This window comes from Protopterus annectens, chromosome 5.part0 (genome assembly GCF_019279795.1).
Source record: "Protopterus annectens isolate FY-2018-M chromosome 5.part0, PAN1.0, whole genome shotgun sequence".
Classification (NCBI taxonomy): Eukaryota; Metazoa; Chordata; order Ceratodontiformes; family Protopteridae; genus Protopterus; species Protopterus annectens.
Window position 1 is genome coordinate 52,357,362 of NC_056735.1, and position 72,089 is coordinate 52,429,450.

Genomic DNA, 72,089 nt, shown 5'->3' on the forward strand with positions numbered 1-72,089 from the left:
TATGTATAACAATGATGTGTTTTTCAATGTGACACAGACTTCAAAATCCATTCAACTGAAAGGCTAATGAGTAATACTATATAATTTACCTTATGCTTGTGCGACCTTAGAACAGTTATATTAGCTTAGATGGTGCAGGTGACCTTTACCTAGTTAGTGGGTATGGGACCTTTACCTCCACACTCAAAAAGGTTTGAGTGGTTACCCATTAAAATTGTCTTAAATAAAACAACAAAAAAACCTAAAAAGTCAATTCTTAGTCATAACATCTATGTGTTATCAGTTTGTGTGTCCTATGAAAAAATTGTCCAGTCCATCTTATGCAACTAAACTTCCACCTGTCTTTGTAGCACTGAATATTTCTACAGGTTCTGTGTTGTGCATCAAATGAATTATAAAATAATATAGGGTTGAATTCAATGTTTTTATTTTATTTTATTATTTCTTGAACAAGCTTATCTCTTATAACTGAAAAATGTTGCTGTGATACTGAGCATCATTATGGGTTGAGGTTTCTTTTGTAGAGTTCCACTATCTGAGTAATTGACGAGTTGTAGTTAATCTCCATATTAAGAAATGTTTATGTTTGCAAACCCAGCTTCAGTTTATTTCTGTAAGGAAGTAACTACTATGGTCATTTGCCCTGATACTCAACTGGAAATATGTGAATGTATTTTTGTCAGCTAGGCAGTCACATTTTTACGTGTTTTGTGTGAGAGTGGGGAACAGTAGAGATGTGGGAGATTCTCCTTTACCCCACTATTGTGTGATCTCGGAGTTAGTATATAAAAAGTAACAGAGGTGTAATGGAGTAGTGTACTTTCTTGGGAGCAACTTTTAACAAGACATTTATTGTGTTATCACCAGCTTAGTTCGCCGGTCAGTAAAAGTGTTATTTGATGACTATTTGTTTGAGAAAATACTTTGATGTATGGCTCTCCTAATGAATAAACACAAAATTATCTGTAATAGGTTCTGAATAGACAACAAACCTTAACTAAAATAAATAAATAAAAATAAAAAATCAATATGTAGCAGGAGACAGTCACCTTATAATACAATAGATTGATGCAATGGGAACAGAAGCAATGACAGATTGCAAAACATTATAATGTTACACCGCAGAAAACTGTAAAAGGAAAATATGCTTGTTAAACAGAGAATAAAAGAATATAAACAACCCATGTTTTACTTTTATTAATATTGAATGCCTTGGATGGACTATAGATAGAAAATGGTTTCTTAAAATACACATCATATGTCAAAAATGTTTAGGATTAGAGTTATGTCTTTGTATTATTAGAGCTGTAATTACTAAAGAAAATATGTGATGACTTACTGTGAACTTGTTTGGCACAGCACTATTGAAAAAGTACATTGGTATGAAGAAATAAGCTGAAAGTGAATGCTATAACTCTGAAATGATGTTACTAAAATGTCATGAAGAATAGCTAAGCTGAAATATGTTTTCAAAAAGGTGGCCATGTCTCTCTCTCCTGAAGTACTTTGGTTCCTAAGCAGTAAGTAAAAGGAAGCATTGATCCACAATATTACAAAAACACTTCTGAGCACTGAGACATACATGGAAAAGAAAGAAAGATATGGCGTCATGAAACGTAAAAAAAAAAAAAACATAAATTAAATATACACATCTGAAATGGTTAACATCTTAAAAGGGCCCATTCTGAATCATGTTTGTGCCATTTTGATGTATGCTGCTATTGCTATGGTAAATGTGCATGCAATGCCATCTATATAGCTGAGCAGAAAAGGCAATTTAAAACTACTGTGATGGAACGTATTAGAAACACTCAAAATCAAATCGAGATAAATTGCTAGTTGCAGTTCATCTTAAGCACGTGCTGAGCAGTGTTTATGGTCGCCCACACTGCTTAAGCTTGTTAAAGTCAAGCACGCTGCTTTTCCATCCTCTAACCAGGCTACTCTTACTTTTGTTATATTCGCCATATAATGTCAGGTCGTACTTGGCAGCTCGTTGCTTAGCAACACATAACTATTGTGGGATGCTCTTTCTGCTTTCTAACTTGATATCGAATGCCTTTCATTATCTGCCACTTGTTCAATGTGAAGGTAGAATAAGGTGTTTGTAACCTTTCAAGAATTATTTTTCCCAGTACATGATTTTAAGTTAAATGTTTTTGCCTGTCTGTGCAGTTTGAAAATCAGTAAGATGAAAGTGGATCAAATGTGACAAAAATCCATAACAACACACACACACACACACACACACATATATATATATATATATATATATATATATATATATATATATATATATATATATATATATATATATATATATATATTACTGATCCCATATGACAAATTTGTAACTTGGTATGGTGGGTAAGGGTCTGTTCTCAGACTCCTTTTAGTGGAAGCATATACAGCAGGCTCAGACATGTCTTAGTAATGTGATACACAGAGGCTTAACTTTCAATTCTTTGAATTTTGCTTTGAAAAACTGCATTCATGCTTTTCAAAGAAGTGCTTTTTTTACCTACTGTTAGTTACTGCAATGTTACTGACTGACGATACCACAGTTTTTGTGTCTCTAACGATACCTGGCAAGCTGTGTGCTAACTTATGTAACTTGAAAATTGGAAATGTGTGTGCTGTACTGTCTCTATAGGCCACTGAATTCATACTCTGATACTGATCCTGATATATACCTTCATATAGAGACTGTACTCGTGAGGTGGCATCCTTTGGCTCAGGTGTTAAACTGAGGTCCCATCCAGTTTATCTGTTGGCATGCCTCATTTAAAGTTGTTTATCAGAGAAGAGTATCTTTCAAAAAATGTACATGTAAAGCTTCATCATATCTTAAAACCATGTTATATTCCATATTCTTGACCAAAATGAAATAAAGTAATGCACAGCAAAGCCTCAAATAATTTTTCAACCAAAAGTGTAGCTGGAACCAGCCATATTGCCCATTTTTAGAAAATTGCTGCTTCATTCACCTTTTCTGGAACACTCCTCCAGTTTTGAACACCTGCCTTATTGGAATCTTTTCTCCTTATTGGCTGACAGTGTGCATGTGGGCAGGAAGTAGGAAGTCATCATTCATAGCTGGCATGATGTTTTCCTCTATTATTTAGTGGTCAAATAACACATGATATGTTGGTCCCTGGCAACATGGATAAGTGTTCCCATTCACTGTTGTCTCTAACTACAGTGCACACACATACCTTGGCAGTTGTCCTTGTAGTCTAAGACCACCCACTCAAGCCATCTATCAGGTAGTACTTGACCATTGAGACTTGGACTAATACTTTCCACAATGGATGGAAAATCTTGAATTGTCCACAAATTCCCATTTCATCTAAGCTGGCTCTTCCAAGCCCACGTCCACCATACTGAGCACTGGTTTGCTGAGATAAATTCAGGATTTTATCCCTCTGAACTGAAGATTTGGCACTCTTACATCTTTTTTTAAACCTCACTCATATTTTTTGTATAGAAGAACCAATTCCTCTTTGTTATTACATACAGCAGAATCTGCACCACAGTTTGTGCCACAAATATTACTAAATGCAATCATAAATCAGGCCTTATAATACTAACCTTTGTCCATAAGTTACCTTCATTAACTCACTTATAAACTAACTTTTGCGAAGTAAACTTCCCCTTTTTATTTCCCTTATTCTTCACTCCAACAACTGCCAAAATGTCCACTTATAAGGACCATCTAATAAAATAGTGTCCATGTGTTTTACATATCTATTGTACCATTCACTAACACAAAACCAGGAGTATTTACATTTAAAATTATCCATGACTCTCAGGTTTCCATACAAGTTCTGCCATAGCACATCCCGTACTACAGCATGACTTCCTCATCTATTAATATTGTCACTACCAAATGCTTTACAATATGCATTCATCCATTCAACAGTTTCTATACCAGCTTTATCCAAACTAGATACTATGCCAGCATTGAAAGGATTTAAGGCAGGACCAAACCAAAGAGGGACAACAGATTATCAGAAGCCATATATCCACTCATATGCACATCTAATGGTATTCTATTAGGTTCATAGGTTCATAGGTAGGTACTAGGCTATCTGCCAGAGGGCATTTATAAGCCTAGCCAGAGTGTGTTGGCTTTCGCTGCCCCATTGATTAATTAACTGATCCTCTGTCAAGCAGAGCCAATGAAGTGATCCCAGGGGTGTATTTTCTGTTACCCATCCACTCGTCAAGGTTTCTCTTGAAGAGTGTTAGTGAGGTGCTCTGCCTGATGTAATTTGGAATTTTGTTCCAAAGCATGGGGAGTCTCTGTGACAGGAATTTCTCCCTCCAGGATATTCTATTTATTGCTGTGGCGAGGTTTAGCTCACTAGAGTGTGAGGCTCGCAGTGACTTGGATTTCTTTAGGTGGAGCATGTCCTTCAATTCTGAGTTGGACATGGCTTTGTAAGTCAGGTAGAGATCACCTCTGAGTAAGTGATATGCCAGTGAGTACAGCCGGAGTTTTTTCAGTTGGGCTGCATAGGACATATGTTTGAGACTAGTAATCCTCTTGGTGAGGTACTTTTGTAGTCTTTCCAGCTGTTGGAAGTGTCTTGTGAGGTACATCCCAAATGGGGCATTGTACTCTATGATGGGTCTAATGAGTGACGAGTAGAGGGGCACTATAACCTCTTTATTTCTAGATGTGAACCCTTTCATAATTAGATGGGCCACACAGAAGGATTTCCTAACTACTTTGGCAATATGATTGTCAAAGGAGAGATTACTATCTACCTGGGTCCCCAGATCTCTTATTACCTCTTCTGTATTAAGGGGGCTGGCACCTATGTGGTAATTCATGGGTGTTTTATTTTTCCCAAATGGGCTGACTATGCATTTTTTGGCATTTAGCTTGAGGCCATGACTTTGACACCATGTGTCCATCTCATTAAGGCCTTTTGGAGGATGTCCGTGTCAGCTGGAGAGTCAACTATGGCTCCCAGTTTGCAGTCATTGGTGAACTTGGTTAGCCATAGTCCTCCTGTATTTGCCTTTACTTCTGAGAAGTATATACCAAACAGTAGGGGTCCCAGGACCGAGCCTTGCAGGACACTACTTGTGACTGGTTTAGAATCGTACCTGGAGCCCACTATTCTTACTGTGTGAGTTCTATCTGTAAACCAGTTGGCAACCCATCTCGTCACATAGGGGTTTATGTTCAGGCTGGTGAGTTTTTCTGTAATACCCTAGTGGGGAATGGTGTTGAAAGCCTTGGCGAGGTCAAGGTAGGCTGTGTGAACCACCTTTCCCTCGTCTGTGGCCTTGGTGACTGTCTCGAAGAAGTCAACCAGGTTTAGTAGGCATGATCTGCCCTTAACAAAGCCGAACTGGGTCAGGTCAAGTGTTTGGACGTTCCCAATGTCTTTGTTAATGAGTTCCATGATGATGCGCTCCATAGCCTTGCAGACCAGGCTAGTCAGGCTTATGGGGCGATAGTTACCAGGGTCAGTTGTGGCCCCTCCTTTGTGGAGAGGAATAACCATTGCTGTGCACCATTCTATGGGCACATAGCCTGTGAAGAGGCTGAGGTTGAACAGCGTGTTTAGCTGAGGGGTTAGTTTGTTCTGTATTTCATGCAAGATGCAGCCTGGGACACCATCTGGTCCCATTGATGCTATGTTTCTGGCTTTTGAAAGGGCTGTTTTCACCTGTACGTCTGTGATTTCTGGGACACTACACATCTCTGGTATTGTTGTGGCCCTTATGGAGGTGAGAGGGGGGTGAAGTTTGCACTGAATCTATCTGCCAGGCTGTTGGCAATATCAGTAGGTTCAGTATATTTTGTGATATTTTGCACTAGTTCAGTGCATATCTGCAAGTCGCCACTTAGATTCTTAACATAGCTAAAGAAGGCTTTGAGGTTATCTTTTGATTCCTTGGCTAATTTTCTTTCAAAGTTAGCCTTGGATAATTTCATGAGGGACCTCAGTTTCTTACTGATACTGATCAGGGATGTCTTTCCTTCTTGGGATTTGCTTTTTTTCTGAACTAGTTTCCTCCTTCTATTGTATAGCCTGTTTGTTGCAGGGGTCCACCAAACTGGTTTCCTTCTCTTAGAGGAGTGAGTCTTCATTTTGCTAGGGATGGCACGATCCATGCATCCTTGTAGGTGCTTATAGAATGCATTTGTAAAGGTTTCTGCATCTTGGGCAGCGTTATCCTTTAGCGTGGGGCCTGTTTATCTTATCTCCTCTGTCTTAAGTAAGGTGATGTTTGCTTTAGCAAAGTTTTTTGCTGTGGTTTCCTTAATTGGGGGTGGTGGTGGAGTGTGGACATCCAGAGTGATTAGTTTATGGTCTGATCTAACCAGTGACGGGTTGATCTCCGGTGTGGAACACCTGTCACCCATGTTGGTGATGACCAGGTCCAATATGTTTTCACCTCTGGTAGGGGAGTTTACCAGCTGATCCAGGGCATTTGAGTTGATGAATTCCAGGAAGCGCTGGGCCTGGGAATTTGTACTCGAGTAGTTTTCCCAGTGAATGGTAGGGTAATTGAAATTGCCCAATATCAGGGTGTTTGGTAGGACATTCATGTTTTCCAGTGTCTCCAGAAAGGTGGAGTGGTGGTCCTGGGTCATGGAGGGTGATCTGTAGCAGGCTACAATTTGCATTATAGATTTGCCTGATGTTAGTTGCACATGGATGATCTCAGAGGTATCATGCTGTGCCACTAACCTGAAGGTGTAGATATCCTTGATGAATATGGATACACTCCCTCCTTTTGTGTTTTGGTCTGTGTTCTGTGGCCAAAAAAACGTGTGTTATGAGTTGTAGCCTGGTGGTGCTTGGGTGCTCTCTGGAGCCTCGAACCAGGTTTCTTTATTTATTTAGTTATTTTATATTTATTTACTTGGTAAGTCAACTGATCCCGGACCATTTTCATTAACTAACTTTAAGCACAATGGTTCATCCTTTCCCCAGTGAAAGGCAGGCTCTCAAACACCTTTGCCATAATCCAGAGCTACGATTGATGAAATCCAATAAGGGGACAGGAATAGTTATCATGGACCACCAAGCCTATGACTGTAAAATTGAGACAGAGCTGCTCAACAACTCAACTGCAAGATCTTGAAGAGGAATTCACCAAACGCTTCCACAGAATCGACCTTAATCTGAATGATCTCCGTATGAAAGGGGCACTTAATGAACCCGAGTTCCAATTCATGATGATGGAAGTAGGAATCAAGGTGAAGGTACTGATTCACAACAGCCACTGTAAGTTGGTCAACCTTAATGACCATTTACGGACCCTCACAACATCACCAGCCATCCTTACTTTGACCATATCAACACCGAGTCGCACGCCATTAATGCCAAGATTACTAGACATATCACTACCACCATGCAAAGAAAGAAAGAAAAAGAAATGAATATGTGACTGGCAACAAAACTAGAACAACAGGGCATATCCCCAACACCTCCACAAATGCAAAAGGTTTCTGGATACCAATCACGAACGAAAGATACCACCACTTAAACCATGATAATCACCCCAAACTTGCGCCTTACTCAGAGCTCAATGGGAGGTCAGAAAGAAGGGACACACCGCACGACAATCCTGGTCCATGTAGAGAAAGTGACTCACCCATCCAGAATGAAGGCCAGGTTATTGTAAGGTACTCAAACACCATCACCTGCCTTGCTTCCACACCTGTCCCTCCAGGTTCTGGTCCAGTCAATCAAGAAGTATGAAAAGAAGCTCCCAATACTAGAAATACTAATCATTTTTTAGATCAGGAACAGTACTGAACATTCCAAATCCAAGGGGCAGAGGCCACAACAGTGGCAACAGCAGGTGCCAATTACAGTACACCCTCAGCTCGAGAGGAAGGCATGACAACAGCAGTGGCAGAACAGGAAGAGTGGCAAGGGCAGAGGATGAGTCCACACATGAGGATGATGGCGTTACTAAACAATTCCAACCTCATATACATTGAGGACTTTCAACCAGATTGATTGACAGAGAACATCTTCAATCTCTCAAGCAAAACGCTTAACCAAAGCACCAGCGAGGTGCTCTGAAAAGATTTCAGCTTCATTCCTTCCCAGAGGGCCAGGGTGAGTAACATGATCTTGGACCTAAAACTGGTTTACAGAAAACGTAATCTCATTTAAGGACTTGCCAACAACAATTTTAATTCCAATCTAAATCAGAACTTGCATGATATGTCTAATTTCAATCTCTATCAAGACTTGTATGATATTCCTGATACAGCTGAGTACAGTTCTTATTGTACTGATATGCACATAGATCAGGGTGCTCTTCTATCTTCTATGTTTTTGCATTCTTGATAAAAAATTAATATAATAAAATGAATTTTGCAGATTTGAATATATTATTCTAAGCATACTCTGTTGCATCTTCATCAGTCATAGTCTTACATTATACTGTAAATGTTTCTTGTAAACAACTTATCGATATTATACTGCACATTCTTTGGACTGTAAATGTTTCTTGTAAACAACTTATCGATATTATACTGCACATTCTTTGGACTGTAAATGTTTCTTGTAAACAACTTATCAATATTATACTGCACATTCTTTGGACTGTAAATGTTTCTTGTAAACAACTTATCGATATTATACTGCACATTCTTTGGACTGTAAATGTTTCTTGTAAACAACTTATCGATATTATACTGCACATTCTTTGGACTGTAAATGTTTCTTGTAAACAACTTATCGATATTATACTGCACATTCTTTGACTGTAAATGTTTCTTGTAAACAACTTATCGATATTATACTGCACATTCTTTGGACTGTAAATGTTTCTTGTAAACAACTTATCAATATTATACTGCACATTCTTTGGACTGTAAATGTTTCTTGTAAACAACTTATCAATATTATACTGCACATTCTTTGGACTGTAAATGTTTCTTGTAAACAACTTATCGATATTGTACTGCACATTCTTTGGACTGTAAATGTTTCTTGTAAACAACTTATCAATATTATACTGCACATTTTTTGGACTGTAAATGTTTCTTGTAAACAACTTATCAATATTATACTGCACATTCTTTGGACTGTAAATGTTTCTTGTAAACAACTTATCGATATTATACTGCACATTCTTTGGACTGTAAATGTTTCTTGTAAACAACTTATCAATATTATACTGCACATTCTTTGGACTGTAAATGTTTCTTGTAAACAACTTATCAATATTATACTGCACATTCTTTGGACTGTAAATGTTTCTTGTAAACAACTTATCGATATTATACTGCACATTCTTTGGACTGTAAATGTTTCTTGTAAACAACTTATCGATATTATACTGCACATTCTTTGGACTGTAAATGTTTCTTGTAAACAACTTATCGATATTATACTGCACATTCTTTGGACTGTAAATGTTTCTTGTAAACAACTTATCAATATTATACTGCACATTCTTTGGACTGTAAATGTTTCTTGTAAACAACTTATCAATATTATACTGCACATTCTTTGGACTGTAAATGTTTATTGTAAACAACTTATCGATATTGTACTGCACATTCTTTGGACTGTAAATGTTACTTGTAAACAACTTATCGATAAACAACAAATCAAACCTCTCTTCAAACAACAAATCAAACTACATTTCCAAAACCACTGGCTCTGTTCTTGTAGTACTCCAGGCTAACTTCCCTCTCCCTACTCTCTCCTTACCTTTAACCCTTCATTTTGCCTGAAAACTAACTTCTACCCTACTTCTTTTCCTTGCTGTCCTCTTATGCTCTGACCTACTTCTACTATCTCTCCTACCTCCTCTTGACTGTCTTTTTTTCTTCTCCTGTCTTACTTACTGACTCTTGCCTTGTGCCATTAATTTTCTTTCCTTCATACTCCTTCTACTTCTCTTCCCTTCCGAGCTTTAACTGTTATCTACATGGCTTATGCCTTACTGCATAACCACATGTATTAGGTAAACTTGCTTTGAAATCGACAGAACATTGTGTATGAGTTTAAACTTTTGAGTTCCTTTAATGTATGCTGATTTTATTAACAAGTTGATTTAAATTTCTAAATTTATGTGTAAGTCTTTATTAACAATTTGTCTATCTGTCTTGATTATGTTATGTGTGGAGCTTTTCTCCCCGGGCCTCTACTGAAAATGGACATATATCCAGCTAGACTAGCCTGGTCAACAAATGTAAAATAAAATGTAAAATAAAAATAAAATAAAATAAAATAAAATATTATACTGCACATTCTTTGGACTGTAAATGTTTCTTGTAAACAACTTATTGATATTATACTGCACATTCTTTGGACTGTAAATGTTTCTTGTAAACAACTTATTGATATTATACTGCACATTCCTTGGAAGATTAGAGGACCATTGAGTTATTAGCACTGCCAATTTTCCTATGGAGCTAACCCAAAGTACTTGAAAAGGTATTACACTGCAAATCAATAAAAAATACGGTACAGAAAAATCATGGAAATAGAAAAAATGGCAGACTTTACAGATAATTTAAGATCATTAATTGACCACATAAAAATAAAACAATAGGTAGATAAGAAAACATTGACTGATTTGGAAAATGAAGCAAAAATGAAGTATTAAGAAAGAAAAAAGTCCAAAGGAATTTGTAGCATTAAAGAGAGAGGTAAGGACCCAAGAGAAAAAGAGAGACTTATATGCAGAAAAGAAATGTTAACTAATAATTGTAAAGCAAAGTCAAAAATATTTGGGAATACATATAGGCAAAGGCATCCAAACATGTTAAATGTTACTAAAAAGAGATTAGTAGCACAGACGTGTAACATAGTGACAAGTAGGCAGTTTGATACTGATGTGGAGTAAAATGAAGTAATAAATCAATTATGAAGTGAAGGATTTGAATGGGAATCTCAGATGTAAAGGTCACTTCAGAATGGTGGTTTATTAAATCAGGTACAGCTTGAAAAGGGACAGAGAAAGTATAGCCATGCAGTAGTAGAGAAAAATCACTTATCAGTTCAATTAAATGTTGAAAGTTGAAAGCAGCAAAGATGTCTCACAAAATGAACATCACTATCACTTCAAAGCCAAGATATTTCCAGAGAGAGCAGGAAGAGCACCAACAGCAAAGCATAGAAGAAACTCTTAATCAGAAAGAAAACAATTCAAAATAAGATCTGCTGGATTTGACAGAAATCAATAAATATAATAATATGTATCAGAGGCTACCAAAAGTGAATAAGATACAGATTGTCAAAACTGAATAATCCAAATTAATAAAGTCATTGGAACAATAAAGAAAAATCCACACAGTAAGATAGAAATTAACAGAATACATTATTATGCAATAAATCTAATAGACAGGGTACTACCAAAACGGCCTAAATCAGTAACGGAAAATAAAGGTGCTCATAGATCATCGCCATAGAAGAACAGATTAGAAACACTTGTAAAAGAATGAAAAAAAGAAGAATCATTATGGAAAGAACAGACAAGGAAATAAAACTAAAAAATCCTTAGAAAAGTGAATGAGCTAAAACAAAAATACAGCATCAAAACAGACCAGGATTTGAGTTATACTATCTCTAACAATAAATGAAAAATCTCTGTGCAGGCTGGAAAACTGAGGAGATAGACTGAGACATATGAAGAAAGAATACAAAACAAAGAGGTTAGGGTTAACCCAAATTATACAGGGAGCTGGGAAAGAAAACAGCTGTAGTTCAGATACCACCAAGAACAGAGGAAATGAATGCATTCTGCAGAAATATCTACAGTTGAGCACAATAAAGAGGTGGATGGGATAAAACAAGTTATTATTTACAAATGGGAAAACCACTTTGCAGCAGAAGCACAAAAAAGACAAACTTGCTATCTAGGGTGTAAAAATCCAGAGTGGAATTTTTCATGGTGATTCTTTGTCACATCATTTTTTGTCTTACTCTCAATTTGTTAAGCTTTTTACAGTCTAGGTCACAGATTCAGTCTGACTCACAAAAAATCATCAAGTGAAAGATACATTGTGGGTGCTGAGATAAGCAGTCATATCAAATGTCAAAGACTGTAGCGAAACTGATTTTGTGAACTGTAACGATGCCCTGACTTAGGAAAGGGGTCCATTCCCATCTAGGTATGTAAAAACGTAAGCATTTAGAGGAAGTAAACCATTCCACCACCCAACATGTCTTTGTAACATGCAAATAAACAACAGACCCCATTAGAAGTCAAAGGAGACACCTTAACGACACCTTAACAACATTCACACTTGATCCTTAAGGCTCCCAGCTGAGAATACAACCAGTGGTTCTGAACTACTGTATTGTCCCAATAAGACCCATGATTCTGACAAAGAGACACTCACTTAAAGGCTCCCTACACAAGCTCAAAAATATCAATATTTCATGTATAGTTGATAAAAAAGTCCTTATTATCTTAATGTTCTCAGTTTCTGAAAATGGCCAGTACACATTCTGTTATCTTTTGCTTTAATTCCCAGAAGCTATATATGTGTAACCTGTTCTATATGTAAAAGTGTTATTAATAACATATTAAACCTATGCTTATATATATCATTATTTGTACACAGACTACCAGGCTTCATTGAAATGACTGACAACCATCATTCTTTGACTTAAATGTTCATCTCTTCTTTATGTCATTTCTATAATGAAAGCATCATACATCTAAAACTCTTCTCCACTGGGTATGTTGCTGCAGATTTGTGGCTAACTGACATATCCGATACCTTTGGCTATTTGTTTCATTCGGATTTTCCATTTAGGTTTTACAAACTCCCTTGCTCTTCCTAGTAAAGTATTGGATCCTGCTTGTATACCCACAGTATTACCAAATGCTTTTTAATTATTCTTTATCACCTCATTCTTTAAATAGAAGACAGCCCTACATGACCAAACAAGCTACTTGTATTCAGAAATCCTTTACTTCACTACATCTTCCGTTATCTTGCCACTAAAACCTGCTACCTTTTCTTGTTTTGTTTATTGATACTTCACTTCTTTCGCGCTTGTCCGCTCATCTTTTCTTTCTCATCTTTCCTCATTATCTTTTTCATTGTGCGCTTTAATGTCTGTGGATCTCTTTCTTCAATGTATATTCTCCCGAGTTGAAGGATCTGTTTAAGATCTACACTTCATCTTTTTCCATTTTCAGTAGCCTGTTTCTTTTTTTTTAAGATATATTTATTGATTTCGGGACTAAAATGCTTACAGACCTACAAAGCCAGGAAACACTCAGCTGTAATATGCACTGATAATCAACACATTTACACAATGAACTCCATTTGTATTTTCAAAAATAATGAACACTTCAAGATAACAACTAGGTTGTAATGCTGCTTTTATGTTACAAAATCAGCAATTAACATTTAACTGGATGACAATATTGTTTTAATAATTAAATATAGCATGAAATAAAGTCAGTAAATGTCATAAATAGATAAAGAAGCTAAGATAGAAAGTGAGAAAAAATATCACATAAAGAGAAGAAACCAATGAAGAATAGATAACGCATCAATTTTTGTACATCGTGTTAGTTGAACTATTAACTGTTGCCTTTAAATATTTAAAAATGTGTATTTTATGAATGAGTTTGGATTACCAATTCTTTTTAAAAAAATTACAAATCATTTTATCCAAATTCCTGAGTTATTCTTGCTGAAATCTGAACTAAAATCAGAAGTAGTGAATTATGTTTCATAAACCTCATTCGTTAAAGTTCAGACGTCTTTGAATAATAGACCACAAGACTTCTTTCGCTTCACAGAAATATATTTTCAACCAGTCACTAAAAGTTCCAAGAATTACTTATGCTTTTGGCAAGAGAGGCCTTTAGGCACGGGTACTTTAAATAAAACTCTTTATAAACAGTCACATGAATATTCCATAAGGCCTGCACTGATAAATGGATAATTCTTGGTTCTACTATGCAAACATTTTTTCAGAGAGTACTCTCCCTGCACCCCTAATATGGGGGATCAATACTGTCTCACCAATGGTGCAGGGGGGTCCTTACTCTTGAACTGATAGCATCTCCATAGTCACAACAGCTTACTACCAACACATACTTTCAAATCAAACTGACAGTGATTTTCTGTGCAAAACAGCAATTGCCATTGTGTTCCTCAGCATTCTGTGTTTCTGGCAGCCAACACTTTGGGAATTTCACCTTCTCCAGCCATAGCAATACCATAAATTCCTTTTTTTTAAATTTTGAGCAGTCACAAAATATATGATCTGAAGTACCTCTCGCCTTTGTATAAACCATTTGTGGAATTCAGAGAAAGATGAAAAGTACACTTTAGAAACTCTATGTGGTGGAATTCTCAGAAAAATATTATCCAGTATCAAGAATGAGCAGTTGCTTAGAAAAACTCAAAATGTGGCTGATAATGTTACCAGTGCAAATTTCTGTTATTTTTCCTTCAAGTATGAGATATTTAAAAGAAAGGTATGATTCCATGCATCAACAAGTCTTTCATATATTCGAGAAAGCTTATTTTATTTATTTATTTATTTTGTATTTGTTGACCGGGCTAGTCTAGCTGGATACATATCCATTTTCAGCAGAGGCCCGGGGAGAAAAGCTCCATGCAGAAATACATTAAGGCATTAAAAACTTAGAAAAAAAATGACTAGCTTAAATTATACAGCATAACATGTAAAGAAAGTAAATTTTGTGAATACTGTACAGAGACATTAGAGTAGATTTTGGAGATAAGCATGTCTTAATTCAATACAGGGGTTACAAATACATATAATTAATATTTTTAGAAAGATAATTCTGATGCTGTACCATTATAAGGACGCTGGAGATTACATCCAGTATACTCATGACTGTGGAGGAGGGATGGAATGCAAATGTTCTGTATACAATCCATAATCTACTAAACATGGGACCTATAACCCTTATTTTAAACAGCACATTTTGAAATCAAACTGACAGTGATTTTCTATGGAAAACAGCAAATGTCACTGTGTTCCTCAGCATCTAATGCTTAGGGAATTTCCCCTTGGCTACCCAGCTCCAGTCCATTGTTTATAGTAATCATCAGAAGTACAGGCTACTTTACCAGACGTCATGTATGTCTTCATAAGAACCACTCTTTAACTCTGCCACCATTTCAAGTTGATTAAGGCCAGTAAGTACCAGAGAGTGTTTTAGGGCACCCACCCCACTGGCTAAGCTGTGTCTGAAGGGTGACAAGGAATCATATTGCTTGACCTGCAAGGAAAGCCTATTCTACAGCAGTTGGGGTGAGGGTTATAGGTGGATAGTAACAAACTGTTCCTTCCCTTTAGCTTTATTTCCTGGTGATGGTTTATAAAAGGGAGGTCAGAGATAATAGGATTCCTGGGGGCACAGTAAGCCAAGCTCACGTCTCACCTGAAGAGCCTATTTGACACAGACAGTGACACAGATTTCAGACTCTGCTGATAGATAAGAAATTTGTAGCCAAAACCATTTTTGTTAGGAACTTTGAAAGGTTTCTGATATGTCTAGTGAAGCATATGTCAAAGGATGCCTTACAGCCTATAATGTGTCTGGCCAAAGCAGAGTACAAGGAAACATTAATTACATGGTTTTAGAAGATATGCCCTTGGTGATTTGTTGTGTGATATAGAAGGATTTCTAACTATGGTAGCTACGTGGTGATCAGAGGAGAGAAAGCCATCAACCTAGGTGCCTGAGTCCTTGATCACTGTTTCATGAGGTTGTTAAATTAGTGGAAGGTTGCTTTGTATCCCATAATAATTGAGGCCTTTTCCTTTCCAGATCATAGTCAAAGGGGAGCTGGAGTCTCTACTGGCATTCAATGGACACAGGGACATGAAACTAGTCCTGGACTGGACACAAACTCATTGCACGCCACATGCTCACACATGCGCACACACACACACACACACACACACACACACACACACACACACACACACACACACACACACACACACACAGAGATACAGAGAATACAGAAAGTTGAAAACACTGACACATGGGTACACATACACATACACACACACACACACACACACACACACACACATACACACACAGAGACACAGAGAATACAGAAAGATGAAAACACTAACACATGGGCACGCATACACATACACACACACACACATATGCACATGCACACATGCATAACCAACCACACACATACACACACACACACACACACACACACACACACACACAGACACATACACAGAGAACGCAGAAACACATATACTTTGACACATGTACACACAAACAGGCATAGAGAATACAGAAGCATGGAAACGCAGACACACAGACATATACATACATGAGCACATGCATGTACACACAAATGCACACAAACACACAGAGAATACAGAAATATGGAAACACTGATACACACACACACACACACACACACACACACACACACACACATGCACACAGAGACACCGAGAATACAGAAAGATGAAAATACTGACACTTGGGCACACACACGCACGCACGCACACACACACACACACACACACACACACACACACACACACACACACACACACACACACACACACATTCACAGGCAGTCTCTGGCTCTCACAGGCCTTGCACATCAATGGGCAGTTTAGAAATGGCCAATTCAATTGCAGTCTATTTTGGGATGGAAAAGGAGACATGAGTACCTGAAGAATCCTCAAGCATAGAATGGCAGGATGGGAACATTTTGCACAGAGGATACTTCTGCCAAGAACCAAAATAGAAAGAAAAGCACTATGATGATGCAAGGAAGAATGCTGTACCACAGTGTCACCATCTGTTCATTTATGTATTTTACATTTATTTTCATTTTCAAGTTGGGATATGAATCTGTCATGCCAGCATGTCTTATTTATTTGCTGATGAAGGTTTGGTTCCTTTAACCAAGTATTTGATGGACCATTAGTTCTGCAAAGGAATAGGAGATCAAAAAGGGTTGGATCTCTCATAGCACGAAAGGCTAGACAAAGATCTCCACAGAGGAGTCTGTAAGAAACTGAGTACAGAGGAAGGGCTGCCAGTCTCTAGTAATGAGTTTTGAGGACACTGATCTTTTTATGAATCTCTAAGGTCTCTCAGCTTGTGTGATATATTTACATAAATACATACCAAAATATGCATTATATTCAGTAATGGATCTGATAACATGAGAAAATGGAAATTAAGACTTCTTTGGATCTAGTGGAGATAGCTTTAGAAATTGGATGGGTGAGATAAATGGCTTTCAAAACAATGATGGTCAAATAATAAGGAATTATTAACAATAGTTCCCAGATCCCTACAACAGTTGGATTGGATGGATGCATCTCCTATACTGTTACATTTTTTACATTTAATTTGAGACAATTGTCCTTGTACAAATTGTTAACATGGTCCAAGCCATGTTGATGCAATTGTGAGTAAGTTCAAGATAAAATAACAGCACCCAGTTTACTGCCATCTGCTAACCTACTTAACCATAGGCCAGAAGTTCTGGCCTGAAGGTGTGGGGAATATGTGCCAAATAGGAGAGAGCCCAAAACTCACAAGTAACACCTGTTACTTTAACCACGTGGGTTTTGTCAGATAGCCAGGTAGCTATCCCACTGCACAATATAAGGATTTATATTGAGATTTACAAGTCTGTCAATAATGCCTTCATCGGGAATAGTGTGAAAGACCTTGGCCAGGTCTTGGTATGCTGCATGCACTACATATCCACTATCCACTGCTTCACTTAATTTTTCAAAGGAATTAATGAGGTTAAACAAACAGTCAGGACGTTTTTGATAAAGCCAAATTGATAAGGGTCCAGAGTTGAGATATTTTCAATGTCCAGTTTGATGAAGTCTGAGATAATGTGCTCCACAGCTTTACATGTGAGACTAGTGAGACTAATGCATCTGTAGTTACCAGGGTCTGTGTTGGGTCACCCTTGTGTAAGGCATTGCAATAGTGGTTTTGCAGGCTTCAGGAATGTAATCACTCATGAGGCTTAAAGATTTTAAGTGAGGGGGGGGGGTTGGAAAGCCCATATTTAACACTGATAATCAGGAAACCTGATATACTGTCAGAGCCCATGGATGAAGTAGCTGTTGAAAGGGCTTGAAGAACTTGTTCAATAGTAATTTAAGGGGGTATCTGGGTTTGTGGTACCAGTGGGACAGCTATAACTTTGAGTAAAATTTGCACTATATTTGTTAGGTAGGACATTAGCTATTTCCATTGCATCAGTGTGTGTGATATAATTGTGGACTAGCTACAAACACTGCTGGGTGTTAGTTCTTAACTTTAGTTAAACATATTTGTGGTTATTTTTGGTTTTACTGGCTATTTTAAGTTCATACTCAGCTTTGACTTTTCTAACAGTCCCCTTAATGTAGGTAGAATAACCCTTTTATAAGAATTGTCTGTCTTTTTTTACATAATTTATTTATATGAGTATTCCACCACAAGAGTTTGTTTTTAAACTTCTCTTTATATTTGTTGTGGCTAGGGAATGCCTTGTCAGTACAACTATTTAACTGGCAGTAGAAATCAGGGGCATATGTAGCAGCTTTTGCAAAAGGATCCTTCATAGGAGGATTACAGCAGAAATTATTTATGTCATCAAGTACTTAAAGAAGGTTTGCTTTTGAGGAGACTCAAAATACAGCTATTTACAGGGGAAATTCCACAAGTTTTAAAGGAAAAGGTCACTAAATTATGGCCTGATTTAAAAAGATATGAAGATACATATAGAGATGTCCAAGGAGTAGCCATATTTGTGACAACTGCATCCAGGGTATTGGGGCCCCTGGTAGGATGCTTAACTATTTGTGAAACAGAGTTAGCATTTATAATGTCAAGGAAGCAATGGGCATGCTGACTATTGTCAGTGTAGGTTACCAAATTTATTGATGGATAGTTGAAGTCCTCCAGTTGAAAGCTCTTGGGTTCAATGGGAATTTCAAGTAATGTAATAAGATAGCTATTGTGCTCAGAATGTGACACAGAAGGTGTTCTGTAGCTAGCTACAAAGTGGTAATTAGTCTTGTTTAGGGTGATCTGGACTTCTAGGAGTTCACATCATGTGGTATCCCAAGGAATCTGCCATGAGGTGACAATATCTTTGGCAAATACTGACACTCCCCCTCACAACTGCCAGTGCATCTGAAGATGTGACAGGAATTATACCAAGGAATAGAGAGGGAGTGATATTACATTTCTATAACTATACATACCTACATGGGTTCAAGTTGCAGAAAGACTTAGGTTCAGGCATTTTTGTTAAAACTCCTGACACTGACTAGAGACACATTAATGTGTTCCAAACTAGAATTTACTACGTTGGAATGTCCAATCAAATGGACTCTGCCTAAAAAAGGCACTATGGGGACAGCAAAGGCCTTGGTAAGGCAGATGAAGGCCATCCTTGGCAAAGCAGGAAGACTTAACAAGCCATCTTATATGAAGTTGATTGATATTGGAGTTCCCTAGAATGACACCAATTACTAAAGCCAGTTACCTCATCTTTGAATCTCATCATCATTCTGGGAGATGTCAAAACACCACTCAAGACCAGTGTCTTGTTTGCTTCACACATTCATAGCAAGGTCATTCATATCCTTCTGCATGTAGAGTGTCTAAGGTCAATGACCCCCACATGGGCCACTATTAGGTCACAATCATATTTGCCAGAATGGAGGGATGTAACAGCTCTTGTTTCATCCTGAGTCCTGGCTCTAGATGTCACCCTATTCATATCCACCCTGGTGACCATGCTGTTCATATCCCTTGAAATAGAGTCACCAATTACTAAAACATTATCAAGGTCTGATGCAGTTTCAGTGGGCCATAAGGGAATGGAATCTGCAGCCTTGTGACTCTTTGAGGTATACGGCTTAGGTGTGTGTGTGTGAAGGGTAGCGTTCTCTTAACAACGTCGACATATGCCGGTTTAGTGGAAGTCCTCTGTGCTGTATCGGAATATATGTTAAGCTTATTGAATGTGTAGCCTCCAAGTTAAGTAAATACTTGCACCTCTCACATACTGAATCATTGTGAGGTAACAATATAAAGTAAACATTTACATCTCTCACCTCCTGAATCATTGTGACGTAACAAACTGTTTTCGATAAGCATGCAGCATTTACTACAGTACCTCAAAATACTATATTAATATGTTATACCAACATAAACATAATGTTTTATTAGCCACTGTTACCACTTACTATTTTCAAGTCTTTTATTTTTATCTATTTTTAGTATCATTACCTGCCAACTTTCAACTTTCGTGGCACAGTTGGTCCATCTTTCCTCCCTTCATATGAAAGCCAATCATGGAAAATCATCACTTCTGCAGCAGGCAGGGTATTCCTATTATTCTTAATCTCCCCATCCCTACATTATTCTGAAGGTTATGCCATATAATACTGACAACCTGACTCATCCAAGTTGTCATATCTGCAGAGGTCTGAACTCAGTGAGCCGTACTGCATGGTCCTCTGTGTGCCCTACTAGATATCTTATTCTCACCTACAAGTCAGTAAAGCAATTCCCCTAAAAAGACACTGTGATGTGTCAGTGGTAAGGATTTTGTGTCACACCTCCAGGGACAGAGACTCAATCCTGACTTCCAGTCAATGTCCAAATGGACATATGTTCTTCTGATGGCAGTATGGATTTTGCCAGGACAATTTGTTTTCCTCCCTGCATCATAAAAATATGCATTTACCTTTGCTCTTGTAGCCGAACCCAGCTCATACCTTCATAGGTACTTACTAGGCTATTTATTGGTGTGGATGTTAAAAAGACTTGCCTTGCATTCCCATGGTAATTATTGACCCATATATTTTCCAATACAAATTAAGATGGGCCAAGCAAGAAAGCTTTGGGGTCATTATATGCTTCTCCGTCTATGTGGGCTAGAGGTGCCAATTTTGGTATCAACTTGTACTTTCCCATCCATTCATCCAAATTTCATTTGACTAGAATAAGATATGCACTTTGCTTTATGTGGAGTGGAAGACAATTCCATAAAAGTGGTATTCTCTGAGACGCATACCTATCCCTCCATCATATTCTGTTAATTTTAACAAAGATATTGTGGTCAATTGAGCCCGTATGTAATATACTCTTGGACTTCCAAACGTATAAAAGGTTGGACAGAATAGGGTCCTTTTTGGCTCTATATGTGAGGGAGGGGTCACCTTTCAATAACCTGTATAATAGTGAAAAGAGAGACAAGGCTTTGAGTTAATTTGCATACATTTTATGATTTAGACTCTTGACGTTTTAGTGAGAAAGCTTTGTGGCTGTTCCAGCTGTAACAAGTGTATGGACAGATACATATTGAATGGGACACTATACTCAATGACTGGCCTAATGAGTGCCCAGTACAATGGAACAATTATGTCCCTTAAACTGGATGACATACCTTTAGATATAAAGTGAGCGAAGAAAAAGTACTTATTTTATAATAGTGGATATGCAGTGACCAAAGCAGAGGTCAGTGTCAGCATAAGTACCTAGATCTCTAAAGACAGCATTCATTTTAGGGGGTTTTTCCATCTTATAGTTACAAAGTACCTAGACATCCACCCACTCGGGCATTGTTGACAAACTCAAGAGGTTAAGTACAAACCTGTATGTCAACTGGTTGATAGCCAACTGGCTCACAGACAGGATCCAGGGAGTTAGAATTGGGGAGTCCACCTCTACAAAGAGGCCAGTCACAAGTGGAGTCCCTCAGGGATCAGTCCTGGGGCTGTTCCTTTTTGACATTTACTTCTCAGAAGTCAAGGCCAATGTCAGCAGTCTCTGGATGACTAAATTTGCAGATGATTGCAAATTAGGAGTCGTCATTGAATCTCACACTGGCACAAATGTTCTCCTGGAGAGGCTGACACAGACAAACAACTTGTGTCAGAGCCATAGACTAAAACTCAATGCCAAGAAATGCATAATAGTATCCTTTGGGAATTCATCCATCTCATCATATTGACAACACACCCCTTGGAGTTGACTGAGTAGTCAGGGACTTAGGGACACACATAGATAGTAATCCAGCCTTTGACCATCATGTGTCTACACTGGTGAGGAAATCATTCTATATTCCACAACTTATAAACAAAGGTATGGCATCTAAGTCAAAGGAAGTCATTGTTCCACTGTATTTGGCATTCATCAGAGTTATCAGTACAATGTCTCCTTTGGTCTGTACCTAACCAGGCATATCCAACAATTGGAACGTCCACAGAAGTTCCTCACTAAAAGAATACAGGGCTTAAGTAAAATGTCCTATTCAGACAACCTCAAGGCTCTAGCCCTATATCCTGTCTCCTACAGGCTTTTGAAGGGAGATCTATGCCTGGCATACAGGGCATTCTCAGACCCCACTCTGATGGGTCTCCTGCATATCCACAAAACAAACAGCACCAGAATTACCCATCCTAAAGACATAAACCTTGCCTGTGATATAAATATGTCCTGCTGGCGAGATAGGAATGTATTGCAGAGACTACTCTGTCCATGGAACAGAATCTCCATCCATGTGAAGCAAAGTTCCTCCCTACCCCAATTCAAGTGCAACTAGGACAATTGGATGGGGAATGGAAATTCATCCCTGGTTTGGCACCTATGTCTCTAGTGGACACAGGCAACCTGTAAATAGTTCATCTCCCAAACCCCTGCTTACACTTGTCAAGGGTATCAGACCTCGTCAGAGATTTGGGATACATGGCTAGGCTTAAAAAGGCACTTGTGGTCATTAGCCTAATAAAAACCTATGAACCTGTGAAAGGGTGTTGTGCTTGCTGATGGATATGATTACACATTTCTTGGCATATAGTCTATTGCTTTAACATCATCTATTTGTGACAGACTGTCTTGCTCAATCTTGGCATCTTCTGGGAAGATTTTGATGGCATCAAATTTGCAAATGACTACAAACTTGGTCAGTTATAAAAGCTTGGCATTAGCTTTGACCTTTGAGAAGTAAATTCCAAAAAGGAGGGACCCATAAACTGAACTCCTAGGATATATTGCTAGGTTTAGGCCTTTTGGGGAAGGTAGAGGTGTCAACCCTTACCTCCTGAGTTCTATTTGTGAGCCAAGTTGCTATTCAATGAGTTATATAGGAGTTTAATATTTAACTGGGAACGTTTCTCTACGATGCCTGAGTTGTAAGGTGGTGTTGAATGCCTTTGAAAGGTCCAGATAGGCAGTGAACATTGATTTGCCTTATCTACTGCGTCAGTGACTTTTTCAAAGAAACTGTCCAGAATAAGTAGGCAGGACTAGTCACTGGAGAATCCACACTGGACTGGATCCAGAATTTGTAGGTTACCCATATCACTGTTTATTAGTTCCATAATGATCTTTTCCATAAACTTGTTTATGAGACTAGGTTAGGTTCTTTCCTGCCTCAGACACATATTCCACGTGTTCCATCATGTCTCCCTTCATGTAGTCCAGGGAGGTATATCTCAAGTCATTTACTCACACACATCAATGACTGTGTGATGTGTCTACTTACTTGTAGTGTGAGAACATGAGTGTTTGTGTTAATCGGCAAATCCTGGCACCTGACAGGCAACTGACAGCGACCCTTATCTTGCACAGCCTGGTGAGGGGTGCATTGGTGTATCTCACTATGGAGTCACCTATGAGTAGGATATACCATGGCTCTCTCCTTGTACAGCCTGGTGAGTGGTGCATTGTTTTTTCTCACTATGGAGTCATCTACACCTAGGATATTGGATTGTGTGGAGGTTTGCTTTCTGGGCTTTTGAAATGAGACAGTGTAACTCTCAGATGCATATGTGGGTACTGCCTGTGTTATGTGTTTGTGAGGTTGCTGAGGTTACTTGCTTTACATTTAGGAGGCCTTTGTGATTTAGGTAAGCTAATTTTAAGAGCCTTAGTATACATAGATCTGTGTGTGTTTGGTCTAAGTTATTTCTGATTTGTTCAGTGTGGTGTTGCATGGCACTGATAACTTGCTTTTTATTTGTAGTGTCAAAGTGTGAGAGCTTTGCTTTTATTGAGATTGCATAACTACATCTCTTACTCACTATGTCAGTTTATTTAAGTAGTATGTGGTTGTCAGCAAACATGACACAATTGCTGCATTGTCTCAGGGTGCCCACTTCAACCAAGCTGGCTGAAATGACTTTGGAAAATGTAAATCCATGGTTCCAAATGCTTACTGATGCACTCTGAATTACCAGTAGTGTCTAAGAGGTTAGGAGCCGATTTACTAAAATTCAATCTGTCTATAATAAGCTATGTCTACACACAAAGAGGAATGTGCCTCTTTATGCCATCCAGTGGATCTTTGCACAGCTGCGGACTACTGAGTAGGAATCTATGGAGATTATACAGAGAAAGTTAAGGTTCTAAGTGTCTGTGTCTATATAGTGCATGGTTAAATGCAGCCGTACTAGGAGCAGTGACTTATAACAATGCAGAAAAGCTAAAAATATTCAGATGTACCCACTGGCCAATAGCAAAGCAGAACACTTTAAGATTACGACAATCAGAGGACTAGAAACTGATAGGTTCTCTGTCCACTCTCACTAGAGTACAACCAGGGCAGATCTACACAGCTGAAAAGAGTCCATGTACCAGTCCATTTACATGGCTAATAAATAATGAATGAGAAAATAAATAAATGGGTACTCCCTCCTGCCCTTCCTGGCTGGCACTTTCAGCACATAGTTCACTTACTGATCCCAACTTATCTAGGGTGCCTGTTGAACTATACCATTGTTAGCTACGCTGGTGCCTTTAGGAAAAGGAAAGTGATATTTATATATAATGCTCCTTTTTAATAAATAGCAATAACGACATGTAGCACCGGTTATTGTAATGAGTTCCCAATCTGCTTCTGAAGGACCTAGCACACTTGTCTGCAACTGCATTCTGCAAGTAAGAATTCTTACTGGAAAAACCTACTAAGTTCTTTTAATTTTTGACATGGTACATTCTGGATTGCATAAGTACAGAGCCAATGACAATAAATGTTGCATGAGACAATCATACAGTGATATGTATTCTGGCACTGACTCAGGCTACAAGGAGACTTGTTCGTTTTAGGAATATAGTGACAATACCATGGAAGCAATTACTGGAGCCATAAGTTCCCTAAGCTTATGCACATATGTTCATACTTTCATAGGTTTATAGATATTTACTAGACGAGCAACCACAAGGGCCTTTTTAAGCCTAGCCATGCATCCCAAATCTCTGACAGGTTCTGGTACCCTTGATAAGTGTAAGCAGGGGCTTGGGAGATGAAACATTTACAAGCTAGGGCCTAAGAAATTAACCATTTACAGGTTGCCTGTGTCTATTAGAGACATAGGTGCCTGTTCCCCATCCAGTTGTCCAAGATGAACCTTTAAAAGACCATTCTACCATTCTTACCACCCTTTCAACCACTTAAAAATGCTCACCATCCAAATCAAGCAGGGGTGTACATGACAACGCTTGTATAACTTTTTGTCTATCCTTCCCGTCTTTAAGACTAGCCATAAAGAAAGACCAGAGTAGTACTGTGCTTGATGCTTTGTGGTACATTATGCCAGAGGCTGAGACTACAGGGAGTTAGGGACCTATTCTCCTAGTGAGTCTTGTTTACCTGTTTCTGTATATTTAAGTCCTTAGTGTGGGTGTTTGTAGAACCACTGGTTTTGTGAAGAAATTGGAGATTGAATAGGACTAGATCTTTCATGGCTTGAAAAGCAAGATGTAGGTAACCTTGAAGCAGCTGGCAGGTTACTCAGTATGAAGAGCTGTACTGATCTGTCAGAATGTTTGAAAACTTCAGGCCTTTAATGTTTTGATTAAAAGTTACTGGGGCCTCTTCAGTGGAGTGACATGCTTGGGTTTGTATATACTGGGGGGGGGGGTGTACTGCATTAAATGATGAGTATTTAATGGAAGAGTACAGTGATAAAATGGCTTCTTTGGGTCTTGAAGATACTGTACTCTAAATCATACCTCACAACCTGTTACAGCAAAACATCTGGAAAAAGCCATAAATAACGAGGGGACAAGGGCCCCAAAATAGGTATACTTTTTAAATATTGCTATACAAACTTAGAAACTTGATAGAATAACAGGTTTTGAACTAACATGAATTTTCTGAAGGATATGAAGTCTGAAACTCAAAAGTCTGCCATTCTTTTCTGACTTTAATCCTCAATGGTTCATAGGTTCATAGGTAAGTATTAGGCTATCTGCCTGCGGGCATTTATAAGCCTAGCCAAAGTGTGTCAGCTTTCACCGCCCCATTGATTAATTAACTGATCCTCTGTCAAGAAGAGCCAATGAAGTGATCCCAGGGGTGTATTTTCTGTTACCCATCCACCCATTGTCAAGGTTTCTCTTGAAGAGTGTTAGTGAGGGGCTCTGCCTAATGTAGTTAGGAATTTTGTTCCTAAGCATGGGGAGTCTCTGTGACAGGAATCTATCCCTTCAGCATGTTCTATTTATTTCTGTGGTGAGGTTTAGCTCATTAGATTGAGTGGCTCGCAGTGACTTGGATTTCTTTAGATGGAGCATGTCCATCAATTCTGAGTTGGACATGGCTTTGTAAGTCAGGCAGAGATCACCTCTGAGTAAGCGATATGCCACTGAGTACAGCTAGAGTTTTTTCAGTCGGGCTACATAGGACATATGTTTGAGGCCAGTAATCCTCTTGGTGAGGTGCTTTTGTGTTTTTTTTCAGCTGTTGGAAGTGTCTTGTGAGGTACATCCCAAATGGGGCATTGTATTCTATGATGGCTCTGATGAGTGATGAGTAGAGGGGCACTATAACCTCTTTATTTCTAGATGTGATCCCTTTAGTAATTAGATGGGCTACACAGAAGGATTTCATAACTACTTTGGCAATATGATTGTCAAAGGAGAGATTACTATCTACCTGGGTCCCCAGATCTCTTATTACCTTTTCTGTATTAAGGGGGCTGCCGCCTATGTGGTAATTCATGGGTGTTTTGTTTTCCCAAATGGGATGACAATGCATTTTTTGGCATTTAGCTTGAGACCATGACTTTGACACCAGGTTTCCGTCTCAGTATGGCCCTTTTGGAGAATGTCCGTGCCAGCCGGAGAGTCAATTATAGCTCCCAGTTTGCAGTCATCGGTGAACTTGGTTAGCCATAGTCCTCCTGTGTTTGCCTGTACTTCTGAGACGTATATGCCAAACAGTAGGGGTCCCAGGACCAAGCCTTGTGGGACACCACTTGTGACTGGTTTAGAGTTGGACCTGTAGCCCACTATTCTTACCGTGTGAGTTCCGTCTGTAAGCCAGTTGGCAACCCATCTCATGACTTAGGGGTTTATGTTCTGGCTGGTGAGTTTTTCTATAATTCCCAAGTAGGGAATTGTGTCAAAAGCCTTGGCAAGGTCAAGGTAGGCTGTGTGAACTACCTCTCCCTCATCTATGGCCTTGGTGACTGTCTCAAAGAAGTCAACCAGGTTTAGTAGGCACGATTTGCCCTTAACAATGCGGAATGGGTCAGGTCATATGTTTGGAGGTTCCCAATGTCTTTGTTAATGAGTTCCATGATGATGCGCTCCATAACCTTGCAGACCAGGCTAGTCAGGCTTATGTGGCGATAGTTACCAGGGTCAGTTGTGGCCCCTCCTTTGTGTAGTGGAATAACCATTGCTGTGCGCCATTCTATGGGCACGTAGCCTGTGGAGAGGCTGAGGTTGATCAGTGTGTTTAGGTGGGGGGTTAGTTCATTCTGTAGTTTGTGCATGATGCAACCTAGGACACCATCTGGCCCCAATGATGCTGTGCTTTTGGCTTTTGAAAGGGCTGTTTTCACCTGTGCGTCTGTGATTTCCGGTACTGTTGTGGGCCCTTTTGGGGGTGAGAGGGGGGTGAAGTTTGCACTGAATCTATCTGCCAGGATATTGGCAATATCAGTGGGTTCAGTATATTTTGTGCTATTTTGCACTAGCTCAGAGCATATCTGCGAGTTGCCACTTAGATTCTTGACATAGCTAAATAAGGCTTTGTGGTCATCTTTCGAATCCTTGGCTATTTTTCTTTCAAAGTTAGCCTTGGAGGATTTTATGAGGGACCTTAGTTTCTTACTGATACTGATGATGGATGTCTTTCCTTCTTGGGATTTGCTTTTTTTCGGAACTAGTTTCCTCCTTCTGTTGTATAGCCTGTTTATGGCAGGGGTCCACCAGACTGGTTTCCTTCTCTTAGGGGAGTGAGTCTTGGTTTTGCTAGGGATGGCAAAATCCATGCATCCTTGTAGGTGCTCATAGAGTGCATTTGTAAAGGTTCCTGCATCTTGGACACTGTTATCCTTTAGCGTGGGGGCTATGAAACTTACCACCTCTGTCTTAAGTAAGGTGAAGTTTGTTATAGAAAAGTTTTTCACTGTGGTTTCCTTGGTTGAAGGTGGTGGTGTGGTGTGGACATCCAGAGTGATTAGTTTATGGTCTGATCTAACCAGTGATGGGCTGACCTCCAGTGTGGAACACCTGTCGCCCATGTTGGTGATGACCAGGTCAAATATGTTTTCACCTCTGGTAGGGGAGTTTACCAGCTGATCCAGGGCATTTGAATTGATAAATTCAAGGAAGCATTTGACCTGGGAGTTTGTACTTGAGTAGTTTTCCCAGTTAATGGTAGGGTAATTGAAATCGCCTAATATCAGGGTGTTCAGTAGGACCTTCATGTTTACCAGTGTCTCCAAAAAGGTGGAGTGGTGGTCCTGGGTCATGGATGGTGATCTGTAGCAGGCCATAATTTGCATTTCCAATTTGTCTGATGTTAGTTGCACATGGATGATCTTGGAGGTATCATGCTGCGCCACTAACCTGGAGGTGTAGGTATCCTTTATGAATATGGATACACTCCCTCCTTTTGTGTTTCGGTCCATGTTCTGTGGCCGTAATGCGTGGTATGAGTTGTAGCCTGGTAGTGCTGGGGTACTCTGTGGAGCCTTGAACCAGGTTTCAGTTACTGCACAGATGTTGACGTTCTCCATACTGAGGAGTGCTTTGAGCACGTGCATTTTGAGATTTAGACTCTTGGCGTTGAGTATCATAACCCTCATTTTTTTATTTGTGCTGTTTACGGAGGTGGGTTTGACTTTTGAGCCTTGCCTAAAAAAGGCACTATGGGGGCAGCAAGAGTCTTGGCCAGTATTCGAAAGCCTAGGGGTGACAGGTGCAAGCCATCACTTGGAAAGCAATGAGGCTTGTTGAGCATGTCATCCCAAGCTGACAGACACTGGATCCCCTTTGAATGGCACCAGAAGCTTAGCGAATTGTTGAAATTGATCATTTTTTCTTTATACTGTGGTATAATTCTTGGTGAGGGCAGGATGCTACTCAGGGTCAGGGGTTACATGATCAGAGAGCTCTTCCTTGTATCTTTTCATGTAGTCCAGGGAGGGAGGTACGTCTCAGGTCATTCACACCAACATGAACAATGACAGAGTCATATTTGTACTTGTTCTCGTGTGACCTGAGTGCTTGTGTTATGTGGCAGATTCTGGCTCCCAACAGGCAGCTAACAGTAACCTTCTCCTTGTCCAGCCTAGTGAGTGGGGCATCAGTGTGCCTGACTATAGAGTTGCCTATTACTAGTGTGTTAGGTATGTTATTTCACCTTAAGGGATGTGATTGTGCGGCACATTGATTTTATGTTTTATGTGTTGTCTGGTTTGTGACGGGAGGTGCAGGTTTTTTGGGTGTCTGCTTTGAAGCTCTCTGATGCTTTTGCAGGTTTTTATTTAGAGCCTCTGAGTATGATTTCCTATATTTATGTGTATTTTTTGCCAGTGCTGGTTTAGTAGGTCTATGTGAGGTTGGAGGTGTGGTGCAAGTGTTAACCTTCTCCTCATGACTGCCAGTTACAGTCTTGGGTGGAGAGAGCTTAGCCTCCAATTTAGCTATATAATTGCATCTCTGGCATATGTTAATGTTTTGTGTTTTGAGGAGAGGGTTGTCTGTATACATGAGGCAGTTGTAACATTGCCTCAGGATACCCAGATTCACCAGCTGGATTGGTCCCTTTGGTCATGCCTGAATAGTAGGGTGAGCTGCTTAGTCGCTTGGTTGGTGAGGGGTGAATAATGAGCCTTGCCCTGCTGGGCAATCAAGTGTCGGGGTATATTAGTGCTTGCTATTAGGAATGAGCAAGTGCTGGACTGTAGGATGCTTTTTAAGTGCTTAGGTTGAGGTTCACCGTCAATTTGCCAGAAAAACACAATTTTATGAGAAACAGACCAAAAAATGGGAGGCAAAAATATGGACATGTTGCAAAAATCTGTACAGAAAGAATGACTTTCTAACAATGGTGGAAACATGGTGATCAAATTAGAGAAAGTTGTCCACATAAGTATCCATGTCTCTTATGACAAAATCTGTTTGATGAGGTCTACAATATGTAACTTATTAGGCGGGAACAACTTTTTTGCTGAATGGTAGTATGCTATTTTTTTTACATTTAACAATGTTCCATTTTCAGTATGCCAGGTATGAGCATATTCCAGCACTTGTAGTTTTGTATCAGTGGATGAGCAAATAACAATACCCACATTACAGTCATCATGGATATTAGTTTGGATGTCTGCAAGATAAATGCTAAACAGAAAAAAGTCCAGCACTGGTCCCTGTGATATGCCACTAGTTACAATCATATGTTCATAGACGGTACCAATGACTTTTACAATGTGTGATCTGTTGGATAGCCAATTAGTAATTCAGTGGACAGTGCAGGGGTTTACATCAATTTTGTCCAATTTTTCAGTAATACATGTATAGGGAATAGTGTCAAAAGACTTGGCCAAGTCAAGATTAGCAGTGCAAATGGAGTGACCACTGTCCCCAACCTCTGAAACATTTTCAAAGTAGTTCACTAGGTACAAAAGACAGGACCCAGCCTTCATAAAACCAGGTTCAGTGGGTTCTAGATCAATTAAGCTGCCTACGTCCGCATAAGTAAGCTTTGATATTATATGTTCTATGCCTTGGCATATAAGACTGGTGAGGCTGACTTGCCTGTAATTACCTGAATCTGTCAAGGGGCCCACCCTTCTGTAGGTTAGTCACAGTGGTGGTTTGTTAGGTATCAGAAACAAAGCCTGTGAATATGCTAAGGTTGAACAGTTTAAGTAGAGACTCATATAGTACATGCTTGATATTAATGAGAATGTGACTTGGTCCCACAGAAATATTCTTTTTAGCCTCTGACAGGGATACTATGACTCGTTCTGAGGTGTTTTCAAGGCAAACTTTAAGAGATGGGGTAACAATGTCACTAGGGGAGGTAAAGTTGACAATAAAATTTGTCTGCTAAAATATTGTCCATATATCAGGATGGGAATGTGTGATTAGAATTGCAGCTATGGTAGGGAGAAGGGGTGTCTGTGGTATACAATTCCATAGTAGAATCACCTTGTTATTCTCTATCATAGATGGTTCATTGCAATGCATGTCTGTGGTATAAAGTTCCATAGTAGAATCCCCCATGGAGACCACAGACCTCAAAGGAGCATAAGTTTCAAAGGGAAGGAAATCTTGAAGGTTAAATCAGTTGTGGTAGAGAGATACTCACCATTGCTGGAGCCCACTATATGCCAAGTCCTTTGGTGATTTACTGGACCTGTATTGTAATAGTTAGTTTTTTATGGACAGAACACTCCCCAAGATGGATAAAAGTACTACAGTTTGCTGTTCAACTTTCACCCTTCGGGGGCATGAGTGGGGCATAAGATTTTCAACTCCTGAGGGTTTAAATAGGTCATAGGTAGTTAATATGCATGCAGTCCAGGAGACCATTGAATAGTGTAGCCAAGTTTCAGGGGTGACCCAGAAGCACAAGTTGGCTAAGTGAATTGCTCATAGTCACAGTGAGGAAGTGGAGGGTGAAGGACTCAAAGTCTGGACTATAGAAGCAGTTTACTAACATCTCATACCCTCAGTCCTTTGCCTCAAACTATTAGCATTTGAGCAACTGGACTGGAAAAGCCTGATGATCACTAGGCAAGATACAAAAAGCACTAAGCTGTCTTCAGTTTGCCTGTCTAGATTATAACTAGACTGTCTTTTATCTCTTTGATGCTCTAGCCGTAAATGAGTGACACTCTTAGCCATGAATAAAGCAAACTCCAATCAGTCTGTTTTTAACACAAGTCAATGTATGCTTGGCTTCAGTTTTACAGATATCATATTTCTTGAAAGAAAAAGATGCATCCAAATAAAAGCTGTCTTCAGTGTAGAAGTTCTAGTTTTTTTAAACAAAACCTTACTGAATTATCAGTTGTGACACAGACAATTTTACGTTATACAAAATAAACAAACTATATTAAATTAATATTAACAAACAACTATACTTCACATATATTTCTATATACCATATAACCTAAGCAGCGTTAAGTTCTAGCTTGTATATAAGGTTGGAATGAACAGCAATGCCTACCTTTAGCTAAGTACAACTTGCTACCTGTAAGATACATGTAACATTGATTTCACTGCTAACACAATCATTAATGTAGTAAAGTAGATGAACCTCATTAGAAGGCCATAATGTCACAATGTGACCAGATAGTGAGACTCACTCTAAGCATCCAATCAAATATTTATACAGTACAGTTTCAGTAGTTTCTTGGTCGATCCATTCGATCCATTACAGAAAGCCACTGGTCATACTGGTTTGCTGAGCACAAAGACTGAAACTTAGTAGAAAGTGTCCTGCATAAAAGTTTCTGAACTTAGTAGTTACAATTCAGCTCACTTGCAGGGTAAGTCTGGATGGAGAGAAGACAGGACTAACTAAAACATGTTTCTACTAACATACAAAAAGTTTGAGAAAGGAATATTCCCAAGGAGGCTGAGAACCTAGAAATGTACCGCAGAGCATATTAAAGTGCCTGGTACTGACACTATACTATGGGTTATATGATCAATGCAGCTTCAGAGAGCATATTTCTTTCTGGAGCAAAAGCACGCCATAGTATAGTTCAGATATAGTAGTTTAAAATTGCTCACATGCTGGAGGCTGGCAAGGTATAATTTTCACAGAGAAGAGATAATAAGACTGCCTGATAAAATGCTATGTACAGCTTGTTGAGAAAAACTGAAAAATACTATTTAGAAGATCACTAAAATAAATGCAACCATTTACGTGGGTTGCTCCCACTGCTGGAGTTTTTAACAGAAGCAGCAACTCTTACAGCATGTTAACGACAACCATGATTTATGTTTAAAGAAATATGGTACGTTTACAAAAGCCCTTTACTTGTTATGACATCATTCACAGCATTTCTTAAGAGCAGTGTTAAAGCTAATGGCTGATGTGGACTTTGAAGTAGTTAAGATTTTATTTTTCTGGTATTTTTAAAAGTGAACCTTGCTGCTGGTGAAGGAAGAAAGTGGGGAACATGAAGGTACTGAGGAACTATTGTTGTTGCTGGCCTCTGGTTGTGTTAGAATCTTGTCTCTGAAAGAATTGAAGAAACATACTAATGACTCATAAGATTTCTTTAGAAGATATGAGTAGGCTAGCTATGAAGGGAGTTATTTTATTTTATTTTGGCAAATGTGTTATGTACAAATATTATTTGTTAAAAGACAGGTATGGATCGGGAAAACCTATGGCTAATTTCAAAATATTTTCATTTCAAAATGTTTATGCAACATTTGTCCGCTTAAGGCTTTATTAACATTTCTTGACTAAGTAAAATTATCTAAACTAGGGAATTCTTCTATGAACAGTTTCTGTACAACTTTTGTGATTCCCATCAGACAATAAAAGCTTTAGCATAAAAATTTAGCCTTGGGTAATGCATCCTGAAAGATGATCCAATTAATCTTTTTTCATGAATATTATTAAAGTTTTAATTATTTGAAACTGAAATAATGTCTCCTTTAAACAAGCTTGAAAATGAAAATCTTAACAGTAATATAAACTGAATTTATACATCTTGGACTCTGCTTTGTGGGGGTTATTTAATGAGACTGTCAATGTGGGCATGGAGAGTTTTTAATCATGCTCACAATGCAATATTCATCAATTTTCGCATCATATTTTCAGAAAAACATTCATAAAGATCCTGACAAACCAGAGCCTTAAACCTCCTACAAAGGGGGCCTGTGGGAAATATGCAAATAAATATTTAAGGAAATACATGGGTTTCTCCTATATGGCTTCTGAAAACTCACTGAAGTATTAAATCTTGCACTTTTATTAATGCATTCAAAACCTTAATGTCATATTTCCCATGAGCACAGGGGCACAGGAAAATAATTTTCTTGGGTGGCAAAGGCCAGGGTACAGTTTGGCTAGGCTTATATAGGCCCTAGGGCCAATAGCCTAGTACCGACCTTTGAACCTACGAGCCTCCTTCACAAAAGGTTGAAGGAATTACACAGAAAGACCCTGGTCTGCAAGATTCTTTTTTGGATGTTTTTGTCTTTGAATTTTTTTCTGTGTGACCTTTTTACTTGTTGCTTTGATATTTTTGACAGCAAAATGAAGGAAAAGCAAGAAAAAAAGATGATCAATTAGAGCCTGGCACACTTACACGTGTGTGCGTGTTTTCTTTGTTTATTTTTAGTTAGATATTAAAATAAGAATGAGGATAATGCAAATCATATGATGTTGCGCATGGTTTAAATATCAAACTATGTAATTTAAGTTATATTTTCAGTCGTTATTAAGGATTATGCATTTTGGAAAATTTAATAAAGTTGTTTTACAAAAGACTGAATAATAAGTAAGGCCCCAACAATATTCCGATATCAAAATGGGGAGAGATTTCACCGGGAAGTGCTCACAACAGTTCGACTACATTTTTAAACGATGAACATTTTCTAGATTACATTGCACAGGATTTCTACAAGGGAACAAACAGCAGTCATCAGACTTCAACATGCATACATCGAAGTAGTGACAGCTGCCTTCCATTATCAGACAGTAAGTACTTCTTCACAGATACAGCACCCTTGACACATTACATAAATGTCAGCACGATGCATTTGCTGTGGAGTTCCTGTTAAGAAGTGAAATCGTTCTATGTTGTAAGTATTCTGTATTCATTAACGAACAAATGTCATCTCATCCTAGTCACAGGAACTCCAAATGGTCTGCCACACATGAATACAGTAGATAATGCAACTGCTAAGAAAATGCCATGAAAAAGCATGGTCCCACTATAATCAGAGAATTCTAACCTCCTTATGCACTGCAGCAGTGCAGAAGTCATTTCTATTATCTGTAAATATTTGCAAACCTTTTCACTCTTCAAAGATTATGATTAGCTTAAATGTAGTTCATGTTATTGTAAAAGGGTAACACATGATTAGATACTAAATAGGACTACTCAGTGGAATAAAATGTTATACATGCTACAGCTTAGTGCTTTTGTCTCATTAACGTATAGCATATAATGCACCACACAGAGGATCATATGATCATAGGATCATAAAAGGTTACTAGGCTAATATCTGTCTCTCCAGCAAGTCCTGTTGATGTCACATACTAGGTTGAGTTCCCTAGAGCTAGTGCATCTCATACTATTTGATTTATGAATGTGCAGCATTTCCATTAGAGCAGGATCTAAGATTGCTTTATATGCAAGGCAGCAGTCACCTCTGAGTAGTCTGTAAGACTCAGAGAATAGTGACAGTGATTTCAGTCTGTCAGTGTATGACATATGCTAAGGATCCTGAATTTTCTTTGTAAGAAATCTTTGAGTTATTTCCAGTTACTGCAGGTGCCTGGTAAGGTACATACTAAAGGTAGCATTGTACTCTATCATTGGCCTGATGAGTGAGAAGTACAGGGGGGTTATAAGATCTTTTCTTCTAGATGAATGCCCTTACTTATGAGGTGGGCAATGTAGAAAACCTTTTTTACCACTGTGGAGATACAGTGGTCAAAGGAAAGGTTGCTGCCAACCTGTGTACTCAATTCTCTCACTAATGATTGCATGCTTAGGGTGTTGGTGCTAATGTGTAATCTGCAGGGACATTGCCCTAGCCAAAGCGGATGATAATGCATTTTTTTTTGCATTGAGTTTTAGCCCATGACTTTGGCACCAGTTGTTTGTCTGTGCAAGTTCCTTTTGTAAGATGTTAACATTATTTGGGGACTTGATGACTACACTCAGTTTGCAATCATCAGCAAATTTTGTCAGCCATTGGCCTTTTACTTTAGTCTGTACATCTGAGAAGTAGATTCCAAAGAATAGGGGCCCCGGCACTGATCCCTGTGGAACCCCACTTTGATGAGTATTGATACTCCACCTCCTCCTTCAGCTTGTGGTCTGAATGTGTGGAAGGCATTATAACCTGGTATGGCCAGGGTGCTTTCTGTGGCCTTAAACCAAGTTTCTGTGGCTGCACAGATATCAGCATCCTCTAAGGTGAGGGCTGCTTCCAGTGAGTGCAGTTTTAGGTTTAGACTCCTAGCATTTGGCAGCATAACCTTGAGGTTGTTATTGAAGATATTTTTACCTCTGGAATTTTGTTGCTGTGACATTGCCTAAAAAGGCACTATGGGGGAGGCAAGAGCCTTAGCCAGTAACCAAAATACCAAAGATGATATATGAAGACTATCTCTGGCAATGCAGCGTGGTATGTCTACCATGTCATCCCAGGCTGACAGGTACTGGATCCCCTTAGAATGACACCAGAAACAGCCAACTGTTGAACTCAATCATTTTTGTTTATATTATGGTATCTTCCTAGGTGAGGGTAGAAAGCTGCACAAGTCTAGGAAGTACTTGCCTGGGACACATATTCACAGAGCTCAGTCAGGTCTCTATTCATATAGTCTAGTGAGGTACATCTGAAGTCATTCACACCAGCATGAACTACAACACAGTCATAACAGTACTTGTTGTGGAGAGACTTGAGTGCATCTGTGATGCGGATCCTGGTACCCAACAGAAAGTTGCCTGTAACCTTCTCCTTGTCCAGCCTGATGAGTGGAACGTGTGTGTATCTCATTATGGAATCACCTTGGATGAAAAAATTTGGTTTAGATTTGCTTTTCCTTAGGGGCTTGTTTAGTGACTTATCTGTACTAAGTGGGTGGATTCATTCATTAGACATGCATCACTGTTGCACATTGTCATTCATAGGACAGATACCATTTTCCATAGCTGCATATGTAAGATATACACAGGTTTTGCAAAGTTGCATAAAGAAGATATACACTGTTGTTGCATAGTTTCAGTCATAAAACATGTCCCTTAGTTGCACAGATTCGTTCATAAGACAGGTACCCCTGTTGCATATTTGCATTCATAAAAAAGTTACTGTTGCATGTTTGCTTTCATAAGAAATACGCTGTTGTTGCATGTTTTTATTCATAAGACCAGGAGTACTGATGCTCTGCACCCCATGGTCAGACAGATAAATGTGCATTGCTTAAGTTTTCATTGTGAAGTTTGTTTAGTTACAATGAATGCTGGTGTTGGTTGTTGGTTATTCATGCTTAACTTTACAATGTCTGCCACTGTATCACTTCTGGATTAATGGTCATAATGTTGACCCTAACACAACTAATATTAAATTATTATTCTTGCAATGCATCAAAGTGTTATGACTTCTGTTATGTTGACACTAACACAAATAATATTAAATTATTATTCTTGCAATGTATTAAAGTGTTATGACTTCTGTCGTTATATGCTCTTGTAAAGACACCTTAATATTGTTTTAATGTAGGGATGTATTAGTTTTTCTGTTGTTCTCTGCAGAGTGAGTACCATGAAAAAAGAACATAAGGTTAATGTTGTGCATTTGTATAATAACTCACTCTCCATATATTAATATGAGCATGAAAAAATACAGTGGTTAAAACCATTTTGTTGTGAGATGCAGAAAATACATACCCACTGATTTAAACTGGAAAGTATTTTCAGTTCACTGTCCAGTCTTAGAGCTAGTGTCCTCCTGCAATTAAGTAGCCAGTTTCTATACAGAGAAACTAAAGCAGCTGAGCTTTAAGTAAATGCAGGCATGGTGTAATTACCGAGGGACTTTTGCCTAAAAACAACTCTGTTTGTACTGGAAAATACATCAATAAAGAAATTACATCAGCAATGTACAATATTGATTTTAATATAAAAAAACAAACAGAAACAGTATTTCTGCAGAGGTGTTATCAAGCCCCCCTTGTATGCTTTGACATGGGGGGCTATAAACACCAAAATACTGCACCTCTACATATCCTAACTCTGATACTGTGCAACTTTTGGGGGTAAGGAAATGCTTCCAGACTCACACATTTCACCAGTCTTGCTAATTAAGCTGTACTACAGCTGAACACTGAACTAAAAAAAAAAACTATTCCCATTTTCAGTACAGCCAGTGAATCAGTCCAAGGACATCCTTTACCGACTACTGTTAAAAAGTAAAGAATAGTTCTACACTCGAAATGTTTCACTTCTATATTCAATTACTTCATTTTTTTACACTGGCCTAATTAGGACTGATGTCTAGTAAATGTGAGAAGCACTCCAGATACATGTTTTTGGAATGTTGGAGGAAACCAGAGCACCCAGAAGAAACCCACATGAATGCAGGGAAGACATGCAGACTCCACACAGAAAGCACCCCAGCCAAGAATCAAACCAGAGAACCTCTTTCTGTGAGAAGACAACACTAACTGCTGCACCACTGCATCATCCCGTATGCGCATGAAATAACTGAACTCAACAACGTACTCAGTAATTAGGGTCATTCTTGGGCAGCCAAGTGTGTCAGCATGGAGTGAGATTGTGTATATCCCAACCTGTTTCACTAGACATGGCTTGCACCTCTCACTCTGGTACTTTTACATATTGGAAAAGATATTCTCAATCTCCATAGAGCCTTTTTTGGGAAAATACAGTCTCCTGTTCTGACAACCTAACAAATTCTGATCAATCGAATACTAATGTGGCACTGCTTAATGAAAGTGGCTTGAATTAAAAGTTGTCTGTGCTAGAAGCTCTCATGACCCTTGAAAACCTCCACTTTTGTATAGTTATAAAACACGGTTACAGTCCAGTGACAACAGTACCACTCTACCTGTATTTCAAGCCTGTCACTCACTTAGCTTCTGTGATGAGGGTGGTCAGGATTCCTATTTACAGCCCCATCTCCTTGTAAGTAATTAATCAAGATAACAAACTTGAGATCCTGCAAATGCTGTTATCTACAAGCAAGGCCACCTGCCACATCATTGCTACCTACAACTCCCTTCCATGATCCCTGCCACCCATGATGCTTAACTTACCAAACTGCAGTCCCTAACTATTGCAGGTAACAAAATTCTTATATGTGATTTTATTACCAAGCCATAAAATTACAAAAATAGATAACAAACAACAAATATTCACAACAGTTCCTAGACTTCATAGATGCACAGTCTGTCAGAGAGATTGTACCCTCCCCTAATATGGTAAAACATGTATTCTTTATTAGTCTTAGTAATATAGCTCCTGTGTACTCTATACCTACACACTTTAAATTAGACCACTGTCCTGAAATATTCTCATTAAGAATACAGATCTATATGGGCTCAAATCCCACTGCCTTCAGGGACCTCTGTAGGGCTCATCTTCTAAAAAATAATTGATAACCTAATGAGTTTTAGTGATCTTCACCGTATAAAGTACAGTTGTGTACACTTACCATAAATGTAGATGTTCGAGTGTATTCACTGTTGCAGTCATTACATTTGGGTAATCTGCTGGCAGGTTGCCCTCAGTCGACCTGAATATCAAAGTCTTGGGTCCTGCGTCAGTTGATGTCTCCTCTTCCATGACGTCAGGTCGTCAGGGGTATAAAACATGCAGCCGATGCCATTTTATTCAGTTTTTCTTGCCCCAGATGTCAGGTGCCCCCCAAATGGGGAGCAAAAAAAAAAAAAAAAATATATATATATATATATATATATATATAAAAATATATAAATAAACTGCAAAATATATGTAAATGCAATTGTAGCAACATAAACTTTACCTTCATCTAAAAGCAAATACACCACAAAGGCTTTAGAATATAGTGAAGGAAAGAGAAGTTCTAGAAAAAAGGGGGATGGCGGGTAGCAGACTGCAACAGTGAATACACTCGAACATCTACATTTATGGTAAGTGTACACAACTGTACTATGTTCTTCGTGTTTCACTGTTGCAGTCATTACATTTGGGTAGAATCCCAAAGCTATGGATGGGAGGCTGGAACTAAATAGCATTAGGAGCGGCTATAAAGCCCTGCAGAACTGCAGTGGCAATGCCTGCCCTGGACTTATAGAAGAGAGGCAAATGATAATGCTTTGTAAAGGTATGAACAGAGCTCCAAGTAGCAGCTTCTAGAATGTCTTTGGTTGGAACTCCTCTAAGAAAAGCTGCTGAGGTAGATGCAGCCCTGGTGGAATGTGACCTGATTCCCTTGGGCAGCGGTTTGCCATGATGCAAGTAGCAGAAATTAATGCAGTGGCTTATCCACTTTGAAACAGTCTGCTTTGATAAAGCCTTCCCCTCTGATCCTGCAGCAAATGCTACCAGTAGTTGCTCAGACTTTCTTAGAGATTTGGTCCTGTTTAAGTAGAATCTTAGTTGTCTGTGTACATCCAAGGAATGCAGAATCTGCTCCCCCTTGTTCTGTGGATTTGGGTAAAATGTTGGCAGGTGAATAGTTTGGTTAAGAGCCACACTGGATACCACCTTAGGCATAAAGGAAGGATTGGTCCTGAGGGACACCCTGTCTGGCTAAAATGTAATAAAAGGCTCCACAGCCATGAGGGCCTGTAGTTCTGAAACCCTTCTTGCTGAAGTGATTGCCAGAAGGAAAGCTGTTTTCCAAGATAAAAACTTTATATCCGCAGTAGCTGCTGGTTGGAGGCAGGGTGAGCTTTTCCAGCACAAAATTGAGGTCCCATGCAGGAGTTGGTGATCTTCTGGGAGGCCTTACATTTTTGGCCCCTCTAAGATACTGTTTTAGCAGAGGATGAGAAAAGATGGGAGGCTTTGTGTTGTAATGAGCCGAGATGGCAGAGGCATAGATTTTTATTGAAGAAAAAGCTAGGCCCTTGTCAAGCATCTCAGCCAAGTATTGTAAAATCTGAGGAATATTTGGCTTTGCTGTGTCCGTTCCTTGTGCTTGGTTCCAAGCACAGAATCTCTTCCATTTATCAGTATAAAATTTTCTAGTACTAGGCCTTCTGGCTTCCAAAATGACATCCATCACAGATTTGCTGAGAGGTGTTGTTTGAATAATTACATGATCAGCCATGCTGCCAGGTTCACAGTTTTCCTTATATTCCTTAGAATTGGGTACCAGTGCTGGTGAGGCCCGTCTGGGGCAATTAGGATCATTTTTGTTTTTTCCTGTCTGACCTTTAATAAGACCTTGGGGAGAAGAGGCAGAGGAGAAAAGGCATAGACTGATAGGTTTTTCCAACTGAAGGATAGTGCATCCACTTTCCATGCTTGTCTGTGATAAGTCCTTGTGCAGAATTTGTCCAGTTGATAATTTTGGGGAGAGGCAAATAGATCTATGTCTGGACTCCCCCATTTCTCTGTTATTATGCTGAAGACTTGTGGATCCAGTTTCCACTCGTGAGGGTCCATAAGATTTCTGCTTAGGTCATCTGCTAGAGTATTTTGTTTTCCTGGCAGGAATTGAGCTTGAAGATGTACTTGCTAAGTCAAGGCTGTGTCCCACAATGCCATGGCTAGTTTGCAAAGGGGGTAGGAATGTGTACCCCCCTGCTTGTTTATGTACCACATAACTGTGGTGTTGTCCGTCTTTATCAGTAGTTGTCCTGGATGAAGTAAGTCCTTGAAGGCTGTCAGAGCATTCTGAACAGCTAACATCTCTTTTTGGTTGATATGCAGATGCATTTGTTTTGGGCTCCATATGCTATGAATGCATCTCCCTGCCAGGTGGGCCCCCCAAGCATAGTCAGATGCATCTGTAGTTAGGGTTTGGGTGGCAGGGGGTAGAGTGAAAGACCGTCCCTTGTTCTGGTGACATGTCTTTGCCCACCAAAGAAACTCCTGTTGTGGGCAGGGAATGAGAGGAATCATTGTTTCCAGACTGTGACAATGTTGACTCCATAAACTTTTTAGATACCATTGTAGTTTCCTCATATGCAGTCTTGCATATGGAATTAGTAGAATGCAGGATGCCATGAACCCCAAAGCCTGCAGAATTTGTCTTGCAGATAACTGGGTTTTTGTTGCCATCTGTTTGAAGTAAATAGTCAGTTGCCTTTGCTTGTCTGGCGTAATGTAAGCCATCTGGGCAGTTGTATTCAAGCTTGCACCCAGGAATGTAATTTTTTGAGGGTACCAGTTGTGATTTCTTTCCATTTATTGTGTACCCTAGGCATGTTAGAAGCCTTTTTTACAAACACCAGATGTTGAAGAAAAATGTCCTTGTTTTCTGCTTGAATGAGACAGTCGTCCAAGTAAGGATAGATTTGTATGCTTCTTTGTCTGCAAAATGCAATTACTGGTGCCAGGCACTTTGTAAAGACCCTGGGCACAGTAGATAAGCCAAAGGGCAGTGCAGAGAATTGGTAATGCATAAAACCTGCCTTGAAGCGGAGGTATCTTTTGCATGATTCCCTTATTGGGATATGCAGGTATGCCTCTTTTAAGTCTAGAGTCACTAACCAAGCGTTCTTGCCCAGCATGGGCAGAAGCTGTTGTAAAGTCAGCATTTTGAATTTTGGGATGTCCAAGAATCTGTTCAAAATCGATAAATCCAGTTTTGGATGCCAGGCATTTTCTTTTCTGGGTACCAGAAACAGTCTTGAATAAAAACCTTGTCCTTTTTCCTGTTCTGGTACTGGTTGAATAGCCCCCATATCCATGAGGGACGTAACTTGTTTCTGAGCCTCTGCCCATTGATTTTGTGGCAGATCTGGCCAACCATTTGGAATTGGCAAGGTATGGAAATGAAATCTGTACCCCTGGGATACAATGTTTTATACCCACTTGTCCTGGGTTATTAACTGCCAATTTTGAGCATGAAGTGCTAATTTTCCCCCCAAGGGGGCTGCCAAAAGATAAATGATTGGTGATGGTAGAGGGAAGTCATTGAGACTGCTTACTGTAGGGTTGTGCTTTGTTTCCTCCAGATTTGGAGGTAGAGGCACCCCATTGCTTTGACCTGTAAGAACCCTGTGATTGGTATCTAGAGCCTTTTGAGCACCTGGATTTGCCTTGTGAGGCTCTGTTGGACACAGGAAAGGACCACTTTTTAGTAGGCCAGTGTCTACTGAATCTGGATGGCTGCACTTGTAAGAAATCTTTTACAGTTTGCATAGATTTAGCTTTGTCTTCCATTTTCTTTAAAACCTCTTCTGCCTTATTACCAAACAGAGTATCATGCTGTAAAGGTGCATCCAACAATTTAGCTTTAACATGATCAGTAAGATTTTGCTGCTTGAGCCAGGCATGCCGTCTAATCACAGATACAGTAACTGCAGCCCTGCAAGAGGCCTCCAAGGAATCAAAACCACATTGCAAAGTATGCTTTCCAACCTGTTCTGCTGCAGGCAATAATTCCTGTAATCCTTTATTTTCCACACATTCAGAAATCAACATAATTTTCTGTTTCAATAATCCCATAACATGTTGTTGATATTTAAGCATATGAAACTGGCAGATTAAGGCCCTAATTGCCAAGGTTGCAGATGTATAAACCTTCTTTCCCCATCTATCCAGCGCCCTGGAATCTCTATCAGATGGGGTAGGATTATTGGCTGTAGAGGCTTTTACACCTTTGGGAGCCTGTGAGATAGTTTCAGGATCAGCAGCAGGATTTTTGAATAAAAATTTGTGGGAGTCAGGAACCCTGTAATATCTGTCTGGCTTACTAGGAGCCAGAGGTAAGGAATCAGGAGCCATGATTGTTTCTGAAAACACATCATCAACAATGTCTAATACAGGAGGTATAGCCAAAGGCCTATACTTTTTTAATTCCAAGAAATCCTTACTCTCCCAATGAAAATGTTTCCTTAAGGTATGCAAGGTTTCTCCAAAAGAATAATCCTCAGGAGGAGATGCAGATGGGATGGATTCTTCTGCATCTGAATCCTCATAGTGTAGTATAGAAAATTCCTGATCAAAAGAGGAATCAGAAGAAATAGAAACCTGATCTGAAGATTCATAATCAGTGTCTTGCCTAGGCCTCTTATCAGGGGTGAGTTGGGAACCCTTGATCAAGGTAATTAAGTCCTCAGCCATTTTGATCATCTGTTATTTAGGCATAGGGGCCTGAGCACATGGCTCATGTGTTGTTTTTTTAGACTTAGAAGTTGTTTTTGTTTTTGAAGCTGGCATTGGTTTTATATAGAAATGTTGAGGCCTGAAAACACCCTCAGAAGCCGGTGCCTGCTCAGCGGCTCCAGACCCATCTGAGGGAGAGACATCCGCGGGTACAATACTCTGAGAATCTCGCAGCATACCAGACTCCGCATGGGTCTCGGTAGAGGCCTGCAACTCAAAAGTAGCGGGAATCAGGGGCTGCGAAAGTGCCTCACTGAGTACCGGTGAAACAGCAACTGGCTTAGGAAAAGCTTTGTCTTCAGTTTTGGACCTTGACAGTCTGTCTCTGTCCTTTTCTTTGTGTTTTTTTGTGAACTCCGATAGTCAGATTGCTATCCGATGACATTTCAGGGTAATTAAATCTGGATCCAAAATATTTTGAAGCAAAGATATACCGACGCTTAATAGTGCGTTGGTTAAATCTAGCACAGAACCGACATCAAGGCACGTTATGATCTGGGCCTAGGCAAGGAATACAGTACAAATGAAAATCCTTATGAGGTATTTGCTTCCCGCAAGTAATGCAATTATTAACTTTTACTGACATCGGTAAGGAGCAAGAAAAAGTTTCCCCAATGGGGTACTTGGCTTTAATTGAAGACTTTGGTTCTGAAACTCGAATGTGAAAATTTCAGGAATCGGCCGACCGGCACTTGCGAACTTCTTCTGCTTCGGTCACCGTGCAGCAAGAAAGACTGAATAAAATGGCGTCGGCTGCATGTTTTATACCTCTGATGACCTGACGTCATGGAAGAGGAGACAGCAGCTGACGCAGGATCCAAGACTTTGATATTCAGGCCGACTGACGGCAACCTGCCAGCAGATTACCCAAATGTAATGACTGCAACAGTGAAACACGAAGAACATCTAATGCTGCCACTTACGTGACTTATCTCTACTCCCATGTGAATTCCTGCACAGATGCATCTGTCCACATTGGCCATAGATATAATGCCAAGCACCAGAGGTAGATTCCCAATATCAATAAACTCTACAACAAGTGAAAAAAACACTGTTGTCCCTAAAAATAAACTTATATTCCCTGCACTATAAGTTACTTTGAGAGGATAAATAAATAACTAAGATGAATGCATCAAACATGACAAAGCAAACTATGAATTAATAATTTCTACAGTGTCCAGAGACAACCACAAAGCATTCTTTAACTACATTAAAAATCTTACAAATAGCTTCTGGTTTTGAGGTCAGTGATGTGAGCAGCAAAAGATAAGCTCATTGGCTAAACTGTTTAAAAATATTTAATGCCGCACAAACTTATATATGCAATATGTTTGTTAATTACTTAGCCCATGGCTTGCTCCAATAGATAACATCTTAATGATATCTATGATGGGCCCTGCCAGATTTGAAAGAGCAGAGGGTGATCCAAGGGAGGATATTCACCCCAAAACCTTGGAAGTATCCATATTGTGATGTACATATTTCTAATTAAGGTCTAGTTATACTATTTTGAATCATTCACATCTGAACTTGCTCTGCATGTTATATTTGGTTTCTTTGTGTTCTAGTGTGTGCTATTCTGTTTAAGATTTGCCCACTTTTTCTTCCTTAATGTGCTCTGCCAAGCTCATCTCAGGTTATACACTGTTATTTCAGCTATTCATAGGTTCATAGGTGTGCACTAGGCTAATGGCCTTGGGGCCTTTACAAGCCTAGCCCATAGAAGTGCCCTGGCATTGTGCCACCCGTCGTTAGTCCCCAAGTGGAGCCACTGGAGTGATCCCAAGGGTGAACTTTCTATTACCCATCCACTCATCAAGATTTCGCTTGAAGCGGGCTTATGAGGTGCTCTGCTTGACATGTATGGGAAGTCTACTCTAGGGCATGGGTAGTCTCTGGGTTATGAACCTGTCCCTCCAGAATGTTCTGTTGATTGTGGTAATGAATTTGAGGTCTCTGGAGCATGTGGTGTGGAGGGATTGGGATTTCTTATATGCGTCAGACATTGCTTTGTAAGATAAGCAGAGTTCGCCTCTTAGTAGGCAATATGAGACAGAGAATAGCTGGACTTTTTTTAGTCTGTCCCTGTAGGATGGGTCTACCTGAAAACACAGAATGCTGACAACTCCAACAACGAGATAACTGACACTGGAAGATTGACAACAGAGATGACCGACGATTGAAAATCCCGACGCTGGGAACACCGACATGTTAAGGTAAGTGTGTGATAGTGACGGACGTTAGGGTCAGGGTGCAGGTAAGGTAAGTGTGCAACAATGACAGACTTTAAGGTTAGGGGCGGGTTAAGTGAGTTAGGGTTAGGGTGCAGGTTAGGTGAGTGTGCGATAGTGACAGACCTTAGGGTTAGGGTTTGGGTTAAGGTTAGCGCATAGATAGTTATGTATGTAAGGTTTAGTGTAGGTTTGTAAGGTTTTTGGTGTGCTTGTGTTGTCTGTGTGTTTTACGGAAAAGGTATTTGTTTTGTTGATTGTCGGGATTGTGGTTTGTCGGGCATGTGAAGTTTTGTGTTTTTGAACTTTCGGTTTTGTGGTGTCGGTTATCTCGTTGTCAGTGTTTTTGCATGTCGGTATTTTCAGGTAGACCCTGTACGACAAGTGTTTAAAGCCTAGGATCCTATTCATGAGGTACCTTTTTGGCCTCTCCAACCATTGCAGGTGTCTAATAAGGTACATGCCAAATGGGGCATTATATTCTATGATTGGTCTAATGAGGGAAAAATAGAGAGAGGTGATGACCTCTTTTTTCCTGGATGCAAAACCCTTGGTAATGAGATGTGCCACATAGAAGGACCTTCTGACCATGGTGGCAATGTGGTGGTCGAAGGAGAGGTTGCTGTCAACCTGTGTCCCCAGATCTCTTAGAACACCTTCAGTGTTCAGTAGGCTACCATCAATGTGGTAATTAGTGGGAACTGAGTTTTTTCCAAAGGGGATGACTATGCATTTTTTGGCATTAAGCTTGAGGCCATGGTTTTGACACCAGTCATTGGTCTCAGTGAGGCCTTTCTGTAGGATGTCTGCATCACTTGGGGGGCTAATAATGACTCCCAGCTTGCAGTCATCTGTGAATTTGGTCAGCCAGAGTCCCTCTGTGTTGGCCTGGACTTCTGTGAAGTAGATGCCAAACAGGAGAGGACCCAGGACTGATCCCTGTGGGACTCCACCTGTGACTGGTCAGCAGTCTGACTTGAAGTCCACTACTTTCACACTGTGGGTTCTATTTGTGAGCCAATTTGCAACCCACCTAATGATATAGGGGTTGATGCCTAGTTTGCTGAGTTTACCAATAATTCCTGAGTGAGGAATGGTATCAAAGGCATTGGCCAGATCAAGGTAGGCTGTATGAACTGCCTTACCTTCATCCACTGCTCTGGTGACTGACTCAAAAAAGTCAACCAGGTTGAGCAGGCAAGATCTACCTTTCACAAAATCAAATTGCATGGGATCTAGAGTTTGGAGATTCCCTATATCCTTGTTAATTAGGTCCATGATGATGCGCTCCATAGCCTTACATATCAGACACATCAGGCTAATGGGGCGATAATTTCCAGGATCTGTAGTCGCTCCTCCTTTATGGAGAGGGATGACTGTAGCAGTGCGCCATTCGGTAGTGACAAAGCCTGAGGTGAGGCTGTTAGCGAACAGAGCACACAGATGTGGTGCCAGTTCACTTTGTAATTCATGTAGAACACAGCCTATTATATTGTTGGGTCCCATGGAAGCTGTATTCTTGGCCTTAGGTAATGCAGCTTTAACCTGTACTGTAGTAATGTTGGGTGCCTGGCATTCTTCTGGTATTGAGATTGGTTTTTTGGGGGGGGGATAAAGTTGGCACTGAATCTGTCAGCCAGTATGTTGGCAATATTTATTGGCTCAGTATAGGAGGTACCATTGTGCAATAACTCAGAGCAAATCTGGGTATTGCCATGGAAGTCTTTGATATAACTATAGTAGGCTTTGTGGTTGTTTTTAGTGTCTGCCGCAATTCTGCCTTCATAGCTTGCTTTGGTGATTTTGACGAGGGATCTCAACTTTTTATTGAGGTTAATAATGGAATTTTTAGTCTTGGGACTTCACCTTTTTCTGCAACAGTTTCTTCCTGCTGTTGAGTTTATTAATGGCAGGTGACCACCAGACTGGCTTCCTTTTTTTGGAGGTGAGCATCTTGGTTTTGTCGGGTATGCCTAGTTCCATGCATCTGTGTAAGTGTTCGAACAGTGCACTGGTGTATGATTTGGCAGTCATGCATCTATTTTCCATTGGCATAGGTGCCGTGACATTAGCCACCTCTGTTTTTAGGAGTCCAAAGTCAGCTTTGGAGAAGTTTTTCATGGTGGATACCTTTGCAGGGGGTGTGGGTGAGATGTGGATTTCCATGGTGATTAGTTTGTGGTCGGATCTAATCAGGGAGAAATTGACTATTGGTGTAGAGCTTACAGCTAATTACATTCCTGCCAAACTGTTTTTTTGATTGGATAATTGGGCAAATTCTTACAGGTTGTTCTTCACAAAGACTCCAGTGCAGACTTTCTAAGCTGGGACAACTGATATGGATTTAGCTTCTTTGCAATTAATTAGAGAAGGAGGAGGCATTATATTTTTCTCCATGATATAAGTTAATCCCAAAAAGTTATTTCAGGACACAGAAATGAGGAATATCATCCTTTATCTTCTATGGATCACATCTAAGGTTTTTTATTGCTATGTTAAGGACATTACAAAGCATCTGTGGAAAACGTGGAATGCTATGCAAGAAGAAATTGCAGGAGGATTTATAAGTCTTATTCTCGGGTATAGACGCAACCAATACTTTAGCAAATCTAATCTTTTGCCGAGTCTACATTCTCAGCTCTCCGACATTCCTTTCCACTGCATGACTGGAAGCAGAGAAGAATACTTTTAACCTCTCAAACATATTCATGTTCATTCTAAGGTCTATTTCTGTGTCATCTACACAATTTGCAATGCCCTCCATCACATTGTTTATCAATTCACATTGTCAGAACAATTACAAGCTAGTTACATTTCATAGTTTTACGTTTTTCATCATTTTGTTTTTTATCAATTTTTCTTATAAAACTACTGGTTGCAGCTGGACTTTGTTGCAACTGAATCAATAAATTATACAATTTCAATAAATAAAGCTAAAAAGGAATCTTAATCTTACAAATAATAAAAGAGCGCTGCATTATGTTTACACTCAACAGTATCACCCACTCAGGCCTTGAGGAATTTGCAAATATATTAAAGGGCAATTTTAGCTCAAACTTCTCTATCCCACCTGTAGAACAGAGTATGTGTGCTATGTCTTTAATAAGCATATCAAGGACTGAACATGCATATATAAATAGCGGGCACCTGCTATACTCAGTGCCATTTTGAAAGCGCAGCCAAAGAGTGAGCATGTAAGTATGAATGCAGTTAGTTTGTAGATAAGTTACCTAAGTTTAACTTAATAAGCTATAATCGCGATTTGTTTATACGTAATAAATCCGCTTCAGCAGAACCTACAAAGGCTCATCTATTACATCCTGACTAGTCGAATGGCACCCCCCCAGTTTTCCCCCTTAACTCATTCACTCCAGTGGAGCTCAAGAAGATTCCACTGTAACTTCCAATGGGCGGAGCCTAAGCCTTTTGACAGACTCAAATTATGTCATCATATTTCAACCAATTGTGCATATCTCTGGAACCATAGTGGTTATGAAAGAAGTACAAATGCAAACTCTTCCACACAAACTATTTTTATAGTGGTAGTATTTTTTAGGTTCTAGGTCTTAAACCGAATTTTATAAATCACAGTAAACACAGTAACTATTATATTTGTAATATTTTGTAAACAACTTACAATATCTTAACTACTCAAGTTACATACATACTGTCAACAGCATTTTATTAAAATAGCTGAGAGCTTTCATATGAGGCTAAAGAGTTATGCCCGTGTTACTTGGTTGTTGAGATGTTTAGAAAATGTGAAAATTATATCTATATAAATTAATATCATAAAAATAACAGTTAACATCTATTTACCTATACTAGACAGAGGTCAAAGATTAATGCAGCTGAGTTTGCCATTGTGCAAGTTTTAAGATGAAATCTTTTAAAACCTGGCTTGTACATAGCATGGTTTTGGAATTATTGATGCAAATATGAACAATCAATACTTGACACCTGCAGGCGTCAGTAGGAGTTAACTGCACATGCACCTGGAGCCATCACTCGGATGTAATGAGTTAAACCATCCTGTCAAAATCTTCCCCCAAAATTACCTCCAAACAAGTCACAGAAGCTTTCTCCAAAACTAAGAATACTAGTTCTACAAGCCATATAACGTACCAGGTTATTTCCCTGTAAATATAAAACCTCTTGAATGTCAGCCTCTTCATGAGATGCGTACATAAGGCCTGAAATACAAATCGTGTGGTACCACTCCATATGAGCAGTCATTGCCACTGACCCTGGGAACTGCAGACCAAACAGCCTCATCTTTGGCAGAATAGTGGAAAATACAAGGGTAGAACTCATAACTAAGGAAGCTAGTTTGTCTCTTTGAAGGGTAGATGCTGCCCATTTAACCTGGTAGAATTCTTTGAGAAATGCAGGTCTGTACACATTGCCTATCTGGATCTACCCAAGGCCTTTGATGCTAGTGTCTCTCTGTCATTACAGAAAAACTGTCACAGTTCACCATAAACACATATGTAACTTGCAGGGTAGTAAAGTGAACCATACTTGGCACACTTTCCTATAAGGGATGTCATCAGTGGCATCCTATAGGGTTCCATGCTGATTCATAGGTAAGTGATGAGCTAGCTGCCCTTGTGGACAATTTTAAGCTTAAAGGATGAGAATCAAACCCTGTATCCTTTGTTTTGGAGGTAAGCACCTTTACCTTTTTGCCAACCCCCTTACCCACTGGAATGACTACTCTTTACCGTGTGCTTTACTGGTGACAAAGCTGATGTCAAAACTCTTGGGTTAACTAAGTTTTATGACAAGTACAAACAATGAGTTCACCTCAATTGAAGATACCCATATCTTCCTAACGGGCCTATCTCTCACTAACTCATGATGCCAAAACCATGGACTAAAGCTAAATGCAAAGAAGCAAGCATTGTATTCTTTGGAAAACAGTGTCACCCATGCAACTGCCATATAAATGACAACCTACAAAATAGATGGATCATTAGAAACAGGGCACACTCACAGACAATTAACTACTTTGACAACGATGTATGCACTGTTGTTAAGAATTATTTTACTTAACTTAAATAATTATTAAGGGCATATCATCCAGGTCAAAGGAAGTCATTGCACCTGTATACTTCTCCCTTATCAGGATCATAGCCAAATATAACATTCCCTTTGGCATTTACCTATACAGATATATCACCCAACTAGAAAAACACCAGGATTTCATTAAGAGGAAACTATCAGGTGTGTGCTTCCTAAGCTACACAAAGTGAATAAAAGTCCTATTTCTTGACTCTGACTCTCTGTTTGGCAACCCTTGCCTGGCCTACAAAGGTGCAAATGACCCTATCATATTTGATGGCTACATGTTCGCAAAACACATAGCAGCACAAATATCCACTCTAAGGAACCTAAATTTGCATTACATCATAAACAGAAATCGTAGATGTGATTAATATTTCTCCATGAGAATCCTCTATACATGGAATAAGCTTCCTCTCCGTATCAAAGTAGCTCCATAATTCTTTTCAAAACTAACCCCAATGAGTTGATGAGGATCAAAAAATTCACACCTAGTCTTACACCATGGTCATTATGGATAACAAAGTGAGTGGTTGCAGCTGTAATGGCTAGGTTGCAGATGCTGCATTGGCCTGATTGCCTAGTGTCTAACTATGAAGTTATGAATTTATCTATGCACAGCCTCATGTTACCACGTATTGATAAAGGTTCTTACTGTATAATATTGATAGTGGTTATAGGTATCCTGTTGTTCCCACAAAACACATAACTGTTAATGATCTTGGTCATCCCTATGATCACTTGTTGCTGTGGGAAGACTGATAGGACTAGCGATGTACTTAAACTTTAGCAAAAGTGAGGCAGAGGCAAATATTATGACAGGTAGTGCTTGAAAAGTATATGGAATCAGGCCTTTTCTTCCCAGGAAACAAAAACACCTGCATTTCTATTAGATGTACAATACATGAGCTGCTAACATTGTGGATGTTGTTTCTCTGGTGGTTATATTATGTTACATAGTCATTTAGCCATTATGGTAGCTTGTACTACCACATGAGTAGAAGCACCTTTCACAGTGTTCTAATCAGCCAACAACTAGACCTACAATCCCCTTCTCTTCTGCCAGCAATGCATTCACATGTGGTCAAATTTCAGACTTGTGTAGCAGCTTATACATTGGAATGTTACCATGCAGCACATCTCATCTAATCATTTTTAAAGCTAGCCTCTATCATGAATTACTAACATACATGGGTTGCTAGGGCCTGGGTGCTGTAAACATGTGCCTGTCTGAAAGAGTTACATTCACTCTATATGTGCACATGCCTCTTTGCAATCACAGTACATTACTATATCCCTTTTGTTTATACAGGATTCAGAATAAACAGGCAAGAAGAGGCTGGAAAATTCCATCCTTGCAAAGAATGAGATCTTGCTGCCAGTTCTCAGGCAGCGTGGCTTTCATCTGTTGGGAAGAGAGGTTGCAAACCTGGAGTTATGGAACCAGCTGTGTCAGTCCTTGATGCAGAACATCAGTGTCATGGAGACAGAAAAGGGTAATCAGCTAGTATCATTAGGGTCTCAAAGGTACGCTTAGCTAGGCCAAGCAAAACAAACAGTAGACCAAAGTAGAGTGCTATGCCACAGAAGGTTGTTCTACAGGGTTTGCACAACTCACTGTGATTGAAGAACTGTTCCTTCTCCTGTCTGAAGGCAAGGTATCAAGCACAATTCCTAGCAGTGGGCTAGGTGTTGATGCCAAGATGGTCCATTCCCCCTTCACATGTTCCCATGTGCAACAGACCAGGATTAGTACTACCTAGCAGAGGTTACTCTATACTGTTCTTAGACAAACAGGGTATAGGGTAGTCCAATTTGCACAATGAATATTTGTTTTCATATGCACCTTGGGCCTGAAACTGTGTCCTGCCACCATTGAAGGTAAGAGTTGTGCACAATGTCATTTGCTTTGTGAACTCCCTGGCCTTGCATGCCTCATCATGATGTTTTGTATATTCTGCATTCAAATGCATTATTAGCAGAGGACATGGTATAAAAATGTGTGATGTTGGACAAAGTGATGAAGTAAATGCTGATGCTAAATTACACAGTGATGAATCACACTCTAGGGAAACAAAGGTACTATGACACTCCTGAATGGAGAGGCACTCTCCTTACAGGACAGAGACACAACTAGAAAGACTGAGGAAACTATGACTGCACAGAGTGAGTGCATGCCATCCTAAGAGTGAGAGAGACAGAGAGAGAGAGAGACCTTGAGTGGATTACACCAAATAGATGCTTCCTCTGTTTTAACATGTGCATGGTGTTTCTGAAATTGTTATAACTCCCACAGGCTAGTGACACAGGGGTACACAACAAAGTCACAGCTGCCATTTGATCCCTGAGATGTAAAGCATTAGATGTACAGGAATGTCACCCAGGAGCAGTGTGGTGCCACATAATCTGAGCTGGATCAGGCTGGTGTGTGTGCATGGCATTCATGAGGGTGCTGCCAACATGTGATGTTTGAGGTATAAGTGTGGCCAGAGTATGCATTGACTTGTGCAGCCTGACAGTATAACTGCAAGCACCTTGTGCACGTTTTATGATACTGTACATTTATTTTTGTCATGGCCTGCAGTTGTCAACCAGATGCTGCCACTTTACCAGCACAACCATGTATTGTGTCCATCACTATCTGGTTAGGAGTTGTCATTGCACATGTGTCATCTTGTTCAATCTTTCACCTCTCCTAATGTTCATAGGTTCATAGGTAAGTAGTAGGCTATCTGCCCGAGGGCATTTATAAGCCTAGCCAGAATGTGTTGGCTTTCACTGCCCACTTAGATTAGTTCCCTGTACCGCTGTCCAGCAGAGCCATAAGTTCCCCGTGCCTCTGTCCAGCAGAGGCACTGCAGTGATCCCCAGGGTAAATTTTCTGTTTCCCATCCACTCATCAAGGTTTCTCTTGAAGAGTGTTAGTGAGGGGCTCTGCCTAATGTAGACTGGAATCCTGTTCCAAAGCATGGAGAGTCTCTGGGACAGGAATCTATCCCTCCAGCATGTCCTATTTATTGCTGTGGTAAGGTTTAGATCCCTAGAGCGTGTGGCTCTCGGGGATTTGTTTTTTTTTAGATGGAGCATGTCCATCAATTCTGAGTTGGACATGTCCTTGTATGTCAGGCAGAGATCACCTCTGAGTAAGCGGTATGCAACTGAATACAGCTGGAGTTTCTTCAGTCAGGCTGCATAAGGCATCTGTTTGAGGCCAGTAATCCTCTTTGTGAGGTACTTCTGTGGTCTTTCCAGCTGTTGCAGGTGTGTTGTAAGGTACATCCCAAATGCGGCGTTGTACTCTATGATGGGTCTGATGAGTGATGAGTAGAGGGGCACAATAACCTCTTTTGTTCTAGATGCAAACCCTTTGGTGATTAGGTGGGCCACATAGAAGGATTTTCTAACCACCATGGCAATATGATTATCAAAGGAGAGATTACTATCTACTTGGGTCTCCAGATCCCTTATTACATTTTCTGCATTTAGGGGACTACCACATATATTGTAGTTCATGGGTACTTTGTTTTTTCCAAAGGGGATGACTATACACTTTTTGGCATTTAGCTTGAGGCCATGATTTTGACACCAGGTACCTGTCTCAGTGAGACCCTTCTGGAGGATGTCTGCATCAGCCGGAGAGTCAGTTATGGACCCCAGTTTGCAGTCGTCTGTGAACTTGGTCAGTCATAATCCTCCTGTGCTTGCCTGTACCTCAGAGACATATATACTGAACAGGAGGGGTCCCAGGACTGAGCCCTGGGGTATGCCACTTTTAACCGGTTTAGAGTCGGACCTAGAGCCTGCAACTCTCACCGTGCGGATTCTATCCGTGAGCCAATTGGCAACACATCTCGTGATGTAGGGGTTTATGTTCAGGCTGGTGAGCTTGTCTAAAATACCAGAATGGGGAGTGGTGTCGAAAGCCTTTGTGAAGTCTAGGTAGGCTGTGTAGACCTACTTTCCTTCCTCTAGAGCTTTGGTAACTGTCTCAAAGACATCCACCAGGTTTAGGAGGCATGATCTTCCCTTAACAAAGCCAAACTGGGTAGGGTCCAATGTTTGGATGTTCCCAGTGTCTCTGTTACTGAGTTCCATGATGATGAACTCCATAGCCTTGCAGACCAGGCTAGTCAGGCTTATAAGGGCAATAGTTCCCGGGGTCCATTGTGGCTCCACCTTTGTGGAGCAGGATAACTCTTGCTGTGCACCACTCTATGGGTACATAGCCTGTAGAGAGGCTGAGTTTGAACAGTGTGTAAAAGGTGAGGGGTTAGTTCATTTTGGAGCTTGTGTAAGACACAGCCTGGGACACCATCCGGTCCCATTGAAGCTGTGTTTTTGGCTTTGGATAGGGCTGTTTTAACCTGTGTGTCAGTGATTGCCGGGACTCTACATTCTTCTGATATGGTTATGGGCCCTTTAGGGGGTAAGAGGGGGTGAAGTTTGCATTAAACCTGTCTGCCAGAATGTTGGCAATATCCATTGGTTCAGTGTATTTTGTGCCTTTCTCTACTAACTCAGAGCAGATCTGAGAGGTTCCACTTAGGTTCTTGATGTAGCTGAAGAATGCTTTGTGGTTATCTTTGGAGTCCTTGGTAATTTTTCTTTTGAAGCTAGCCTTGGATGATTTTATGAGGAATCGTAGTTTCTTGCTGATACTGATCAGGGATGTCTTTCCTTCTTGGGATTTTGCTCTTTTTCTGAACTAGTTTCCTCCTCCTATTGTATAGCTTGTTTATGGCAGGGGTCCACCAGACTGGTTTCCTTTTCTTGGAGGAGTGAGTCTTGGTTTTGCTTGGGATAGCATGATCCATGCATTCTTGCAGGTGCTCATAGAGTGCCTTTGTAAGGGATTCAGCAGCTTGGACAGCATTGTCCTTTAGCTTGGGGGCTTTGAACCTTTCCACCTCATTCTTGAGTAATGTGAAGTTTGCTTTTGAAAAGTTTTTCACAGTGGTTTCCTTGATTGGGGGTGGGGGCAGAATATGGATATCCAGAGTGATTAGTCTATGGTCTGATCTAACTAGCGAGGGGTTGACCTCCGGTGTGGAACACCGGTCGTCCATGTTGGTGATGACCAGGTCCAATATGTTGTCACCTCTGGTGGGGGTGTTGACCAGTAGATCCAGGGCATTCGAGTTTATAAATTCTAGGAAGCATTGGGCAAGGGAGTTAGCACTTGAGTAGTTCTCCCAGTTAATGTTTGGGTAATTGAAATCACCCAATATTGCGGTGTTTGGTAGGACCTTCATATTTTCCAGTCTCTCCAGAAACATGGAATGGTGGGTGATCTGTAGCAAGCTACAATTTGAATTGCAGTTTTGCCCGTTCTTAGTTGCACATGGATGATCTCTGAGGCATCGTGCTGCGTCACTAGCCTGGAGGTGTGGGTATCCTTGATGAATATGGATACACCCCCGCCTTTTGTGTTTCAGTCCGGGTTCTTTGGCCGAAAATTATGGTATGAGTTATAGTATGGTAGTGCTGGGGTGCTCTCTGGAGCCTTAAACCAAGTTTCTGTTACTGCACAGATATCGATGTTCTCCATACTGAGGAGTACCTCGAGTGCATGTATTTTGAGGTTTAGACTTCTAGCGTTGAGTAGCATTACCCTCAGTTTTTGGTTACTTGTGCTATTTATGGTGGTGGGTTTGTCTTTTGAGCCTTCCTGAAAAAGGCACTATGGGGGCAGCAAAAGCCTTGGCCAGTATTTGAAAGCCTAATGGTGACAGGTGCAAGCCATCTCTTGCGAAGCAACATGGCTTGTCGAGCATGTCATCCCAGGAAGACAGATACGGGATCCCCTTTGAATGACACCAGAAAATTAGCCAATTGTTGAAAATGATCATTTTTTCTTTATACTGTGGCATCATTCGTGGTGAGGGCAGGATGCTACTCAGGGTCAGGGTCATACCAGCCACTATGGTGTTAGTGACAGGCCCTAATGGTGCCATGTCATGAAGCTGTCCAGCTTGAATCTGCATGATTGTGTTGTGCAGTATGGGGCACAGACAAAGAATATCTTGCTGGCTATGTCAGGGAAAATATTACAGTGCATCACCCAACACCAAAAAATATATTCAATGACATGCCAAGGCTCAGCATATATGGAGTTGTGCTGCATTTCAAACACAGTTTCACGATTATTGACAGGATTCATGAGACACTTCTCCATAGGGGCTCTGACATCATAAGCAAAAGAGATTCTGTATCAGTAAACATCTGTGTTGCACAACAAGCTTACAGTTACAAAGAGGAGATGGTGCTGAGTAAATTCATCTCAGTGGACTAATGGAAGCAAAAATAAAGGTGAAGTAGGCCCCAAATGCAAGAAACATGGGAACTGTCAGTGTGGTGCAAATACAGATTACAAATAATCCACTCTGCACTGCAGACAACTTGCCAGTTCAAGGAATAGTAGGTCTTTCTATCCACATAATACATCTGGAGTGGAGACCAGTTGTGTAATCTATGGTACCCAGTTTTTGAGGGAAGTATACAATGCTACAAAAAAACTGTGCATAGTGGAGGTTTTTTCCTCTTTTTTCATAAGGGACCAGGTGTTCTTCTACATGCAGAAGCAAAGGCAGATGTCTGGGATATGCCTAATGGGTGCTGCTTAATAAAAGTTTCCAGTTCTAAGACAGTAAATTCTACACATATATTGGTCTAAACAAGATAGCAATACCATGCAGTTCCCTAGATTCAGCATGTAAAATATCCCGACTAACAAACTAAAACAAAGAGTGAGAAGATCACACAGAAAAAACAATCGGTAAAAACTAAATGAAAACGCCAGCCAAGCTAGGACTTCCACTGAGTGACCACTCAAACCTCTTGTATCAGAGGCACATGGGACATGGGACATATGCAAATGACCCTTATGAACATCAGGTGTTTCAGCTATATGGTGATTCTGAATGCCCATGACTTATTTATTTTTAAGTCATTTCAATGGACAATTTTAGGCCAATAAAGCCAAACCCCAGTAGCTGTGGATATGCATATTTCAGCCTTGTTATGACCTCATCAGCACAGCACAAGCAGAGGTTTGAGAGGTCACTCAGTGGTAGTTCTAGCTTGGCTGGAGTTTTCATTTAGTTTTTTACTAAATTCAGTATGTGGATAATATGTCTGCTAGATTCCCTATTGTGTCATGATCTACATAAGAGTGGTCAATTACCATGTCTATATCACTTCATCGAGCCATGAATTCAACAAATGGTATTTCATCGAAAATGACGTTCATCGAATTCTCCTCATCCCCCATTCCCCCTGCTAATTATAAATACCAACTCCGAGATTGCACTGCAGTGTGGAAAGGGCAAATTTCCTAATCCTAGCTGTATCACTATCTCAGGATAAACAGTTCGACGAACGACATTTGATGTTATTATACTGAAAATGCCATTCGATTAACTGATTTTTGATGAACTGATTAGGGACCCTAATTACCTGCTGGTCACTCATGTTATGATATGTTGTCTTATGTTATCCACTGTCATTGCTGTTGTCTGCCATGATATGCAGAGCCAACCACAGCAAGAATAGACAAATATCACTACATACAATACATTCAACTACCCAAACATAGACTGGGAGCATTACTCTAGCTCCAACACCCTAGCCCAAAGGTTCCTAGAATTCATAAACTCAAATGCTATGGAACAACTTGTTACCACTCCCACAAGAGGGGAAAACATACTGGACCTGATCATCACCAACATGGGGACTCTATGCTCCAGACCAGAAGTGTATCCCTCACTGGTAAGATCAGACCATAAACTGATCTCACTGGATATTCACATCCTGACCCCACCCCCTGCCCAGAAAACCACAGTGAAAAACTTCTCTAAAGCAAATTTCACAGTCCTCAAAACCGAGGTGGAATCCTTCAAAGCCCCCGGGCCTGTGGAAAATACAGCCCAGACCGCAGAATCCTTTATAAATGCATTCTATGAACACCTTCAGGAATGCATGGATCATGCAATCCCAAATAAAACCAAGACCCAATCCTCCAAAGGCAGACATCCTGTCTGGTGGACCTCAGCCATAAACAAGCTATACAATAGAAGGAGGAAGCTACTACATGATAGAGCAAAATCCCAAAAAGGGAAGGCATCTCTGATCAGTATTAGCAAACAACTAAGGACACTCATAAAATCGTCTAAGGCCAGCTTTGAGAGAAAAATTGCACAGGACACTAAGGATAATCACAAGGCTTTCTTTAGTTATGTTAGGAACCTGGGTGGGAATTCCCAGATATGCTCATAATTAGTCCAAAATGAGAAAAAATACACCGCACCCACAGACATTGCCAACATCCTAGTTGACAGGTTCAGCGCAAACTTCTCCCCCCCCACCAAAAGGGCAAATATCTATCCCAGCAGAGTGCTGCCCCCCTGACATCTCAGATGCTCAGGTATGAGCCACCCTCTCCAAAGCAAAAAACACAGCATCAATGGGACCAGACGGTGTCCCGGCTCGCCCTACATGAACTCCAAGAAGAGCTAAACCCAAACATAAAACTACTGTTCAATCTCAGCCTTACTACAGGATATGTACCCAAAGAGTGGCGTACAGCAACAGTGGTCCCTCTCCATAAAGGTGGTGCCTCAACCGACCCTGGAAACTATCGCCCCATAAGCCTGACTAGCTTGGTCTGCAAAGCTATGGAAAGGATCATCATGGACCTCATAAATAAAGATATTGGGGACCTAGAGACACTGGATCCTACCCAGTTTGGCTTTGTTAAGGGCAGATACTGCCTCTTAAACCTGGTTGACTTCTTTGAAACAGTCACCAAGGCCATTGACAAAGGGAAGGTGGTCCACACAGCCTACCTGGACCTCGCAAAAGCCTTTGATACAATACCCCACTTGGGCATTATAGATAAGCTCACCAGCTTAAATATAAACCCCTATGTCACTAGATGGGTTGCAAACTGGCTCAAGGACAGAACCTACATGGTTAGAATTGCTGGAGCCATGTCAGACTCCAAACCAGTTACAAGTGGCGTCCCACAAGGCTCAGTCCAGGGACCTCTCTTGTTTGGTATATATTTCTCGGAGGTACAGGCCAACACAGAAGGACTGTGGCTGACCAAGTTCGCAGATGACTGCAAACTGGGTGCCATAATCGACTCTCCAGCCGACACAAGCATCCTCCAAAAGGGCCTCATAGAAACAGACAACTGGTGCCAGAGCCATGGCCTCAAGCTAAACACCAAAAGTGTATAGTCATCCCCTTTGGCAAAAACAAAGTGCCCACAAATTACCACATAGGTGGTAATCCATTAAGTACAGAAGAAGTAATTAGGGACCTGGGGACCCAAGTTGATAGCAATCTCTCATTTGACAACCACGTGGCCAAAGTGGTTAGAAAAACATTTTATATAGCCCACCTAATCATGAAGGGATTCACATCTAGATTAGGGGAGGTCATCGTGCCTCTTTACTCATCCCTCATCAGGCCCATAATCGAGTACAATGCCGTTTTGGGATGTACCTTACCAAACACCTGCAGCAACTGGAAAGACCCCAAAAGTACCTCACCAAGAGGATCAAAGGGCTCAAACAGATGCCATATGCTGCCGGTTAAAGAAACTCCAGCTCTACTCAGTGGCATACCGCCTGCTCAGAGGCGACCTGTGCCTGATGTATAAAGCCATGTCCAACCCGGAATTAAGGGACATGCTGCACCTCAAAAAATCCAAATCCCATCGAGCTACATGCTCGAGAGACTTGAACCTCAGCACTGAAATAAATAGGACATGCTGGAGGGACAGATTCATAACCCAGAGGCTCCCTTCACTCTGGAATAAAATCCCAGTCCAGGTTAGGCAGAGTCCCTCATTGACTCTCTTCAAGAGGAATCTTGATGAGTGGATGGGAGATTGTAGGTTTACCCCAGATATCACTTCTGTGTCACTGTTAGACAGAGGCACAGTATACTAACCTCGAAAAAGGGCATAGCAAAATTAATTTAAAATGGGTGGCGAAAGCCAAACATACTCTGGCTAGGCTTATAAATGCCCTAGGGCAGATAGCCTAGTATGAACCTATGAACCTATGGGAAATAGCAGAGTCCGGAATAGCAGCATAATGCCAGCTTTTTGTAGAACTGTACTGCGAGATGTGCTTGTTGCTGTATGCACAACTATGATTCAAGACACTTTTGCCTGCCTAAACTTAAAGCCCTAACTATATCGTTTATTTACACGATTTAATATACATCTGTTTATGGCACTGTTTGCATACATTACATAATGGGGCATCAATGGCCACAATTTGTGTTTCTATGTTTATTTCATGGCTTCCTTAATGGCTTCGGCACCATCATGGCCCTATATATAATAAATTACTTTATTTACAACAAAATGAATGAAGGTATTCTAACAGCTGCTGCCTTCAGTAATACGGCAAGAGGTCCTGAGATGGAAAACAACCTACCACTTCTAAAGAAATTTGCTAGACTCTCAGTTTTGTTAAAGACAGTTATTTGATATCTACATAATAACCCCATTAGCAAAACTTTCCAGGTTTGCACAAATGCTTGATCTTTTAGAAATAAAGAACTTAGCAAGCAGACTCCCCCACCAAAGCTCTTTTTCTGAATGACACCACACTCAATCTCTCCTTTCTTAAACTCCATCGTCTTGCTGATGACATAATCCTGCTAGATTCTGACAAAACATAGTCTAAATCAAAACATCTACAAAACTTTACAAGATTAGTAAAGTGAACCCCTACATACATGATCATCATAAATCCAAGCAAATCAGGAGATACACCATTTGTAACTTGTCTGATACCTACATGTTACCTATGCTTATGATCAAAGACGTAAAACAATCCACTATTCATTACTGTATAATAGAAATACTTAGGACTCAAACTAGACTGAGATAAGGAATTGATCAGCTAAAGCAGTTACAAAATCTCATATGCATAATCAACAACTGCCAGAAGGCTCCATATACAAATTTACTTGTCTTTACAGTAGAGAACTGCATTCCTCTAATAGCTATCCACTCCCTCAGGTTCACAAGCTTGCAGACAAGAGGACTATTGCAGAGCCTACTTCAAATTCTCAGATGCCCCAAACACGGTTTAAGTGACTTGCTCAAAGGTCGTATAGTAGGTAAATGATAGTTCATGTAATCAAACTCTGTACTACAAGAACTACAAATCATAGCTTTAACCCTCTGGACCAAATGACAGACTTTAACCAATTCACTCTTAATGAAAGTGACAGAAAACATTTGCTGCTTTGCCCTTTCCACAGAATTACAGACCATCCAATTGAAACAGTCCATTGACCACCCATCCAAAGAGGATCATTTATGCTTTCCAGAACTATCCTTTTCAGTAATCTTAAAATCCAGTACTGTCCCCAATTAAATCTCTACTTGTTAGGGTTTCCATCTATAATTTTTAGATTATACAGAAATCAGAATGATTGTCCTATAGTCTGGAAATCACAGTGTGAACTCTTTTTTTTTTTTCTATTTGGCAGCACAGACAAAATGTTGTACTTTGTATAACTGACACCTCAGACATTTTTTTACGTAAGCATCACTTTAATATAATGTGATCAATTTTAAGAAGGGCTTAAAAAAGACAAGAAGTCATTCTGTCTCCCCCTGACATGTCTGCTTACATCACAAATTGGGAGTGGATCTAGGCAGAGTAGGTAGGCAAAGGGGTAAAGAGAAGCATGGGTGGAAGGGATGTGGCTTTGGCATTGGTTTTATCAAGGTAAAAGATGGTAACCCTACAATGTAATATGACAGAACAATCACATTTTATCAGGAATGCACAAAATGAAGTCAACTACCCAATGAGACCTCCATTTTGGAATGCAGTAAATAAGAAATCATCCAACTGCCCCAGCCAAAGGGAATCATTTTACCAGCTAATATCAGAAATCAGCTTACTGTAAAAAGCTTCAAATCCAAACTAAAGGAACACCTACAACATGCTAATACTTGAATCTGCATCACAGGTAATGACTAAAAGTCTTAATCCCAGGACTTAGACCCTGCAAGTTAGCCATTTTCTTAATTATAATCTGATCGATCTAAATTATACCATTAATGCATATATGCAAATAGAAATATTTCAATTTCTAAGTATAAATATAAATATTACATTTCTATATAAGGATACATCATTTCTATGTATTGTATAAACTGTTTAATTTATATGCCTTGAAGTGACAGGTAAATATACCTATCCTAAGACTACAAATGTATGCTGTGTGTAAGTCCATCAAATGTATGCTATTCCTATTCAAATGTATTCAGCTCAGCATCGCAGTACTTTAAATATGACTTTATGTAAACTACTTTTTTCAAGTATACACTTGTCATTGTTATCCCACCAGCAGATTGCATCATGGCTGAAAAGCATCAGGGTGATCAGTCCTTCTACCCAGTTAACATAATGAATTAAATAAAACAAAAAAATTGCCACACTCTGTGTATTGCAGTTAATACCGTAACATGCCATTACGTACTCTGCAATTTGTTTATTAATTCTACCCGGTGATTAACAGGTACACTCCACATTATTCTAAAAGATTAACAGTTGCTTAAATATATGTAAATGATACTTCCAGCAGACAGAAGCTGTAGTTTAATGCTTGCATCTCACCTAATCATGGCATCAGTTTCTTGTATTTAATTTGGGCAGGAACACTGCTTCAGTTGTTTTTAAATTGTACTTCATATACCAAAGCAAAAGGGAGATAAATAACGATGACATTGACTCGTTTACCAAAGTGTCAAAAATTATTATTTTTAATGAGTAACTTCCTTTTACCATCTCTTTGAACAGAAGCAAATGTGAAATTTAGTAAAAGAGTTTCTAACTGTTTTGAGCACTATGTTATAAGCAGCATGCGTTCCAACGCCACAGAGATGGAATATGTCAGGTAACTGACTGACTCTGCCTGTAGCCTGGAAAGAAGCTTTATTTATTTTTTTTATTTGTTTATTTAACATTTGTTAACTGGGAAAGTCTGAGTTGGAACAAAGCCAATTTTCAGCAGAGGCCCAGGGAGAAACGTTCCAGATACATGTCTTTGTAACATGAGAAGAAACCCACATGAATGCAGGGAGAACATGCAGACTCCACACAGAAGGCACCCCAGCTGAGAATCGAACCAGAAAACCTCTTGCTGTAAGGCAACAACGCTACCGCTGTGCCATCAAGTCTTACTCACCACAATTCCTACACTTCCAGTGTATTAAGGCTTTTATAGATACAGCTTTCCACAATAATTGAACTTTAAACAAATCTGAGCCTTCCATCCATTCATCCTTCCATCCATCCATCCATCCACACTTATGAGTTGTAACCTTCTCCTGCAGTAATCCAGCAAACTGTCATTTCCATCCATGGAGTTTACTTGACAATGAGGAACACATAAGTAGACTGCCAGACCTTTCCTCTGTAACACACAGTCAAACACACAAATACACACACACATGCTCACACACACACACACACACACACACACACACACACACACACACACACACACATGCAGACACACATACACACACACACACACACACACACACACACACACACACACACACACACACACACACACACACACACACACACACACACACACACTCAGGTATGAAAAGCTTTTAAAACTCGCCAATCGGTGTATCTCATGTCACTCAATGTCGGGGGAAACCAGAGCACCTGGAGAAAACTAATGCAAAACAAGGAAGCACCTCCTGATTGCAAAAATAAGTGTCCCATTAAAATCAAAACAACTTTTTTTTTCTAATTGATCTCTTGCCAGATGTTGAACTTCACAAATTTGAAACTATTGCATGCTTGAGAAGCTAACCATAGGCACTTAGACCTGTGCAATAGTTTTACACAGATGTACTTAATGTTTCCATACAGTCTTGGGCACTTAGTAATATGGCTAGAAATGCCTTATCATGATATTTTAAGCAGAGGAAGATGCAACAGTTTCTCACTTTGATTGATAAGGGAGAAGGTGTCATGATATTAGAACCAAAGACTGGAAGTGAAACTTTCAGATTGTTTTATAAACAGCTGAATAGAAAGAGAGAGTAGTGTTCAGTCTACTGAAAGGGAGCAAGAGCTGGATAGATTTACTGTGAAAATTGTCTACTTTAACTGTGGAGTTTACATTTGAACTCCATTTGCTGAGTTCTCTAAGTGAAGCAGACAATAGGATCATAAGAGGTTACTAGGCTATTGACCTAGAGGTCATTTCAAGCAAAGCTGTTTCATTCTAATGTAATATCATTGATACTCAGGTGAATACCCATGATCGTATTTAGTAATGACTGCCCATGTCCAGGAGAGTTGTGGGCACTATCCCTAGTAAGAATTCACTGTGCCCCATCCACTTGTCAAGTACTCTGCTTCAAATGAACTAGTACAGCCTATTCCAAAGATGCCACCATCTCCGGTGGATAAATCTGTCCCAGCACATCCTATTCAAGTCACAGGCCATATTTAGGTCCTTAGAATGGGTAGGTCTAAGTCCTGTTTGATTTATGGATATGCAGAAAATTCATTAGGTTGGGTCAGATATTGCTCTGTAGTCCAGGCATAAGTCTCCCCTAAGAAGTTTATATGATAATGAGTATAGTGACAGGGACTTTATTCGGTCTGTGTACGGTGCATATTGGCATTCCTTGATCTTCTTTCAATTACAGAATCTCTGTCAGCCAAGGGAATGAGATTTAGAGGCTCAGGAATTACCACTTGTCTCCGTTAAGCTGACATGTTTATTCAGGTCCTATTGCAGTGGGCTTCCTCTTCATTCATATTCACTCGTCATTATATATGTCATTCCTAAATCTGAGTAAGAGATTTCTAGCATCCTTATCTAACCTATTAATATTAACGTAAAACTGTATGCCAAAACAGCATTGATTTCTGTCAGCTGGGCCTAACGCAGAAAAGTACTGTCAGTCATTAGGATGCCTAAAGAATTTATACCAGCAGTGCAGGCCCTTTATGTAGGACGTGGCTGCTGTCCTTACAAATGGCATCTTATATGATCCCTTCTAACTTCATAAAGCCACCAGATTGTAGTGGCTTATTTTCCCAAATTTATTATTTTGCTTATCATGATATCGGTTTGAAACAAAGATGAATCTAATGCTCTGTTTAAGCATTCGCTTAATTACCATGATTTTAGAAAATTTGCATTTTTTATTGCAGTCCACATTGAAGCAGCTTTAAATGGTGGTGATCTTAATAATGGACAAAGTTAAGGAAATTAAATGCAACTATTATTAACACCAATGCATAGAGTGTTGATAATCACATTAACATGTCTCTCCTGTTGGAAAATCGGAAAGCTGTGGGCTCTGTTCCCACAGCGAGTAAGTACATAATTATTTCCATTACTGAGACTGCAGTGCAGCATTAGGGTTGCTGCACTCCTGAATATGTCAATCTTCAGATGACATGTTCAGCTGAGGTCCCTTCTGTCTGAGCTGGTAGTAGCCCAGGTGGATGTAAAAAATCCTCCATTACTTATGAAAAAGCTCTGTGCCTTGACCATGTAACCTTCTAATCAGTATAAACACCACCTAGACTCCACCCCCTTAAATAAAGTATACATAAATATTTATTTACTAGATTTATCTTTTATATTTAAAATAATTTTTGGCACGATCTCATAAAATTTATCATATGGTAAGTTTATTAAGTTGAAAGATCTACAAATAAGATTTATTGAAGTCCATGCTAAGCTGTGGATGAAAGCGTTAAACGTTTACATAACAGGAAGCTAATGGTTGTTCTACTGGAAATGGCTCAATGTACACTAAGGTAGACATTAAATATTTGCTGTTCACATATAACTGTCAGCAGTTGACTAGAAAACTAGATTTTAATCTCCCTTGTTATCATGGCCTATTTTCAGATTCTGCCTTTTTTATCAGGTTTGAGAACAACATTCCCAGAGGTGTATTTCTAGTTGGGTGACATCAGCAGCCTTGCCAAAGTTGAGTATATGACTTCTAAGGAGTGTGAGTACTCTCTGAAAAGCATTGTTCTCTTCTCAGGCAGACAGACAGACAGACACACACACACACACACACACACACACACACACACACACACACACACACACACACACACAGTTGGCAAGTCTGGGATTAGAACATCTACCAAACTAGTTTATCACACTACAGCATTACGCAGTTACAGGATGCACTACTGAGATTACTGGATTACAGCAGTCCCAGAGGTGTATTTCTAGGTGGGTGGCATCAGCAGGATTGGCAAAGTAGGGCCAATGAATAGTAGTGAGTATGACTAGCCAAACATGCAGCACTCTCTACACAGGCATAGGAACAGACACCAAAGAATCCACAACTCCCATGTGTGAGACTAGAACCCATACCAGAGTTCTATATCACACTACAGCATTACACTATTATAGCATGCGCCACAGAGATTGCTGGAGTACTCTCTTCTCCAAAGGTGTACTCCCCAGTGATTGACATCAGCAGGATTGCCAATGTACGGCATTTGAATTGTATTATGTGTGACTAACCTAATTTCCACAATTAGTCTGTATGCATTAATCGCTGTTCTGGCTGGACAAAAATACCCCAGCTTTACAGGTCATGAACCCAGGACACTGTACATTATAGTCACAGTAACTAACCACTAAGCCATCACAACAGTACATGAGACTGAGGTTTTACCACAGTAATCCCAGTATAGGCTAACTGAACTGAACATGTGAAAGGAATATGTATATACAGTTGTCCATAAAAGACCTCCCCAAAGCCAGCTTCATGCTACACAAGGCAGAAGTGACAATGTTTGTGACACCCATGGAGACAGGAGCTGACAGTTCTACAGATGAATCCTGTACTAAAGTACTGTATGAGCACATCCACTTGTGCATGATTCCTGACATCCCACATGGAACCACAATGCTCACCTCCCAAATAAGCAAGCCACTCTGGTGGTCTCCTGCCATTAACAGAGTATACAACAGAAGGTAGACACTGTTGAAGCGAAAAGGCTACTCCAAGGATGCAAACAACTCCCTTACCAGCCACAGTAAGATGTTGAGATCCCCCATGGAATCCTCCAAAGCTGGTTATGCAACTAAAATCACTACAGATTCCACAGACAACCACACACCATTCTATAGTTATGTCCTAAATCTAACAGGCAATGCTGAGACATGCTCTGAGCTACAACAGAATGGCATTACATAGATTGCTCCCATGGATTGTACCAATATCCTGGCGGATTGGTTTAGTGCCACAATCACCCCCTCTCACCCCCAAAAGGGTCAATGGCAATAGGAAAAGAGTTCCTTTGACCAGTAATCACGGCCACACAGGCAGAAACCGCACTATCCACAGCTAAGAATACATCATCCATGGGACCAGACTGTCATGTGCAATCATAACCTCACATCAGGCCTGGTGCCCACTGAGTGGCGCACAGCTGCAGTTATCCCACTCCACAAGGGGAGACCCACCTTGGATCCCTGGAGCTACTGTCACATCAGTGTGACGAGCCTGAACTGCATGGCCATGGAATGCATTATCAGGGAAGTTTGGAACACATACATTGGCAACCCTCAAACACTGGACCCCACACAGATTGGGTGGGCCAGTCTTGGGCCAGTCTTGCCTCTTGAAATGGATTGTCTGCTTTGACTCAGTCTGCATAGTTGTTGAAAAAGGTAAGGCAGTCCACAACGCCTATGTGGACCTCGCCAAGCCCTTCAATACCATACACTAGTCAGGAAACATAGATTAAAACACTAATCCAGCCATACATCCCTATGCCACTTGATGGTTTGCCACATGGCTTACTGACAGAACCCAAACTATAGGTGTAACTGTCTCCAAATCCATCCCCAGACAAGTGACAGGTGGAGTACCTCAGGGTTCAGTCCTGGGACCACTGTTGTTTGAATTCTACATCTCTGTAGTACAGGCCAACAGTACAGGACTCTGGCTAACAAAGGTAACAGATGACTGCAAAATGGGAGTCATTATGAGCCTGACTGTACTGCATGATATGTTACTGATACCAGCCTGACATCATACAGGTAGGATGGGGTACTGTTAACATCTTGTGGCCTTGTTGTGTAAGGTCCTAGTTATGGGATTTGCAACAGTTGGTAGTGTAGTGCAGGTAAGACATGTTTTGCTGTGGGTGGAACAGCTATTTGTGCATGACGTATGCTGTTTGTGCCTGTCAACCCCATTCTTGGTACATGTGGACATATATGTTTCTGCTATGTTCCCACCTTATCTACAGATGTATGTCTGTATATACCTATATAGATATAAATATCTGATTACACATATGTGGATATATATATATATCTATATCTATATATCTCTCCCTCTCTCTCTCGCTCTCTCATACATATATATATATATATATATATACATACATACATTTGTATCTGTGTAGACATTAATATATTTTCACACACATATACATCTGCATGTTAGAATACATACCCTGTACTGTTGAATGAGTGGGCCGGATGATATGTTTGTGAATACAGCAGGGTTATGAATATCAGAGGTGGCTTAGAGGTAAACCACTTTGGCGACAGTTTGCATGGTCCTGGGTTCAAGCCTAGCAGAGGTTTTTTATTTTCTTGTTAGGCAGAACAAGGGCCGATGGATACAGAGTAATTAAGGCACTGGAAAGCAGTTGTAAGCATGTTGTCAGGCATGGTATGTCCGTTGTGAGTCACATGTGAAGGCACCATAGGTGGTTCAGGTGTCCATTGGGGAACATGGTGGAGGTGCACTGTGTGCATGTACATGCATATTGGACAGATGGCCAGGGTGACATGCCCTCTGTAGCCCACTGTTATCACTGCATAGTTACTATCAGTGGCCAATATGCAGTGTACTACCCAAATACTGGCTGTTGCCTAGGCATGTGTGTGTGTATGACACATGGGTGAGTGTGTGCTCTGGGTAATAGTGGGATTGCTAACTGTGATTGGCTGGCCTTGATGTCACATGTATGGGTATGGCTTTGCACCCCAGCCACACAGCTAATGTACATCTGTTATCCCTGTATGGTTTACATTGTGATATAGAGCACGGCCAACATAAAATATATGCAAAACCCCCTCCACATTGTCCACACGTGTCACACACTTGCAACCACCACTACAGAGGATACAATTCACACACACACTCACTTGTCATATCTGGTATTTGAACCCCTACCTAACTAGTTTCTTACACTACAGCAGTACGCAGTTATAGTACATGCCACAGACATTACTGAAGTAGTTGTTCCCCAAAGGTGTATGTCACAATGAATGACATCAGCAAGATTACCAAAGAAGGGCATTTCAAGGGTACACGTCTTTTAACTGTGTGTACCTGCTGCTTACTTTTGCGAAAACACATCTACACCTGCTTATAACTGCCTTACTCAGTCCTAAATGACATTATTGACAACCCTTGCAGGTCTTGAACCCTGGACCATGCACACCATGGTCACTGGACTCCCCACTAAGCCATCTGAGTTGTATACATATTTCATGGTTTTTATAATACACATTTTACTACAGGTATTCCACAGTACTGAAAACAAATGGGACAGTCACTTTGTGTACATATGTACAGTACCCTTGAATGTACTGTACTCTGTGAAACAACATAGACATGTCTACATATGTACAACTGTTATAAATAAATACTAAATACATATATGCACTTACAGGATGTATACACACACACACACACACACACACATATATATATATATATATATATATATATATATATATATATATATGCATATACACAGACACAGCTATAGCCATATATATAAACATGTCTGAACACCCTTTGTGTCACAAAAGGGTTCCAATGGAATTGACATGTACACAAAACAAAGGCAACTCTTGTATTATAACATTTAAATCTTAATCAGTTCACCAGAGAAGGGATGGTTGTTGTGTATGTGTAGCTTGGTGTGGAGAATGATGGTTAAGGAAATATACCTCGGGGATTGTGGAGTTTGGGTGGGGGAATGATGGGTATGGAAATACACCCTGGGGACCACTTCTGTGTCACTGCTCGACAGTGGCACAGGAAAATAACATACCCAACAGTAGTCATTCTTGACTGTCTATTCTTTTCTATTCCTAACTATGTAATAATTTGTAGACTCCACTCACCACAGATGACTACCATGGTGTGCAGCATGTTAAAAGACATAACACATGTGTATGCCTTGCTACAGGGTAGTCTCACACACACACACACACACACACACACACACACACACACACACACACACACACACACACACACACACACACACACACACACACACACACTTGCCAGTATTGTGCTTACAAGTCTTGCCTATGTAAAGGTAACTAGTAGAGTGGTATGCAGTTGGGGTATGTGCCACAGAACCCATACAATTACACTTAATCTGATTCTGCTTCTGAACTGGGTGACATCACATGACTGATTACTTGCAGTGGGGAG